At 57.3% G+C, this 66,767-nt stretch overlaps 1 protein-coding gene across 1 annotated transcript; it reads left to right on the top strand.

Annotated features, from left to right (window-relative positions):
- The first annotated feature begins 10,328 nt into the window (after positions 1-10,328).
- On the top strand, positions 10,329-57,690 carry SLC4A1 (solute carrier family 4 member 1 (Diego blood group)). The gene is made up of 20 exons (XM_075911504.2): positions 10,329-10,502; positions 16,830-16,922; positions 17,888-17,984; positions 28,283-28,368; positions 32,507-32,684; positions 33,851-33,986; positions 34,711-34,852; positions 35,083-35,164; positions 36,323-36,507; positions 37,952-38,162; positions 38,910-39,119; positions 39,289-39,437; positions 40,171-40,365; positions 43,830-43,982; positions 45,254-45,346; positions 47,042-47,208; positions 47,950-48,203; positions 49,166-49,335; positions 50,134-50,307; positions 50,439-57,690. Exons 2-20 carry the CDS (start codon positions 16,890-16,892, stop codon positions 50,517-50,519), a joined length of 2,796 nt encoding a protein of 931 aa, XP_075767619.2. The 5' UTR covers positions 10,329-10,502; positions 16,830-16,889; the 3' UTR covers positions 50,520-57,690.
- Positions 57,691-66,767: the final 9,077 nt, after the last annotated feature.

Below are 66,767 nucleotides of genomic sequence, written 5' to 3'. Positions count from 1 at the left end.
CCGGCGGCTGCACGGGGCTTCCCCCGCCTCCCTGAAAAGCAGCGGAGGGTTCGCCGCTCACTGCGCCGTTCCCCGCTGACTCCCCCTTGCCGGACGCCTTCCCCCTCTCCTCCACCCCCGCTTGCAGGCCGGCGGCTGGTTTCCCCAGCTGGCCCATTGCTGGTGGCTGTGCGGGGTTTCTCCCACCTCCCTGCAAAGTGCGGAGGGTTCGCCACTCGCTGCACTGTTCCCCACCGAACCGCCCTTGGCGGACTCAGTGCAGGTCCCGGCAGACCCATCACAGGAGCATACTCCCAACCCAATCCCCCTCCCCTCTCCTCCCCTTCCCTTCCCCAGAGCCAAACACCTCCCCTCCCTGCTGTAACCCAGTCCCCTTTCTCCCTCAACCTTATGTCCCGGTCCCAACAGACACCCCGCTTGAAACACAACCCCCACCTTTTCCATTATTTTCAATGGGAAAATTGACCCCGTGTAACACGTTTTCACTTAACACAATCATTTTCTGAAACATATCGATAGTGTTAAATGAGGAATTACTGTATCTCCACTGATGGAGATTCCACAACTTCCATAGGCAATTGATTCCAGTGTTTAACCACCCTGACAGGCAGAAAGTTTTTCCTAATGTCCAACCTAAACCTCCCTTGCTGCAGTTTAAGCCCATTGATTCTTGTCCTATCATCAGAGGCCCAAGAGAATAATTTTTCTCCCTCCTCCTGGTAACACCCTTTTAGATACTTGAAAACCGCTCTCATGTCCCCTCTCCATCTTCTCTTTTCTAATCTAAACAAGCCCAATTCTTTCAGCCTTCCCTCATAGCTCATGTTCTCTAGCCCTTTCATCATTCTTGTTGTTCTTCTCTGGACCTTCTCCAATGTCTCCACATCTTTCTTGGGAAATGGTGCCCAGAACTAGACACAATACTCCAACTGAGGCCTCATCAGAGCAGAGTAGAGCAGACAAATGACGTCTCATGTCTTGCTCACAACACTCCTGTTAATGCCTCCCAGAATCACGCTGGCTTTTTTTGCAACAGTGACACACACAAATCTACTGGCTGGGCCCCCCTAGGTTGGGTGTGCGAAGGGAATGTGGGGAGTGTCTTTCTGCTTCTCAGGCAAGGGCCAGAGTGAAGGGTGGGTTGTTTGGTTTGTTTTTTTCCCTTTCTCGTTTGTGTGCGGACACCGACTGTTTTTTCTGTGGGTCGGTGGCCCCTAACCTAAAAAAAGGTTCCCTGCCCCTGGAATAAGAAGTCAAGGTTCTGGAAATCTGCCCCTCTTTGACCCTGGAGTGAGCAAGACTCCAAATTCTGCAGGGGCAGGCCAGGGGTGTTTTGACCCACGCGTGGCTGAAGGAGGATTCCAGGCACAATGTAAGTCAGATACGATGCCCGAGAAAGCCCGCAGGGTGTGCACGGTGTGGAGTGGTGCCTGCTCTCCATCTCATGGATGGGGCCGAGCTGGGGATGAAACTTCAGCAGCTGCTGACACTCCCTGTTCTTCACCCTCCACACCCCAGATGACATACAACTCACACCCAAGCGTTACCCACTCGCAGCATGGATAGGGAGAAATCATTACTGACGCTTGGCTCCTTAGTCACCAAAGTGTCTCCGACCAAGAGAAAATGAGCCTCTATTCAGCACTAGTATGGCACCCCCCAGAGCTGGGAACAGTCCCTTCCTCACCAGTGAAATAGAGAAAGCTACCAAGTATTCTAGCTCCTAGGAGCCTGAAATAGGCCCCCTGGTGCAAGGCGCTGTACAAATGGAACTGTGATGGGGTGTCTGCCCCCACTGGCCCTTTAAGGGTTAAAACCCAGCATGGGGAGAGGGCTGGGCAGCTACTACCAGCGTGGGCTGTATAAATAAAGGCTCCTGAGGGGGAGGAGGGGAGAGACTGACTCCATCTTGCTCCAGCTGTGGATCAGGAGGGATCTAGTTGTGGGGAAAGCTGGAGGCTTCCTGACCTAGAGCAGGACTGGTCAAGCTCCCAGGCTGCAGGGCTTGAAGTACTAGGCCTGCAGAGAGGCAGCCAGGGTATGCAAAGGCAGCCGGTCCACACCCCCTTGCCAGTGCTGAGTGGCCATTTCAGACGGCAGTTTGCCCCTGAGGCAGGGGCTGGATGATGCCTGGCAGTCAGGTCACTGAGGCAAGGTGAGCACAGAGGGCTGGGGGATCCCAAAAGGGAGGACCCCAGAGTGTGGGGCCCTGCGGCAGGGCAGTACTCAGAGGGAAGGACGCCTGGGCAGGGCGTGAGTCCTTATGCCAGGCGGTGGAGCCGTTAGCAGGTAACAGCGGGCAAGACAGCAGCGGAAAGGGGACGTTCCGGGGCTGACGCGCTAATTCCCAAAGTGACCAGCAGGAGGCGCTGTGACGGCGCGTCCTGGCCATGTTACAGGAACAAAAAGTTGACCCCTTCTCCGTGCTAAACTTTGGAAACCCTTCAGCTCCGGGTCTCTCGTTGTGTGTACCGACAGCACCGAGCACACCGGAGCGCTGATCTCACTCCAGGCTGGTGTTTGCTATAAAAATAATAAGGTGAGTACACCAGCAGCATAGGGGTGTCTGCCTTGCACCCCCTGCTGGTCAGAGTGGGCATTGCATCGAGTGTCTGATGGCCCCGGTTCTGGTGTCACTCAATTCCCAGGGAGGTGTGTCCCGTGGAAGTGAGGGAGAGCCAGTGGCTGCCGTACACGGAGGAGGAATCCAGTGGGGGCTTCCTTTACAGGCTTTAATCCAGGAGATGGTGCACATCCTTTGAGTGTGTGTGTGGGGAGGGGAGTTGCAACTGACTCTTCCTATCACACTTTGGGCAAATCGGTCTCTCTGTGCCTCAGTTTCCCATCCATAAAATGGGCATAGCAGCGCTGCCCTGCATCACGGGGAAGTTGGGAGGATCAGGACCATGCGTCTGACAGAGCAACGGTGGGCAAAGAGTTCGTCACCCTCCCTCCCCTGAAATCAAACTCGAAAGAAGCCCATGTTTTTCCAGAGGGGTGCAGAACAAGGGCCTCAGCCCCTGGCATGTAAAGGCTTTGACTCCAGGCTTTGAAGGGACCATGCAGGGTGAGGGAGGGCAGCCTGGCCCAGCAAGAGTTAACAGCGTTACCACCCCCAGAAGCACTTACAAAGGTCTCCCCTTCCCCTGGAAGGCCTGGCATGGAGGGAGTGGCGAGGTGGTAGTGCCGAGATAACAGTGGATCTATGGGCTCGCGCCCCACAGATATGGCTAATCACTCAGCTGTGGAGCGCGGTCTGTGTATCTGCAACAGAAAGCAGTTGGCCCCCACCCCTCCCATCAAGCCATCCGCACAGCCTGGCCCTGGCTCCTTCTGCACCAGCCAAGGCTCGGACAAAGTCCCTAATTCCTGCAGCCATGCACAGCCATCGGAGATCAGGGTCTGGCTCCAGGCACCTGTCATCTGAGGCTGCAGAAGGACCTGGCAGTGGTTTCTTACCCCTGCTGGGTCATGGGGTCTGGAGAGATTTCAGAGAGTGTGGCCTAGTGGTTAGAGCCAGGATGCCAGCATCCTATGCCTGGCTCTGGCAGGGAAGTGTGAGCTAGTAGTTAGAGCAAGGACTGTCAGCTGGGACTCCTGGGGCTATCGTCACAGTCTGCCACTGATTTGCTCCGTGGCCTTTTGGCAAGTTTACTTCCTCTCTGTGCCTTGGTTTCCCCACCTACAAGAGAGATGGGAGGAGAGCTGAGAGACGTACCCCATTTCAGCACTTTAATCTCCTCCCCAGGCAGGGGCCAGATGCTAGGAGTCTGGCTGGCGCCAGAGAATTATCACCTGGTGGGAACAAGGCAGGGGGAGAATTTCTAGGAAGCGCGGAAGCAACATTTCCCTGGCAAATCACTTTCCCCCTTCTCAGCAGCCCCTTCCTGAGAGCTGCTGGCTCCAGCCTTCACCTCCCACATCATTCCCCTGGCCCTGCCGGCACAGGACTTCCCGGCCACCGGACGAGCGCAGGAGCCAGCCCTAGAATGCACATGCCTGAGCAGACCGTCCCTTCCTTTGCATCCATTCCACGCGTGTGACACATGCTGCTCCCCGACCCCCTTTGGCTCAGGGGCTCTGCTTCTCCCACCTTCTGCATTTCTGTTCTCCTAGATTTCCTGATGCATCCACCAAGCCCAGCAGCGACCACTCCCGAACCCCAGTGCCCACCCGAGCCACCGGACGGAGAAGGCTGGGGCGCCAACATCCTCTCTCCTGTTCCCTCCCTCTCCCTCTCTCTCCCCCTCCTGCCTGTATTAAGTAGCAGCGGCATTGTGACATGGAGGCCGGTCTCTGCTGCAGACAGCCAGCGCCATAAAAGCCAGGAGTCAACCCTCCAAAAAGCACAGGTCTGGCTTCCCTGTTCTGCACGCTTAAGGGATCCGTCAGGTTCTTTTGGCATCCTGCCGTTGCCACCTCGGAGTCGCGTTTTTCAAGCTTTTCTCCATAGCTGGACACTTCTTTTGTAGAGGGGAAGAGAGGGACAGCAGAGAGCCTCAGTGACCAAGCCCGAAGAGGCCACAGTGACTGGGCATCTGGCCACTGCCCGAATTCAGCAGGCAGCAGTCCTGACGCTCCCCCCACAACAGAGCCAGCTGCTCACGGCAGCAATACAAGGGCTACTAATGCCAGAGTTCCCCTCGGTGCCCACAGAAGCCCTGCCTCAGTTTCCACTTCTCAGCCTGCTTCGTAGATTGCAAAGCCAGACGGGACCATTTGTGATCAGCGGTCCAACCTCCTAGAAACCACAGGCTAAACCCAAGGGCTACGTCTACACTGGCATGATTTTCCGAAAATGCTTTTAACGGAAAAGTTTTCCGTTAAAAGCATTTTCGGAAAAAGCGCGTCTAGATTGGCAGGATGCTTTTCTGCAAAAGCACTTTTTGCAGAAAAGCGTCCGTGCCAATCTAGAAGCGCTTTTCCGCAAAAAAGCCCCGATCGTCATTTTCGCGATCGGGGCTTTTTTGCGGAAAAGAAATCTCTGCTGTCTACACTGGCCCTTTTCCGGAACAGTTTTCCGGAAAAGGACTTTTGCCCAAACGGGAGCAGCATAGTTTTTCCAGAAAAGCACTGATGCTTTTACATTAGATCATCAGTGCTTTTCCGGAAATTCAAGGGGCCAATGTAGACAGCTGGCAAGTTATTCCAGAAAAGCGGCTGATTTTCCGGAATAAGTGGCCAGTGTAGACACAGCCAAGGGGTCTGTCCAGGGTCACAAGGCGTATCAGTGGCAAAGCAGGGAACGGAATCCGGGTCTCTGACGTGCTAGACCAACGTCCTAACCAGGCGTCCTCTCCAGTCCTGTCTCTTCTCCACCATCCTTCCCCCGCTGCAGATACTTGCTGCCCCCGGCTCGGCCCACCACCTTCCAGAGTCCTCTGGCCTGCCTGGCTTCTTGCTTGGCCCCCGGGCCACCTTCTCTCTGGCTCTGAGAGTTCAGCAGACAAACCGGCTGCTGTCCTAGAGTTGCCGCCGGGTGTGTCTACGCCAGTGTCTCTTAAACAGTGTTCCACAGTACACCGGTGTGCCGTGAAGCAGTCGGAGGTGTGCCGCGGAGAACAACAGAGTTCAAAATGGCCACCCTTAAAGGGACAGGTGGCTTCCCCCCCCCAATTACTTTCCCCCCGACTCTATTGGTTTTTGCTCAATAACTTTTCCCCAGCCTCTTTCTTTTTGCTCAACAAAAAGTCCCTGGTGTTCCTCCGTCTTAAAAAGTTTGAGAGACATTGGTCTACGCTGCATCCGGCAGCAACCTCTGCAGCCCCATTCAACAGACCTGTGCTCTCCAGGCTCACGCCCCATAGGGCACGGACAAGCCTACAGCCGCGCATGCTCGCGCAAACCTACCTGCTCCTCCCTCCCTCGCTCTCAGGGACCCAGCCCTGCCCCCTCTGGAGGCACAAGGCCTCTTTCCCCCATCTGGGAAGGCAAAGGAAGTATGTTTCGGGGGGGGGGGGTTGAGTCATTGCCCCTTTAAAGGGCCAGCCAGCCAGTGAGTACCCACCCCGAGATGTATTTACACAGCGGGGGGCGGGGGGGCAGACAGGGGTGGAGCCTGCAGTTGGAGCCACTCTCCCTCCACATGTCTGGTGCTTTGTCTCCATGGAAGATTTCCTGCAAATGTCCCAGCCATCACTTGCCTGTGTGGACAGACCCCTGGTAGCGGTGCGGAGAGCTACATGACAAGCCAAAGAGGGGAGGCTCACCTGCCGTGTGCCCCTGTCTCCTGCTTGCTGACCGTAGGGGCTGATGGCTGAGCAGGGCCAGGCTGCTGATCCATGTCCCGTTCCACCAGCTGGCTGATCGGCCAGCCACGTTGTGGTGTGCCCGGTGGATTGGTGACCTCTGGGGCCCAATGGACAATGGCGACATTGATCCATGGGCCATGTCCGAGCAGCTGTTTGCAGGGACTTAACCCTTCACGGGCAAACTGTGGCTTCTGTCCTTGATACAACCCTCACGTGGAGAGAAAGCAGTCAGGTCCCAGAGACGCACGTCTGAGCCACGTCCTGCTCCCGGGCACTGTGGTGCGGTGGAGGAGTGTTTCCTGTTTCGTGGCCAGGTCAGCATAGGGGTCCTCCTGCCCTGGTCCCTCTCAGCCATCTCTAGGGCTGGCAGAGACCTCAGGAGTCATCAAGTCCAGCCCCCTGCCCAAGGCAGGACCAACCCAACTCAATCATCCCAGCCAGGGCTTTGTCAAGCCAGGACTTAGAAACCTGTAGGGATGGAGATTCCACCCCCTCCCTAGGGAACCCATCCCAGTGCTTCACCACCCTCCTAGGGAAAGAGTTTTTCCTAATCTCCAACCTAGATCTCCCCCACTGTAACTTGAGCCCATTGCTCCTTGTTCTGCCACCACTGAGAACAGCCTCTCTCCATCCTCTTTGGAACCCCCCTCAGGGAGCTGAAGGCTGCTCTCAAATCCCCCCTCGCTCTTCGCTTCTGCAGACTAACTAAGCCCAAATCCCTCAGCCTCTCCTCATAGGTCATGGGCTCCAGCCCCCTCATCATTTTTGCAGCCCTCCACTGGACCCTCTCCAATGAGTCCACATCCTTTCTGTAAGGGGGGCCCATCAGTCTTCGATCTCTGCTCCCCTCCCTTTCCTGAGCCCTGCCAGTCCAGCCGTGAGCCGTGCACCCCTTGCGCCCCTCCTCAGACAAAAGGCAGGTCCGTAAGGTGGCTCCCACCGCGTCCCCCTCCCACCCTCTGCTCTGGCTTCCGTAGACCAGTTGCGGATGCAGAGGCCTTGCAAGCCCATTGGGTGCCCTAAGCAGGAAAGTTGTTACCCCCTCCCCCGCCCAGCACAGACTAAATGAAGGAATGGGACCCCCAAGAGCTGCTCAGGGCCCTAAGCAATTGCTTAGTCTGGTTCTCCCCAGGGCCGGCTCTTGCTGATGTGCAATCAAACCCACTTAGAGGGGGTGCAAGAGAACGGCAGCTGTAGGGGACTGGCGACCAGCTCTGGGATGTCGGGGTGCACTGGGAATCCCTCGATTTCGGGAGGGTTGCTCTGGGTTCACACCTGCGTGCAGGATCAGCTGTGTGGATGTACCTGGCAGACACAGGGACGTGGGGGGGAAATGGGGATCGGAGAGGTGGGAGGGGGTTGGGGAAGGGCGAAGGAGAGAATCTAAAAGGGTATCAGGTATCTGAAAGAGTGTCACAAGGAGGAGGGAAAAAACTTGTTCTTCCTGGCCTCTGAGGACAGGACAAGAAGCAATGGGCTTAAACTGCAGCGAGGGAGGTTTAGCTTGGACACTAGGAAAAACTTCCTAACTGTCAGGGTGGTTAAACACTGGAATAAATTGCCCAGGGAGGTTGTGGAATCTCCATCTCTGGAGATATTCAAGAGCAGGTTGGCTGGACATCTAGCAGGGACGGTCTAGATGGTGCTGGATCCTGCCGCGAGAGCAGGGACTGGACTCGATGACCTCTCGGGGTCCCTCCAGTTCTAGTGTTCTGTGAGTCTATGAAGGGCGGGTGGGGGGAGGAGAAGCATGTGGGGGGAGGGCAGCAGATGCGTGGTCCTCATCACCCCTCCTCATCATGGTAAAGGGGAACCTGCCACTGGGCACTTCTCACCTGATTCACTCCCCCTCCCGCCCGGCACATCCACATGTGCACCCACTCGGAACTGCAACACCCCCTCCCCCGCCGGTTACCCCTCCCCCGCACTAATGAGGCCTTGTCGCCTGACATGCAGGGGCTGGTGCCCAGCAGTCCACCCCCACGCTGGCTCACAATCTCACCCCCCCCACTGAGGCAAGGCGTGCGCACACAGCCGGGCCACACCCCCGGGCTCTCCTGTGCACTGAGCTCGCACGCTCCACCCCTCCCCCCGGGTGAGCCGCTGAAATGCACCGTATCAATCCTGCCGTGCTCTCCTGGCTGTGAGAGATAGGCCCAGCGGCTGGGTCGCTGTACATCGACGGGAAGGAGCAGAGGGCTGCTTCGTAGCCTTTGGGACGCGTTCCGCAGATGCCAGGCGCCTGCGCGGTTTCAAATCAGTGGATGGCGCAAACCCAGTCGGGGCGGGTGCGCATCACGCTGCCCGGGCCTGGGTCGATTGTGCACCAGCTGCTGAACAGCTGGGCGGCTGAAGCACGTTTTTTCTGCTGTCTCGTGCGCCTCCGAGGGGCAGCCGGGACAGCCTGTGAAAGCTCCAACAATTCGTGCTGATGCTTTTCAGCCACTGGCCTCCAGGAGCCGGGCAGCAGTGGGGGGAAGAGAGGGGATGCTGGCCCTGTTTTGCAGGGGGAAATGATTTCTCCAAGGTTCTGCAGGGCCTAGCTGGAATCCAGGAGTCTTGGCTCCTAGACCAGGGCCTTTCTCACCCCAGGCAGGATCCATACATGTTTGACCGAGCATGGACCATGCACCAGCCCCAGGCTTTCACTGACGGGGAAATGGACACTCCTCGAGGAGTAACGGTAGTTCGGACTAGGAAGCCTAGTCCGAACTACCTAGTCCGTGCCGCGGGTAGCCACGCAGCGCGGGGTTCGAACGAGCTGGGATTTAAAAATGGCGGTGCCCGGTTTATGCAAATGAAGCCCGGGAAATTCAAATCCCGGGCTTCATTTGCAAGTGCGGTATGCCTACATTACCCTCCTAGTTCGAACTAGCGGGGTAGTGTAGACATACCCGGAGGGGGGATTTGAGAGCAGCCTGCAACTTCCTGAAGGGGGGTTCCAAAGATGATGGAGCGAGGCTGTTCTCAGTGGTGGCAGAGGGCAGAATGAAGAGCAATAGACTCAAGATGCAGTGGGGAAGGTCTAGGTTGGATGTTAGCTATTATATTGGATATTGCATGAGGAGGGTGGGGAAGCCCTGGGATGGGTTCCCTAGGGAGGGGGTGGAATCTCCATCCCTAGAGGTTTTTAAGTCTCGGCTTGACAAAGCCCTGGCTGGGATGATTGAGTTGGGATTGGTCCTGCCTTGGGCAGGGGGCTGGACTCGATGACTCCTGAGGTCTCTTCCGGCCCTAGGAGTCTATGATCGTGTGTGCTGTGCAGGTGTGTTCAACCAGGAGGAGGCTGGACCATTCAGCCACAGGGCAGGTGTGCTGTACCAGGATGCGATGTCTGGCAATACGCTGGGTATGTTCTACCCCCGTATACCTGGCATCCATGGCTGTACCGCCCGGGAAAACAACCCTGTCGTGCCGATGAATGTTTCAAACGCACCCAATGTCTCTGGCACCTGCCCCCAAAGGCCACTGAAGTCAATGGGAGCTTTTCCTTTGCTCTTAGCCGGTGAGGCCTCACTGACCTCTCAACACCCGGCGTGATGCCAAGTATGCTGGGCACATGCTTTGGTCTCACACATGCCACTGGCCTACGCATGGATAACAGTGATAGAGACGCGGCTGGTAAACACAGACACCCCTGCGGTGAAATCGGCGGGAGCTGAGAGCCTTGATCTTCCAACACGTCACATCACAGCAGCTGGGGAGATGCCTCGCCAGACGCACTTTTTTTTTTTTAATAAAGTTTGAGACGGGTTTCCTGTCCTACCGCCCAGGGCATTCCCCAGAGGGAATCCCCAGAAACTGGTAAACAAGATATTGCAAAGACACCAGCGAGGCCATCAACACGACCCACCAAAAAAAACCTGGGCATGAAACTTCATTTGCAAAAAGTCAATGAAATTAGTAGCGTAGGAGAGAGATGGAGGCTCAGGGTGGGGGGGCCGGGCAGGGTGATGGCCATTGCCATGGGTAGGGAGGGGCGGGCTTGGTTCTACAAGATGGCCTCTCCAGATAATGGTGTTTACGGGGCCACGGTAGGGGTGAATCTCCAAGCAGCAGGGCAGTGCGCAGGGCTGGTGGGCCTGCGAGATTAGGGAGGTGAGCGTGACTCAGGCGTTTGAAGCGCCTCCAGCTGGAGCTCAGGTCTCTACTGTCTCCCCGGCGGGCAGGCTACCACAGCTGAGCCAGGTGCTCCGGAGGAGAGCCCAGCTGTGAGGCGTTGCAGGCTTCCCGGGATCCCACCGGGCACTGGTAGGTCCCTTTGCTCATTCGCTCGCCTTGGGGAGCGGGGCTGAGTGGGTGGAGTTTGGGTGCCAGGGGCGGAGTGGGGTGTTGGGGGAGCTGAGGGGGGAGCAGGACCACGAGGGCAGCGGTTTCCGGCTCCCCGGTATCTCCGGAGGGAGTTGGGCTGGCTCGTGCCGGGGTGTCTTCGGGAGGAGATGGTCTCCAGGGAGTTCTCCCTAAGAACGCGGATGGGTTTGGAGGCTGCCCCGAAATCCTGGGCTGCAGAGTCACCGCAACAATGACCAGCCCCTGATCCTAGCCAGACGCCAGCTGGAGCCAGGCCCCCCGACCGCTCCCCCGTGTGTCCTGTTGGATCCGGGTCTCGGCAGCCTTGCAGGGAAGGTGCTGGCTGGGACTTCCTGGATGTGGGAGCCAGGCTGGGTCACAGAGCCCACCTGCGGGCGGGTAAAGCAGAGTAGCCAGAGAAGCAGAGCTGGCAGGAACAGCCTGTGCATGGGCTCCCTGACCGCAGGTCTGGCTGGCACAGCAGCCGGGGCTGGGCTTCTGTGGGAGAACGGGGCAGCTGAGCGCACCCAGCGGCCTGCTGTTGTGTCCCTCTAAAACCAGACAAGTGTTGAGCTCGTGTGGCCCGGCCTCCCCCTAGGGCTTGGGGATCCGAGGGGCCGGTGGCTCTCAGGGGCTGGCAGATGCCCTGTGGTTCTGCCTTTGAAGCCCAGAGCCGGCGGGAGCTGACTCGCCCCCGCGGGGCTTGGCTTAGCCCTGGTTCTCTGGCAGCCGGCCCAGCCTGGGGCCATGGTGGAGTTTCCTCCGGGGGGACGTTGATCAGCGGCGTGTGAGTGCGGTGCCCAGAAAGGCAGGGCCCGAGGGGCCAGACCTTCTACTCCCAGGCTCTGTGCTGCAGAGGGAGCCGTACGGGGCCCTGCTGTGGACGCTGATCCGTCCTGCAGTGCTGTTTCTGCACCGTGGGCCTCGGTGCTGGAGCCGGGGGCAGGTACAGAGTCTGTGCAGCTGTAACGCGCTGCGGCATCGGTGTCATTTGGTGGATCAAAGGCCATCCGGCAGTCCAGCAGCTGCCCGGGGGTGGGGGCGAGGCCGGAGAGGGAAGGTGGGAGATGGGAGGGGCTATTCCCCCCTCACCCCACTCCCCCGCTCTTTCCCGTGTTCAGTTCTTGTTGTGCTTTTTCACCCTGTCCCAATCCAGCTGGGCACAGCTCCGGCTGAGGTTGAACTGGCCTGTCTCCCCGAGGTGGCCCGGCGCTGCCGGAGCTGGGCTACTACTGGGCTAATGGGGACATAGACGATACCTCGGGTTAGGGAGGGGAGGGGAGGCTGGCTGCACAGAGGGGACCAGCCCACGGACTATCAGTGTGATGCAGAACACAACAGCTCCCCTCCTCTCCCCATACCTGGGGAAACTGCCAACACCGTGTCGCTGTTCATAGAAGCATAGAGCTGGAAGAGACCTCAGGAGTCATCAAGTCCAGCCCCTGCCCAAGGCAGGACCAACCGCAACTCAATCAACCCAGCCAGGGCTTTGTCAAGCCGAGACTTAAACACCTCTAGGGATGGAGATAACACCCCCTCCCTAGGGAACCGTCCCAGCACTTCACCGCCCTCCTAGGGAAATAGTTTTTCCTAATATCCAATCTGGACCTCCCCCACTGCAACTTGAGCCCATTGCTCCTTGTTCTGCCATCCGCCACCACTGAGAACAGCCTCTCTCCATCCTCTTTGGAACCCCCCTTCAGGAAGTTGAAGGCTGCTCTCAAATCCCCCCTCACTCTTCTCTTCTGCAGACTAAATAGACCCAACTCCCTCAGCCTCTCCTCGTAGGTCATGTGCTCCAGCTCCCTCATCATTTTGGTCACCCTCCACTGGACCCTCTCCAATGCATCCACATCCTTTCTATAGTGGGGGGCCCAGAACTGGACACAATACTCCAGATGTGGCCTCACCAGAGCCGAATAAAGGGGAATAATGAAATCTCTGGATCTGCTGCCAATGCTCCTCCTAATGCATCCTAATATGCCATTAGCCTTCTTGGCTACAAGGGCGCACTGTTGACTGTCCCCCTCCTCTAAGTGCCTAAAGGGCCTTTTACTCCCAAGCGCTTTGCAGGCAGTTTGCTTCATCCCCTGCTGACATGCAGCCAGCTCTGGGGTGGGGCGTGTTCTACAGGGCACAGCCAGGCCAGGCGGGAGCTTCAGGGCAAAGATGAAGGCTCTGGGGGAGGTTAGGGCAGGCAGAAGTGGAGCTGAGGGCTCACACTGCTCGCACTGGCAACAAGAAAACCCGCCGGGGCACCGTTAACCATCGTGCAAGGCATCTCCAGCAGCGCGGCAGCCCTAGCACCAAGCATGGGCCCTGGTTCACTGCTGGCTCAGACAGCAAAGAGCCACGGTCTGAGTGACTCCCTGCAACTGCCCCTCGCCCTGGATTTCCAGGCCCAGCCGCAAAGTGCGCCCCAAGAGCAAGCTTCCTGCCCCGCTCGGGGGCTAACGGGCCCTCCTGGGCCAGACTCTAGTCACCGTGCGAGCTCCTCTCTCATTGCTGTTCACTATGGCCCAGGTCCTGTCTGCTCGCACGGGACAGATCTCCAGCCGCACCCGGGGCTCCTGTCGCAGTCGCGCCACCTGGCCTGGACCCAAACGCTTTCCTGCCCCTTCCTCCTCTAGCTCACCAGCCACCTAGCAGGCTGGCCACGTCCACAGTGAATCCTTGGGCTAGTGAGCCTGTGAGGTCCCTGGGGCCGCCCCCTCCCCTACGAGGCTGCAGAGAGCTTGCAAGTCATAGAATCATAGAATCCTGGGGTGGAAGAGACCTCAGGAGGCACCGAGTCCAGCCCCCTGCCCAAAGCAGGACCAACCCCAACTCAATCCTCCCAGCCAGGGCTTTGTCAAGCCGGGATTCTAGGGATGGAGATTCCACCCCCTCCCTAGGGAACCCAGCCCAGGGCTTCCCCACTCTCCTAGGGAAAGAGTTTTTCCTAATCTCCAACCTAGACCTTCCCCACTGCAATGTGAGCCCATTGCTCCTTGTTCTGCCACCCGTCACCACTGAGAACAGCCTCTCTCCTGCTTCTTTAACCCTCCTTCAGGGAGTTGCAGGCTGCTCTCAAATCGCCCCTCACTCTTCTCTTCTGCAGACTAACTGCGCCCAACTCCCTCAGCCTCTCCTCGCAGGTCATGTGCTCCAGCCCCCTCGTCATTTTTGGGGCCCTCCGCTGGACCCTCTCCAATGCGTCCACGTCCTTTCTCTAGTGTCATCTGTAGTATCCTGTGAGAGGGACTCAGACTCCAGACTCAGGCTGGGGGCACGCCCCCCACCTCACTGCTCCTGTAGGCTGCTATAGGTTGGTAGCGAGAACCAAGGTGGGGAAGTCCAGTTCTTCAACCCGGAACCTCCTACTGGCCATATGCTTGGGGTCCCCAGAGCCCTACAGGGCAAGACGGCTCTGAAAAATCATCCACCCTCTGCGTCCAGGGCTATTGATAATCCTTAGGGCCCCTGGGGCTGCTCTTCAAAGTAGAAGGCTCCAGGATCGGGCCCAGCCAGCTGTGATGGCGGCTTGGATACATCTGGCAAAGGCTGCACCAAGACCCAGCCTTCAGGCAAGGGTGAGGCAATGGCATAGTGTGAGCATGCGTCGCCTCCTAGTGGCTGACCCCCGCTACTGCAGTCGCCTGCGGCTCCCGGGGCTCTGCTTTTGGCTCAGACGCTAGAGGGCCGTGTGGCAGGCGCCGGAGGGTCTCCGGTTCGAGTCTCACTGTTGAGCAGGGTGTCCGCCCAGTGTGCGCCTGGCTGCAGCCTGTCGCCTCAACCAGCTGTGCTGAAACAGGGCTCCCAAGAAACCGGCTTCACAGACAGGTTGCTCGGAGCCAACGCTGCGGTCGGACTTCAGTTCACAAAATGTGTCGAGGGGCCAAGGCGAGCTCAGGATTTGGGGCGCGAATGCTCCCAGGTGTTTTGGCGTGTGTGTGTGCGAGGTGGATCGTGGGTTCTAGGAATCTCTGTTACAGAAATGAGCTGGAGGCCTGGCTCCGGATCTGGATGGACCTCTGGCTCCCCCTTCTTACGTGGTGTCCAATGGGGAACCAAACTCCGCTGTCACTCAGGGTGCATGGAGCCGCAGGCCGGGCTGGGCAGGTCTTCTCCAGACTCCGAAGTGGCACCAGTTTAATGGAAATCCTTTTTAACAACGGGTTTAGGGAAGCCGGTGCACACCTGCCTGCACCCTCCTGTGTGGGTAGAACACAGCCTTTCGCATGGCCCTGTTCCCCAGCTGCTTAAACAGAATAAAATAAACCTGGTGTAAACCAAAGTGGGACTGTCCCCCCCAGCCTTCGGCGTGGGATTCAAACTTGGCCAGTGCCACTCTGCCTACAACCAAGCCCTCATTTGACTCTAAATTGGACCCCGGTTCTGAAGCCAATGGCCTAGCCTCCTTGCCTCAGTGCACTCAATCCCTCGGTAGCCCAAGGTGGGAGATGCACTGGCCCTGCGGGGGGACTCGCTGAGGGACTCTGAGCAAAGCCTGGCACCTCGTTTCCCCCCCGGTTACCTCAAACATCTCCCCATCAGCGGAGCAAGGTCCCAGCATTTGGGGGTGGGAGCGAGTGACCGGAGTGAAGGGCTCCCATGAGAATATACGAATGGCCAGACTGGCTCAGACCAAAGGTCCATCCAGCCCAACATCCTGTCTGCCGACAGGGGCCAATGCCAGGTGCCCCGGAGGGAGGGAACACAACAGGGAACCCTCACGTGATCCCTCCCTCCCCTGTCACCCATTTACAGAGAAGCAGCGGCCAGGGACACCATCCCTAGCCATCCTGGCTAATAGCTCTTTTTGAACCCTGTTAAAATCCTAGTCTTCACCACATCCTCTGGCAAGGAGTTCCACAGGTTAACTGGGCGCTGAGTGACGAAACACTTCCTTTTGTTTGTTTTGAACCAGCTGCCTGTTAGTTTCATTTGGTGAGCCCTAGATCTTATATTGTGGGAATAAGTAAATAACTTTCCTTTGTTCGCTTTTTCCACACCAGGCATGATTTTATAGATTTCTACCCTATTTCCCCCGCCCCCCCAGTCTCCTCTTTTCTAAGCTGAAAAGTCCCAGTCTTTTTAATCTCTCTTCATATGGGATCCGTTCCAAATCCCTCATCATTTTTATTGCCTTTTTCTGAACCTTTTCCAATGCCAATCTATCTTTTTGGAGATGAGGCGACCACATTTGCACGCAGTATTCGAGATGTGGGTGCACCATGGTTTTATACAGGGGCTGTAGGATGTTCTCTGTCTTATTCTCTATCCCCTTTTTACATTCTGTTTGCTTTTTGACTGCCGCTGCACACTGAGGAGATGTTTCCAGAGAATGCTCCTCAATGACACCAAGATCTCTCTCTGGAGTAATCGTAGCTAAGGGATTCCCCATCATATTGTATTACTAGTTGGGATTGTTTTTTCCAACGTGCAATACTTTACATTTATCAATCCCGTGTGCGGCGGAGCGCGGCGCAGCGACATGACACCCCTGCAGCGTGCTCATTGCAAACCTCAAAATAAGCCGGTCCCAGTAGCCCAGAGAGCTCAGATGGAAACACAAGCACCATCTGCCCTGTGGGTGGCAAGTAGTGGGGATGGACAGATGGCACCAGGTCCTGATGCATTTCCTGTGGCGTTCACCGCTGGCCCTGGCTACGGTGCAGAGTGCTGTTCCAAAAATCCCTTGAGGCTCCAGCTAAGATCAGGGCCAGGTGCTACACAGGCCAACTGACGGAGCTTAGCTCAGATCCTCAGAGGTATTGGGCGCCTAAATCCCATAGGAATCACTGGGAATTATGCACCTCAGTAGCTTTGAAGATCTGGGCTAGATAGGCTAATGAGAGCAACACTGGGTTATTATTCCCACTGCACAGACGGGAATTTCCCAGGCCTGAGAAGGGCTGATGTCCCCTGGGGTTGGGTGCACAGCACTTTTGGAAACCCGGTCCTGGGGCAGTGCCTGGTGTCACACTCAGAGCCATGGAAATGCCCGGAACTGAGTCCTGGCTCTGTTTGCCCCTCCTGCCCAAGCCAGCCCTGTGGCTGCGGACGAGACCTGGATCCTCGGCTGTGCTCCGGGATGCTGCAGAGAGGGCCAGGCGATCCCGGTGCGAGCCACGTCTCCGGAGAAGCAGGGGCGGCCATAAATGAGCCCGACAGTCGGACATTGGGCAGGGCTGTGTGGGGATCCCGCCGGGAGCCGTGTCGGGGGCGGGGGGAGCTGCCATACCAGACCCACCCTGCGCGGTTCCTGCCCAACCTGACAGGCGCTGCTTCCCTTTCCATTTGCAGAGATCTGGGCCGCACGGGGGATGCTGCCTCCAGGCTGATTGTGGGACCAAGCGAGGGACAATGAGCCAAACACCCATGGAGGGGCCAGACCAGGTAGTGGAAACGCTGAGCCAGGCGGTATCTCTGCTCCGGCCAGCCCAGCCTGCTTCGCTCAATGCAATCCCTGCACAGACCCTGGGCTACCATCCCCCCACCTCGGGGGATCCCTGCACAGACCCTGGGCTACCATCCCCCCACCTCGGGGGATCCCTGCACAGACCCTGGGCTACCATCCCCCCACCTCGGGGGATCCCTGCACAGACCCTGGGCTACCATCCCCCCACCTCGGGGAATCCCTGCACAGACCCTGGGCTACCATCCCCCCACCTCGGGGGATCCCTGCACAGACCCTGGGCTACCATCCCCCCACCTCGGGGGATCCCTGCACAGACCCTGGGCTACCATCCCCCCACCTCGGGGAATCCCTGCAAAGACCCTGGGCTACCATCCCCCCACCTCGGGGAATCCCTGCATAGACCCTGGGCTACCATCCCCCCACCTCGGGGAATCCTCGCACAGACCCTGGGCTACCATCCCCCCCACTGGGGGAATCCCTGCACAGACCCTGGGCTACCATCCCCCCACCTCGGGGAATCCCTGCAATCCCCCCACCTCGGGAAATCCCTGCACAGACCCTGGGCTACCATCCCCCCACCTCGGGGAATACCCGCACACACCCTGGGTTACCATCCCCCTACCTCGGGGAATCCCTGCACAGACCCTGGGCTCCCATCCCCCACGGGGAATCCTCGCACAGACCCTGCTCCACCCTGGGCTCCCATCCCCCCACCGGGGGAATCCTCACACAGAGCTTGCTCCACCCTGGGCTCCCATCCCCCCACAGGGAATCCTCGCACAGAGCCTGCTCCACCCCGGGCTACGGTGCCCACAGGGTTGTCACATCCGAGGAACCCTCTGTGTCCCTGAAGGGACATGGCACTGTGGCTCAGACCTTGTGCCCAGGGATGCCGCTGCCCAAGCCGTGGTGCCATGACGGGCGCTCTCCCTCCTCTCCCTAGGAGGACTATGAGGAGGGGCTGGGGAGCAGACTGGATGAAGAGGGCTACAGGGACCCCGAACTGAAGCAGTCGAAGATGTCTCTCGAGGAGCAAAGCAGTGAGTAACCCAACTGCTCCGAGTGCATGAAGGGTTAAGAGGGGCTTAGGGGTCCCTTACAATGGGAGGGGGGCCCGGGACATTCTGGTTGCCACTGGCAGCTGTTTCCTAGCGACAGGTGGGGGAGGTGATGACTCAAGGATCCTCATGCTTCAGGGCATGCGCTGCCTGGGCGAGGTCAGGAAGGAATTCACAGCCCTGCCATCTCACCCCAGGAGCGTGGTGAACCATGAAGGGTTTTGATCCCCTCCCAGCTGGGCCTGAGGTGCCCCACGGGAGGGGCCCCCCGTGCTCCGGGGGCCATGCCCAGCAGGTGTGGTGAGCTCAGGGCTGTGTGTGAGGTGCATTGTGGAGGGTTTTGGGGGAGGCTTCTGCACACTAGGCGCTGGCTGCAGCTGGAGATGGGGTATCAAGCAATGCTTTCATCGAGTATCGGGGAAATCCTGCGTCCCGTGTGGGTGCCAGTATCCCAGGGCTCGGAGTTATGATTTGCTGGATATATACCAGAGCAGAGGTCTAGGCACTGTGCAAACTGTGGACCTCGGGGGACGGAGGGAGAACATGCTGTCTGCTCAGCGCAGGAGCCCCGAGGTCCATGGGGCTGGGTGGATCGTTTGTGTGATCGGTCTACGTGTGTGGAGAGAGAGACAATGATGGGCTGGAGGGGACCTCGCTCCAGCTCCCTGCACTGAGGCAGGACCGAAGAAACCTGGACTCTCCCTGACAGGGCCTGTTCTTGGAAAGTCTCCAGCCCCCTGGGAGTTAGGAAGTTTGTCCTAATATCTGACCGAAATCTCCCTTGCGGCAGATATCGCCCATCGCGTCTTGTCCTCTGTTCCGTGGCCGTGGAGAACAATTGGTCCCTGGCCTTCCTGCAACTTATCTGCGGGCTGGTCAGGTGTCACCCCCCCCCCACACACACACACACAGTCTCCTTTGCCCAAGATGAAATGGGCCCAGTTTTTTTAACTTTTCCTCTGAGATCAGGTTTTCTCAATCTTTTCTCATGTGAGTGTCTGTGCACAGTGGGTGGGTGAGCCTTTCTCCCCCCTTTGCCTGCCCACCAACCAGCCTCCTTGCCTTGTGGTTTGCTACCCCTGCAGTCTCACATGGTCCCCCCTCATCCAGTGATCCACTTCCGTCACCCACTCCCAGCCTCTGGCAAACAGAGGTAGGGACACCACTCCAGCCTATGCTGGCTCATAGCCATTGATGGACCTGCCCTCCATGAATTTATCTAGCTCTTTTTGGAACACTTTGAAATCCTGGTCTTCACAACATCCTCTGGCAAGGAGTTCCACAGGTTTGCAGTTTGCTGCTCCCCCTGTCTGGAAGAGTCCCCAATATACATATACTAGCAGACTTGCCCGGCATTGCCTGGGTCCTTCAGGGCAGGGGGCTGGCAGTGTGGGGGGTGCAGGACTCAGGGCAAGGCTTTGGGGATGTGGGAGTGCACAAGGGTGGGGGGGTGAGAGTGAGGGTGGGGGGGAAGAGAGATTCAGGGTGGGGAGGTCCCCTCTGGCATGGGCCTTTTCTCTCCAGCTGTCAAAGGGTGTCTTTTCTTTTCCCAGTCTCCCCACTGCCAGGTGCCTTTTCTCTCCCCCTCTCTGGGGCTGCGGCTAAGGGCTGGGAGCGGGGGAAAGGGTTTGGGGCAGGGAGCTACTTACCTGGTGAGATGGCGGAGTCCCAGCCCTGCTGGCCATTTCCTTGGTGGTGCAGCCACTGCAGGAGAGCTCTCCCCTGCAGGCTCGCTGCCCCCGGTGGCCACTCTCCTATTACATCCCTCCAAGCCACAGCCCCTCCCTTTGCATGTTATGGAAAACAGTCCTTTTCCCGGGGCTTCCGGTTGGCCTGGCACCACCAAACCCTGCCCTTGCTTTATGTTCGGAGACCAGGAAGCTTCCTGCCTCGCTCTTGCCGCTTAGGAGGAGCGCCTGAACAAATGGACTCGCAGACAGATGCACAGACAGACAGACGCACTCTAAAATAGAGCGAACGCGAAGGAAAGGGTGAAATTCACAAGGAATGTCGCACAAATCCCCAGAGAAGGATCTGGCCACCTGGCTGTACGGAAGTTCGGGGCATGACAACTCCGTTGTAGGAACATCTAGGAAGTATATGGCTGGCTGTAAAGTGATAGGATGCTAGAAATAGACAAGTTGGGAGGTGCAACAAATGCAGCTTATCACAGAGATGGCCTCAGGACATTGTTGTTACAGGGGTGATGTCCAAACAGGAAGGGAGAGGAAGGCAGGAAAGTCTAGTGGGTAGAGCATAGACGAGGGCTCAGGAGACTTTCCCAGTCCAGTCACAAGCTTCCTCTGCCACCTCGGGGGAGGAACTTAACCTGCACTGCTTCCCAGGTGAGCTGGGGGGCTGGACTCCAAGGGAGACGCTCAGATCCCGGCGTGCGGGGGTCCTACGAGTTCCTCGGGAGAGGTAGCTATTCGGGTGGTTAGGGACCAGCCGCTTGACACGGGACAGCCGCAATCCCCAGCTGCTCTGTCACAACATGTTCCGTTGGCAGCTCTGACGCTATTCCGGGGTCCGTGGCTTTCACACCTCCCAGCTGCCACGCTGCCCTGCCACCCCGGGAACTCGGCTGTTTCACTGGTAACAAGCTCCCTGATGGGCAGGCCCTGGGAATTATCCTTAGGGCAGAAATGATGCAGGCTCCAAGCAACTCCAGCCTCTTGGCTGGGGAGCTAGGCCCCTCTCTCCCTTTGCTGTTGCTGCGTCAGATCTCCCAGGAGAAGTCCAGCTAGGAGGCTTCGGAGCGGAGATCTGCAGGAAGGGGCTTAGAATCATAGACTCATAGAGCTGGAGGAAACCCCCAGGAGGTCATCAAGTCCCGCCCCCTGCCCAAGGCAGGACCAATCCCAACTCAATCATCCCAGCCAGGGCTTTGTCAAGCCGAGACTTAAACACCTCTAGGGATGGAGACTCCACCCGCTCCCTAGGGAACCCATCCCAGGGCTTCACCACCCTCCTAGGGAAATAGCTTTTCCTAATATCCAACCTAGACCTCGCCCACCACAACTTGAGACCATTGCTCCTTGTTCTGCCATCCGTCACTACTGAGAACAGCCTCTCTCCATCCTCTTTGGAACCCCCCTTCAGGAAGTTGAAGGCTGCTCTCAAATCCCCCCTCACTCTTCTCTTCTGCAGACTAAACAAACCCAAATCCCTCAGCCTCTCCTCGTAGGTCATGTGCTCCAGCTCCCTCCTCATTTTGGTCACCTTCCGCTGGACCCTCTCCAATGCGACCACATCCTTTCTACAGTGGGGGGCCCAGAACTGGACACAATACTCCAGATGTGGCCTCACCAGAGCCGAATAAAGGGGAATAATCACTTCTCTAGATCTGCTGGCCATGCTCCTCCTAATGCATCCTAATATGCCATTAGCCTTCTTGGCTACAAGGATACACTGAGGAGGGAGAAAGCAGCGCTCTTCCCTCCAGCCCGTACTCAAGTGTGAGGTCAGTGTGTGTTGTGCTGCCGGAGGCAGACTTTGGTGTGAGACAAAAAACTGGACTCCTGCCTCTTTGTGGTTGTTAATGATCACCTGGCTGGCAGTTTCCTTAAAAGCAAGTGTATTTTGCACTTCCCGCAGCTGCTTCTGGTTGGATACAGGGCTCTCTGTCGCCTCGGGTCTGTAACTCTTGGGCAGAGCTAATCAGTGGCTGAGTTCCACTCCAGAGGTGGCTGCATTCCTGTGGCAGGGAGAGAGACTCCCAGGAATGTCACAAGGTTTCATTAACATCAGTTAAGCACTTTGTGAGTCTAGAGGGAAAGGAGAAGAGCCTAGGGAGTTATTTTGAAATAACAAGCGGCGCGTCCAATGACCAAGCCCGCTATTTCGAAATAACGGGCTGGTTATTTTGAAAAAACAACTCCTGCTTTCCACGGGGAATAGCGCTTATTTCGAAATAGCGGTTGTGTGGATGCTCCACTGCTGCTATTTCCAAATAATCGCTCTCCAGAATCAGAGGGGAGCCGTGTTAATCTGAATCTGCAAAAGCGACGAGGAGTCCTGTGGCACCTTATAGACTAACTTATATTTATACCTGCTTCTGGAATTTCCACTGCATACATCTGACGAAGTGGGTCTTTGCCCATGAAAGCTTGTGCTCCAATAACCCTGTTAGTCTATAAGGTGCCACACAGGACTCCTCGTCACTCTCCACAGTCATTCAGAGTAATTACTCCCCAGTGCTTCCTGCGGCTCTCAGTCAAGGTAGCACGTCCTCTTTAAGGGAGCCTGCCTCGGACTCATTTCGAGGCTTCCCTGTCGTGTGGACACGCTATTTCAAAATAGTTATTTCGAAACAATTTCCTAGTGTAGACATGCCCTAAGAGTGACCATACTGGGTCAGACCAGTGGCCTATTTAGCCCAGTAGCCTGACTCTGACAGTGAAATGCCAAATTCTTAAGAGGGAATGAGCAGAGCGGGTCAATTTCCCTGTGACAACTTCTGGCAGTTGGAGTCTTAGGGAAACCCAGATCATGGGCTTGCATCCCTGACCGTCTTGGCTAAGAGCTTTCGATGGGCTTATCCCCTGTGAGCTTATCTAGTTCTTTTTTGAAACCTGTTCTACTTTTGGCCCTCAAAACATCCCCTGGCAGGGAGTTCCACAGGTTGACAGTGCATTGTGGGATGTCTTTGCTTAATGTTTGTTTTAAACCTGTTGCCTATTAATTTCATCAGGTGACCCCTTGTTCTTGGGGTATGTGAAGGGATAAATAACACTCCCCTGCTCACTTTATCCACAATTTGTAGACCTCTATCATATCCCCTATCCCTTCATTGTCCCTTTTCTTTTGAGTCTTTCCTTCCGGGGAAGCTGCTCCGGGGAAATCATTCATGTGGCTCTTCCCTGCTCTTTTTCCTCTTTCGATTCTAATTCTAGACTGATTAACCTCCCCCACCACCTGCCCGTGCTATAGTTATTAGCATTGGCATGAGTCCGAAATAAAAGAAACCCTCGGGCACCTGAAGCTCTTTTTAACGGCTGATACAGGTCCACAGATACAACCCAGCTGTTTCGAAAAGGTTAATGCCCCGAGCCTCCTTCTGTTCAGACAGCGTGAATCATCTCTCAGAGGCCGCGGTGGCCTATAAATATCTATTACGACACGTTGGCACCAGAGTCTGTTTGGTGCAGTCCTTGTTTACTCATTCAGTCGGTATTTATGAGCTTTCTAATGGCCTCCAGTCTCGGAAGGCCAATAATTCAGCTGGCCGCGAGTCCGATGGAGATCTAGTGCGCCGGGGCTTCCTGTTGGCTCAGTGATAACAGGGGCAGCTCAACGCCTGAATTATTTCCACCTTTCCTGCTGCTTTCTTGGTGCTCATTCCTGGTGCCAGGCAATGCTGGGGAGTATCACGGGCGGCCTGGCTGCTAGGAGCTTTGTTGTATTTTCACTGCCATCCGCCCCCGCCTCCCCAAAGACACTCAAAGGCAGGACCCAGCAAGCTATGCCTGCCCTAGATGGAGATTTGCATCTGTAGCCAGCCCCACGGCTTAAGTCTCCATGCTGCCCTCTCTCGGGGGCTCGCTGCATCAGTGCTTTTGGACACCACACATTTCATCCCTCGTGTTATTATTAGCTGGAATTAACCCACCAAACTCTCCAGACGGAGGCAGGCTGTCGTCTGACAGGCTGAGGCAGAGAGGTGAAGTGATGTGACCAAGGTGATGGAGCAAGTCAGTGGCAGAGATGGGCTTAGCCCAGAGAGGCGCATTTGGCTGCCAGCCCCATGCTCAGTTCGATGAGCCACATACACAGGTGCTTGCAGCTGTCCTTAGCAAGCAAGTTTCCTACCTTGAAGCTGTCACGAGGGGTCCAGCGACAGGGCCAGGCCTGGGACATCTAGCATGAGTGCCAATACACCAGGGCTCTCCAGAGCTAAAAGTCGCTGAAGTCCCCGACTCCCACCCTGGGCAGCTTGGACACAGCAGGACGCACACTGTGAATCTCAGATCCTGGAACGTAAGGGAACCAGACACCAAAGCCAAGTCCGGGCTGGACGTTTTCAAATCCTGAACCGGTGACGGGGGTGGGGGGGGGAGTGTCTCATTTGACCCCCACCCCCAGCAACTTGGCGGAGGCAAAAAGACAGCACTCACTGTTCCCTTGAGCGTGTGCTTGTGAGCACAACATGCAGGAATGGGTGTAGTTTTACATAGGGGGACAGGTGTGGGGGGGACAGGCATGGTGTATCGGGAGAGGCAGGGGTGTGTTTTTCAGCCCCTCCTGCCGGCTTAGCCGTGGTCTATGCCCTATGTAGGGAAGGATAATGGAGGTGGTGCCGCTGGGCAAAGCAGGAAGCTGGCAGAGGCTGGCAGGTGGCTGTGGGCAAAGTGAGTGAGCTAAGGAGGCAGAACGCACACCGGGCATTTCATCTGGGGCCAGGGGCTGTGTGTGGGTGAGACGAAATTAACAAGGGCCTTGAGTCACCGACCTCTGAAGCCAACAGAAAGCAGCGCCGAGTCCTAGGTAGGCTTTGGACTGCGGTGTCTGGGGGAGGGTTTGATAACGCACCCCAGCGCTAATTAGGACTAGAGTTCAGCCTGGATTCGCTCCTCCTGCCCTTTGGGCAAGAGACTGATTCTGGCCCCGATTCAGACTTTGTGACTGACCTGCTACCACCATCTCTAAGCCAGCAAGCACCTGGGTTCGAACCTCCCCCCTGACTCTGAGGGAGTCCGGGTCTGGAGCCAGATTCTGCCCTCTGGATTCGTCTCTAATACAGCACACGCGGGCCCGGCGGCTGCCAGATCGGGTCTCCCAGACCCACTGGTACCTGCCCAGAGAGGCAGAGGCTTGTGGGTCTGAAAATGGTGAGGAACCCAGAGGGGAGGGAAGAGATCAGCTAATGCAGTCACGCACTCTGCCTTTGTGAGGTACTGGAGGGGGCACGCCCCATGCCAACAGAACGCTCCCCCTGGCACCCTGCTGCCGGCATCCTAGTGCCAGCCAATCCATTGCTGTTGTGTGCCAGGGTGCCAGCTCTAGCCACTACCCCCCTGCACCCTGGCCCCAAGGGCTACATCTACACGCCCCCTCTTGCGCGAGAAAATATGCAAATGAAGCGAAGCAGTGCATATCGCTACGCCTCATTTGCATACTTCACGAGCCACCGTTTTTGCACAAGGGGCTTTTGTGCAAAAAGGTGCCGTCTACACGGCTCCTTTTCGTGCAAAAACCCTCTCTTGCACAAGAGCCGTTCTGCTGCTTTTTTCAGGAAGAACGGCTCTTGCGCAAGAGAGGGGTTTTGCGCAAAAAGGAGCCGTGTGGACGGCTCCTTTTTGCACAAAAGCCCCGTGTGCAAAATGGCGGCTCATTAAGTATGCAAATGAGGCGTGGCGCCGCTTTGCCTCATTTGCATATTTTCTTGTGCAAGGGAGGGCAGTGTAGACGTAGCTTAGGAGTCTGCAGTAGTTCTTACCCCTCCGAGCCCAGCCTCCGCGCTGATGGCACAAGGCTTTCAAATAGCCCCAGGGCACGTTGGGTGGCTGCTGGAACCGCTTGGCATCAGGACGCGTGACTTTGCCCCTCCCTGGCAGTGACCCACGGCGGCCTCGCTGTCAGTTTCCCCATAATCGCCTGGTTATTGATGTTAAATAAAGGGCTTGTTTTGACTAAAGACAGAAGCCACTTGTGGCTGAGCTGTTACTGTCACCAGCCAGCGCGAGGCAGCTCCCGGAGCATGCGGTGTGTTGGCTTCTGGGAGCGAGCCCCTCGTGGGGGAGTGTGTTTGTGTGTGTTCTCCGGGGGCGGTGGGCTGTGCGTTTTGTGTGGGGGACCACTGGTCTCCATTTGCAGTGGAGAGAATCTGTATGTGTCGGTGGCGTTGTGCGGAGGTGGGCTTCGGCCTTTTGAATATCGGTGTGGCTGCAAGCTGCGGGTCTCTGTGGGAGCGCTGTGTGTGTGTTGCGTGCACCCATCCCAGATGAAGCGTGTGTGGTTGTGAGCTGCGAGTCTGTGTGTCAGGTGTGGGGATGAAAGCGGTGTGACTCAGCCGGAGCGTGAGCGGTGTGTGTGGTGCGTGTGGATGTGAGCTGCGTGTCGGTGCGTGCGACTACCTGTGTGTGAGGTGTGCGTCTCTGTGCGTTGTGAGCTACGTGTCTCTGTGTGTGAGGGGGGTGTGGGTCTGAGCTGTGGGTCTCTGTGTGGGTGTGAGCTAGATGTGACGGCAGTCTAGTTGAAGGCAGCAACCCCTGCTAGTTCTGCAGAGCAATTGCATTATTGCCCCGGGGGGCTCTGAAAGTGGGGGGCTGGTCGGTGCCAATGTCTCTGTGCCCGTAAGCAGCGGGGAGCCCCAGTCTGGAGTCCATGACACATCAGCCCCTGGCTGCAGCTCGGTGTCACGGCGGGCAGGCAGTTGTGCTGCTGGATTGCAGATCCCCTACCGCCGGGGAGAGAGGGCACCACACACGGAGGGGTTGTCCTGGGAACGCATGTCGCACCCTCTGCTCTGGTGAGGAGGCGGGAGCTGGCTGGCGCAGGGGAGGAGAGTGGACTTATGGGGGTCGGCAGCTTCCCCCGCGGTTACCGGCCTGTCCTGCCTCCCTGCTACACAAGGAGACAATCAATCAGGGGGATGTAATGTGGGGCGGTTACGTGAGGGCTGGGTGCACTGAACAGGTCTCCCCAGGGCTCCTGAGGGGCAGGCCACGTGCGTGTGACTCTCTCGTGCGTGTGACTCTCTCGTGCGTGTGACTCTCTCGTGCGTGTGACTCTCGTGCGTGTGACTCGAACTGGGAGCGTCCCCTGGGGGTGACGGGGAGCTTGGCTGAGGTGTGACACGGGTAGCACGGAGCCCCCCTGTTGTCTGCTGGGGGGAGGGCCCCAAAGCCGGCCAGAGCAGGAACAGGGGAGGGTAAAGCGGCAGTTCCTTGGAACTCAATGGCTCTCAGCCCCAGAGGTGCCTCAGGAGGGAAGAGCCCCCACGGAGGGTTAACGGCTCCAGGCCTGGGAGCGGGTCCCCCGCCCCAGGAGGGCGCCCCGGGGCCCTGTGTTTACTGTCAGCACAGCCAGAGTGCTTTTCAATTTACTATGAACACACCAGTCAATCGGGACAGGAATTCGGGGGCGGGGCCGGAGGGCGTCCCGGCCCGGCGAGACGGGGGGCAGAGGCTTATAGAATGGAAGCCCGGGGAGCCCGGCCCTTCTCGCCGAGGGTGCCCGCGAGGGCGCTGAGCTCTCAGGTAGGTGGGACCTACCGGACGCCCTGCAAGGCCTCCTCTCACCCGTGCACAGGCGCCTCGGGGGACTGGCCCCTCGGATCCCAGGGCGGGGGAAAAGCTGTGGAAGGAGCCTCAAGGCGGGTGGGGTAGAACCGAGCCACGGGAAAGATCGTTTGGGGAGAGCGGCGTGGCTCTGGCATTGTCCCCCAAGAGAGCAGAGAGTCCCACGGCTTGGGAGGGACGGGGAGTCCCGTGGGTTGGGGCTCGCCTTGCTGCCATCTCCATCCTGCCCTGGCCCCACACTGCTGTGACACTGGATCTCCCAGCGGATGGGGCATCCCCCTGGGGGTGCAGCGGAGCAACCGGCGTGCGCGAGGGGCCTTTGTGTCCCGGGCGTCCTTCGAACCTGCTCCCCTCAGCTGGCTCCCCAGCCTGCAGCTGGCGTGGCCTTCACGCCCGCCCTGCTCCTGTCTGCCCTGCGCCAGTGGGACACTGGAGGCGCCAGGGACAGGAGAACGGGCTCCCCGTGATGGGGGGGAGAGTGTGGGGTGGCCCCACCTCTTGCTTGCAGCAGAGAGGCCCATCTGCAAAGCCAGGAGCACCTGACAACGCTCTGAGGGTGTGGAGGGCAGGCAGGGTCAATCCCAGCAGCCAGAGAACGTCTGGAGGGGATGCTGGGGGGGGGGGGGCTGCACTGGGGTGCAGACACACGGCCTGTGGGAATGGCTGGGGGCCAGGGCTGGGCCCAGGCAGCCCGCCTGCCCTCTGCCACCCCTTGGCTCTACCTGTCTGTTAGAGTCCTGAAGTCAGGGGCGGGGGGCTCTCGGGAGCTGTCTCTGCCTCCCCCCCCACCCCGTCTGCCTCTGCCTCCGCCCCTCCCTAGCATCTGGGCTGAGGTGGGGCTGTTTTTCTGGGCCTGTATCAGCCCCCTCAGCCAAAGAAGCAGGAGATGTGGGAGGTGGCGGTAGCTGGAGAGGACACCCCCTCCCCACCGTGGCTCCAGGGTCAGAATAGCCCCTGGGAGGGCCGAGGCGGGAGGGGGGAGCTGGCTGGGCAGGTGGTTTTGGGGCCTGGCTAACAATCAGGTTGTTTCATACTCAGGTTACGGCTCTTTGGACCTGAGCCAGGAGGTGTCAGGGAACGTGGGGGCCGCTCGCCCATCCACCTCGAGCCGGAGGACACATGAGGTGAGCGACCTGCCCCGCTGGGATCCTGTGCAGGGCTACTCCTTGCTGGCACAGGGCCATGGCCCAGTCAGGCCCTCAGGGAGAGGTTAGACCCTGCTCTTATCCTAACACAGTGGGAAGGATGCTCTGGGAGCCAGGGAGAAAGATCCCCAGGACCTACCAGAGGACCAGGTGGCACAGGTGGGAGATCCTCCCTGGGGAACAGATGGGGAAGGGGGAGACCTTCCCTGGGGAACACATGGCGCAAGGGAAACCTTCCTTGGGAACAGGCCGGGGAAGAAGGAGTCCCTCCCTGGGGGAGCAGGAAGGAGACTATGCCTGGGGAACAGGCAGGCATCAAGGAGACCCTCCGTGGGTAACAGGCAGAGCAGAGGGAACCTTCCCTGGGGAACAGGCACGGCATGGGGACACCTCCCTGGGGAACAGGCAGAGCAGGAAGGAGACCCTCCCTGGGGAACAGGCGAAGCAGGAAGGAGACTATGCCTGGGGAACAGGTGGAGCATCAAGGGGACCCTCCGTGGGTAACAGGCAGAGCAGAGGGAACCTTCCCTGGGGAACAGGCACAGCATGGGGACACCTCCCTGGGGAACAGGCAGAGCAGGAAGGAGACCCTCCCTGGGGAACAGGCGAAGCAGGAAGGAGACTATGCCTGGGGAACAGGTGGAGCATCAAGGGGACCCTCCGTGGGTAACAGGCAGAGCAGAGGGAACCTTCCCTGGGGAACAGGCACAGCATGGGGACACCTCCCTGGGGAACAGGCAGAGCAGGAAGGAGTCCTAGGCAGTAGCCCTTGTTTGTTTTATAAACACACCCAGTGCAGTTCTGGGACAGCTGTTTTCCCAGCCATCACTCAGCCGCTTAATGACCGTTCAAAGACCTTGTTTCCTGGGCAGCTGGGATAGTCTGCTTCCAGTTATGGAGGCAACTTCAGACTGGTCTGAACTGCCCCTGTGCACATGGCGCTGGAGGCAGCCGGTCCGGGCGGGTGCAGGTAGCACCGAGCCCGCCTGTCCTGACACGCTGCCGGAGCCGGGTTTGCTCCGAGGGCTCATGCCCTGCTTGGAAAGGGCCATCACTTTGCTAATGCCCCAGCCAGCGGGGCAGCGCTCTGCCAGCGCTGGAGGGGCAGGTGAACCGGGTCAGAGCAGGGGGAGTTTTCACCCCTTTGTCTCACCTTTTTCTCCTTCCATTTCTGGGCCAGTTCTGAGCAGCTTTGGGAGGCTCCCCCCTGGATTTAGGGCACCTCGCTATCCCTTCCCGGAGTGTGGTCCTCAGGCCAGGCTGGGCCTTAGAAACACCCGCTGCATGGACACTGGGCAGCCCAGGCTGGGAGCTGGGAAGCCAGAAGGAACCACAGGGCCTGTCTCGATCCAGCTGCAAAAAAATCCCCTTTCTATTCCGCCCAGCCCAGTATGAAATCACATCAAATTCCCCAGCCCCCCAGGGAAGGGTCTGAGAGAGGGAGCCAAAGAACAACGGCCACTGGGTGACGCCTTCTGGGGACAGCCTGCTGCTGTGGGTAGCTAGCAGGAAGCATGCAGGGAGCAGACCAGTAATCCCCACTGTGCAGGACTCTTGCTTTCAATGGGGAGCCCCCTGCTCTGGGTCCTAGCCTGCAGCAGAGGGGTCAGAGCACCTCCTAGTGGCCACAGAAGGACACAGCTTGATTTTCAGCTGGTGCAGCTCCACTGAAGTCAATGGGGCTACACTCAGTTACCCCAGCTGCCGTTCAGGTCCAGAGAGTTTGCATCAGACCAGAGTTCCCTGTAAGCTGAACGCTGGGGCGGCCAGCCAGGAGTGATTCCAATGCTGCTCATCTGATTAGCAGCGCACTCTCAGCTGGCAGCTTGTAGAATAGGAATAGAGATGTAGCCGTGTTAGTCTAGTCTAACTGAAACAAAAAACAGGACTACGTAGCACTTTAAAGACTAACAAGATGGTTTATTAGGTGATGAGCTTTCGTGGGCCATTGTGTTTCTACTGGTGGTGCACATCCACACATGTTTCAGTGCACAGAACAAAATTGATTCCACACACCCCAATGGAAAAAAATTAGCGGGAGCATCACATCAGACTCTGGGGAGGGGGAAGATGGGGTAGAAAGGAGAGATGATACCACAGGATTGGGGGACTCCTCCCTGCAGAGCCTTCCTCATACTTCAATCCTGTCTGTTCCTGTCGCTCACGCTGAAACAAGCAGCGGATCTTTCTCCCCACCATGTGTCCCTATCTAGTATCAGCAGCACAGGAGCAATCTATGTAGTGGGGGTGCCTCTGAACCAAACTGTAACCCCTGTTTATGAAGGGAACCACTTCCCCTCTAGTTCCAGCACCTTAGCCTAGCTCCTCACTCTACCTTCCGATGAGGCTGAAAGGCATCACCTTTTACATTCATTCAAGGACATGCTTGTTTGCCCCAGGCCTAAAAGTGGCCTGGGGAACTGACCACCACCAGATGTCACTGAGGCAGGAGTTCCAAAGGGCTCAGCCATGTCTGTGGATAACGCGAGCATGCACTGTCCCCGTATGGCGGAGAAAGGGTGCCAGTGCTCCTGCTTCGGGTCGGAGCCGGCTGTTAAAGCCTGATTTTCCAAAGAGCTCAGGGCTGGACTTTCCAAAGAGCTCCGCCCCCATAGAGGCACCTCGATGAGGGTGTGTCTAGCCTACGCCTCTCTGTCGACATTTTTTGAGGAATACAGGAGCTGTCGAAAAAGGGTTTATTTTTGACAGATCCATGTCTAGTCTGCCTTTTAAAAAAAAACAAACTCCGTTTCGAAAAAAAAGTGGTGGCCATGTTTATGCTAATGAAGCACGGGATATTTAAATCCCTGCTTCCTTAGAAATTTCGAAGTGCCTGATTTGCATCCCTCTGTCGACAGAGGGATGCAGTCTAGACATACCTGAGAGCCAGAGTTTATAAAGTTCTCAGCACCCAGCATGCACCTATGCTCAGCTGATTTGAAAATCTGGCCCAGAATCACATGGGGATTGGGAAGAGTCCTGGGGAAGTTACTCCATGACCATGACAGTCAACTAAGGGAATTTCTTGCAACTTTGCTTAGCGTTGGCCTCTGGCTCCTAGACAGATCCGGGCTGGCTGCCAGGCAGACGGATCACGTTTCCCCCAAAGCCACAATTGTTAGCCATGCTTATCTTGTATCCCTGTGTGCTCTCCATTGGTCCAGCTCGCTCAGAATTTCAAGCCCAGCCTCCCTTTGCAGATGAATCGATACCCTGGAACAATACCATGAGCCCAGAAGGTGTCAGGTTCCTGGAGCTGATTTGCTCTGGATTCTGGGGTGAGAGGTGCACTGGAGTTTAGGGAAATGGATCACCTCCCGGAGTCTGGTGGGGTGTTGGGCACCAGCTGGACAGGGCATTAGAGAGTTTGGACACTTGTCTCTTCCTTTAGAGGACGCGTTACTATTGGATCCATGCTCATATGGTGCTAACCTCCCTTCCCCACACCCTTCCAGCTCGACCCTGCTGCTGCTGAGGGGTGCATGGGACCCCTGAGTTCCTACAGCGGGGGGGAAGGGAGATGGATCACTGTATTCCCTGGATAAAATTGCCTGAAGGCACCCAACCCCACAGCATAGGAATCAGGCATCTGACTCCCCTTTGGGAAGGCGCCTGTCGCTCAGAGCAGAGCAGGGGTTAAGTGGAGGCCAGAGTGTGGGACCCCAAATCTGCCCAAGGCTGCCAGAACTAGGAGGACTCTGTCAGCCCCTGGTATTGGACAGGGAGTTCTTTGGGGTGTCACGGTCCCGGTGGGGCAGGAAGGAGGGAGTGGGCTACCTGAGCCACACTGCATGCGTGAGCAACCCTCGGAAACTGTCAGCCACGTGGGCCTAGGCTGAGTCCCACGAGCAAGGAGCCGAGCTCAAGGAAGCGGGTGGGACATCCCGGCTGCAGAGCCCAGAGTTTGCGTGGGCGGAGCTTGAGAGGTGGGCAGAGCCAGAAGTAAGCCTGCCATCCTCCCTCGCAGCGCTACTGGCTCAGGCTCCCGGCACACTCAGGCAGGCATCCGTCACCCCACTCGCCCTCATCACCGCTGGGTTATGGCGAGGTTGGGGCCACCTCTTTGGAGCCCAGCCTGCTCTCCAGCGCCTGCGTCCTGCCCCTCTTCTCTCCCCAGGCATACGTGGAGTTACAGGAACTGGTCATGGACAGGAACAACGAGCTGCGGTGGATGGAGGCCGGCCACTGGATCAAGCTGGAGGAGGACTTTGAGGAGGCGGGGCACTGGGGGAGGCCGCACCTCACGTACCTGACGTTCCGCAGCCTGCTGGAGGTGCGCAGGGCCTTCACCAAAGGTGAGGCGAGGGGCGGTCAGCAGCCACAGCCTGGGGCGGGGGAGGAGAGGGAGAAACCGACCGCGAGCCAGCGAGGAAGGAAATAAAGAGCCAGGGACAAGGGAACGGGGCAGGGGAGACCAAGGAAGAGAGAGCCACATCTGGCAGCATCTGGGCGATACCTGTAAGTGAGGCTCACTGGAGAAGCCAGTCAGCTTGGCCCTGCTGATGGGAAGCGTGGCACCCGATTGGCCAACAAGCCCAACATCCTGCCTCCCCCAGGGGCCATCTGTGACATAGCGGGGGGGCTGTCTGCTCTGTAACCCGGTGTCCCCCTGCCCTGTGATGTGTGATTTCCACTGACTCACCTCCACCTGTATTAGCCCACACACCTGATAACAAGGTTCTGTCCCCAGGGGAGAGACAAAGGGAGGGAGGCGGAGACGAACATCTGGTTTGGGGACAGGGTCAGGGAGCGAGGCAGTCTCGGGGTGGAACCATGGAGGAAACAGACTAAGGAGGAGGCTGGAATCTAGGGGCCCAGGGACCCCATCTCAAGGGGGCTGAGGCATCCTGGCCCAGACTCCTGTAGACACATCCCGTCTATGCGGTGCTGTATCCTGGAGAAGCAATAAACCCTCCTCTATTCTACTGGCTGGCGGAGTCTGTTCTTGCTGCTATGGATCGGAGGAACCCTGACTCGCTGTCACACCATCGACAGCAGCTTCCAGGACTCCAGTCACAGACAAATGCAGAATAAGCTGGGAAATTCCTTCCTGACCCTCACCAGCCAATTGTCAGCTTGTGCCCTGAAGCATGTGGGTGGATCATGTTGCAGGGGTAGGATAGAAACAACGATTTGGCAGGTGGGAGAGGAGTGGGGACCAGGAAGGAAAGACAGAGACTATGGAGTGAAAGAAGAGAACCGAATCAAGGAAGGTGGGAGCAGATGCTACTGCTCCCTCACATCTCTGTCATCACGTACTCGCCTCCCCACGCCGGGGCAAAGTGCTACCAGAGGCACCCAGGCATCGCACCTCCCGGGGCAGGATCAGAGGCGGAGGGAGCAGAGCGGAGGAGAGGCATCTGTGAGATGGAGAAGGGGAGTCCCATGGCCTGGGTGACTCATGGCTTGAGTGGGGAGGGAGGACTCCAGGCCCAGTGACCTCTGCCCTTCCCCCCACCAGGCACTGTCCTTCTGGACCTGCCTGAGAAGTTCCTGGCAGGCATCACCAATCAGCTGATAGACCGAATGATCCTGGAAGGGCAGCTCAAGCCACAGGACAGAGAGGAGACCCTGAGAGCCCTGCTGCTGCAGCACAGGTACCTGCCGCCGCGGGGATGGGCTGTGGCCTGGCCTGCTCTCGGGAGCCAGGAGAGCGGGAGTCCAAGGAGGGGAGGGGCGGCTATTCCGAGCGGGAGCGTTTCATCCTGCAGGCTCCTTTGCACAAGCGCCTGTCCCACGGACACAGGTGCAAATGGCAGTGCAGTGTGCAAGCTCGTGCGAAGGGGTGGGTTGTGGGGGGGGGAGGGAACTGGGCAGACTTTGCCTGGCCACCCTCCCCAGATCCAGCCCCCTTCTTCCACTTCCTAAGCTGTGCGGCGTGGCTGGCTGCTGTTCAGCAGTGGCCATGTCCCAGCCCAGAGGTGGCCGCATTGCAGTAGCGGGTGAAGGGAGTCGAGGGGCCAGCGCCCAAGGGGTGTGTGTGGTGTTGGAGGTTCCTTTGCAATGACATGCGCGAGCGACGTTAATTTATTAATTAGGAGAAGGAACAATTCTTTGGTCAGTGGGAGCAGGCGGGCGGGGGGCGGGGGGCGGGGGGAGACGGGGGCGGACAAATCCTGCCTTGCTGAGCAGCGTCTCCCCCCGGGTCAGAACGTAAGAGCGGCCACACTGGGTGAGACCAAAGGTCCATCTCGTCCAGTGTCCCTGTCTGCCACCGTGGGAATCGTCACGTGATCCATCCCCTCTCGCCCTTCCCAGCGTCTGGCAAACAGAGGCCAGGCTGGACCAACTCTGGATTTTTTTCCTCCCCCCTTTCTGCAGCCACCCAAATGGGTCTGAATCGCTGGGCACCCTTCCCCTGGGCCAGCTGCAGCGAACGGAGGCGAAGGACGAGGCCGCCATCCAGCCCCTGCTGCCGGAACATCATCAGATCGAGATGCAGCAGCTCCCGGGCACAGAGCAGGCAAGGCACCGGCGGGCCGGGGCGCACGTGGCTGGGGAACATCAGGAGGAGCGCTAATGGGGGCAGGGGACAGAGGGGCCCGCCAGCAGCCTGCATGTGCAGGGCCAGCTTGTGGAGTGCGGGCATCTCGGCGGGGGTGGGGAGGGGTTCTCTGCACGGGTGCTGGTCCAGCTGGGGGGCAAGCCCTGGATCGGCAGAGCGAGCTGAGGAGTCAATTGGCCTCTCCGCAGGAAGGGCCCGGGGGCCACGCCCCTAGGAAACAGCTCCTGGAGAAAATCCCAGAGGATGCAGAGGCCACCCTGGTCCTTGTAGGTAAGCACCCCCCCCTCCCGCGGCCCCTGGGGCCCCGAGCTCTGCTCTCCATCGTGGGAAGGCAGAGCAGCCGGCGAGATCCTGCTCTTGATGCTGGGCACCAGAACCCGGCCGGGCAAGACCAGTTGTGGGTCAGGAGATGCCACTTGTGGGGCGCGGCAGAGGCTGGCCTGGGCGGGAGGGAGGCCCCTAGTCCAGTTGTGGGTCAGGAGATGCCACTTGTGGGGCGCGGCAGAGGCTGGCCTGGGCGGGGGGGAGGCCCCTAGTCCAGTTGTGGGTCAGGAGATGCCACTTGTGGGGCGCGGCAGAGGCTGGCCTGGGCGGGAGGGAGGCCCCTAGTCCAGTTGTGGGTCAGGAGATGCCACTTGTGGGGCGCGGCAGAGGCTGGCCTGGGCGGGGGGGAGGCCCCGAGTCCAGTTGTGGGTCAGGAGATGCCACTGGTGGGGCGCGGCAGAGGCTGGCCTGGGCGGGAGGGAGGCCCCTAGTCCAGTTGTGGGTCAGGAGATGCCACTTGTGGGGCGCGGCAGAGGCTGGCCTGGGCGGGAGGGAGGCCCCGAGTCCAGTTGTGGGTCAGGAGATGCCACTTGTGGGGCGCGGCAGAGGCTGGCCTGGGCGGGGGGGAGGCCCCGAGTCCAGTTGTGGGTCAGGAGATGCCACTGGTGGGGCGCGGCAGAGGCTGGCCTGGGCGGGAGGGAGGCTCCCAGTCCAGTTGTGGGTCAGGAGATGCCACTTGTGGGGCGCGGCAGAGGCTGGCCTGGGCGGGGGGGAGGCCCCTAGTCCAGTTGTGGGTCAGGAGATGCTACTTGTGGGGCGCGGCAGAGGCTGGCCTGGGCGGGGGGGAGGCCCCTAGTCCAGTTGTGGGTCAGGAGATGCCACTTGTGGGGCGCGGCAGAGGCTGGCCTGGGCGGGGGGGAGGCCCCACATTCTGGCTTTCGCTGTCTCGTGCACTTGGGCAGCTCTCTCTGTGCGGCTTGGCCTGCGCGTCTGGCTGGAGTCACCTCGCTCACCGTGCTCGTCTCTCTCTCCCTCTTCCCCCGCCTCTCCGGCTCTTTCGCCCTCTCCCCCCGCAGCCCGTGGCCTGGGCGTGGCGCCCGTCCCCCTCTGCCCCTGGGCCGAGCCCTGCCACTGACCCCCGCTCCCGTCCCCTCCTGTCTCCAGGCCGCGCCGCCTTCCTCGAGCGCCCCACCTTGGCCTTCGTGCGCCTGAGGGAAGCGGTGGAGCTGGACTCGGTCCTGCAGGTGCCGGTGCCCGTGAGGTTCCTCTTCATGGTGCTGGGCCCTGACGCCCCGCACATCAGTTACCACGAGATCGGACGGGCCGTCTCCACCATGATGGCAGAAAGGGTACGGCAGCCCCCCCGGCGGGGGTAGGGGTCTGCGCCCCCGGCACCCCACGCAGCGGCGCCTTCCCCCATGTGCACACAGAATAGGGCAGCTGCATCCCGCTCCCCGGAAGCCACATACGGCCCCGTCTCAAACGCGCCCGTTAAAGGCCTTTGGCTTCCCCCCGCCCTGGCCCGAGCGATATTTCCATCAGAGCCAGGGGAATCGGGGGTGGGGGTGGGGGGTCAGAGCCAGGGAATCTGGGGGGGGGGGGGTCAGAGCCAGGGAATCTGGGGGGACAGGGGGGCAGAGCCAGGGGAATCTAACGGAACGGGGGGAGAGGGGGGTCAAAGCCAGGCAAATCTACGGGGAGGGGAGGTCAGAGCCAGGGGAATCTTGGGGGGGGGGGGGGGGTCAGAGCTGGGGGATTCTAGGGGGGAGGGAGTCAGAACCAGGGGATTCTAGGGGGTGGGGAGCGTTGCAGAGCTGGAGGGAAGCGATTTTGCCGTCTGTCCTGGCGGGGCTGGAAGGAGACGCCCTCATTTTAAGGGCCGGATCCACTCGTGAAGGGCTCTCCATCCGCTTGGACCGCGCCGCGGGGGGAGATGGGGGCTTGACCCAGTTCACTCACCACGAGGCTCTCCCTCCCGGCCGAGCAGCTCCCTTGCCAGGCTGGCAGTCCCTGCCGGCGGGCACCCCAGCCCTGGGTTGGTCTCTGACGGTACCTCAGCCCGCCGGCCGGCTCACCGGCTCAAGACCACCCCAGGGGTGTCTTTAAACACCAACAAAAGGCCCTGCCCCCTCTCCGGGACTCTGCCCCAGCCCTGGGATGGGCTCAGGGACCCCAGCAGAAGAGCTGCGCCCCTCCATCTCAACCCGCTTCCTTCGGGGCTGGAAGCAGAACCCAGCCTCACTCTGTACTCCGGGCTGTGGCCCAGGGCCGGGCGCTGAACAGCTAGGTCTGTCCCTCTACCGGGGCCGCAGGTCTGTCTGCCCACCTCCAGTTCCCCCTCAGTCTCTGCACCTTGTCCTGCTTCGGGCAAGGTCTCATTTCCAGCTCCCCTGAGCCTCGGGCCTAGCTCTCAGGCTTTGTCGCCTCTTCCCTCAGGGAACGTGGTGGAAAGTACCTGGCTGTCCCCAGGTTCTCCAAGCTGCCATATTACGGGTGTAAACCCCTAGGGCGAGTTAACCAGCTGTTCTAGCCCCGCTGGCCAGAGGCCAGGTCTGCACTACAACCGTGCATTAGTGTAACGGGTGTGAAAAATCCACACCCCCGTGCGACGCAGCGAGACCAACCTACCCCCCCAACGTAGGACGTGCTATGCGGACGGAGAGCTTCTGCCTTCTCCCGCGGGCATAGCAGCATCTTCCCCGAAGCGTTTTCAGTGTAGACCCGCCCTGAGCTGCGGTAACAGGAGCCCAGCTAGCCGGACGGTCCCTTCCTGAGCCTCGCTCTCCCCGGCAGGGCTTCCGCAGGGACGCCTACCTGGCGGAGGACCGCCAGGACCTGATAAAGGGCGTGGAGGAGTTTCTGGACTGCAGCATCGTCCTCCCGCCCTGCGAGATCCAGAACGAGCAGTTGCTCCGGAGCCTGGTGCCCATGCAGAAGGAGCTGCTGCGGAAGAGGTACCTGCCGGCCGAGAAGACGCCGGAAATGAAGATCGTAAAGGACTTGGGTATGGCACAGTCTGGAGGCAGCACGTAGGTTCTGGAGAAACCTCTTGTCCTAGCCCCCCTCCCCCCCCCACACACACACCCTGGCCTGTGCCCCGCTGGGGATGCCTGGGAGACGGCCCGAACACAAAAGCCATGTTGCGCCAGAGTAGAGCAGAGGAGATTTCTCTACATTCTGCAGAGCAGAGACAGCGCCCTCGGCCACTGCCCCGATGGTCCTGCCGGGCCACCGGAAGGGGGGGAGATGCGTGAATGGGGCCCTCCTGGGCAGCTGGGGGTGGTTTCCTGGGGAGCAGCCCAGGCCTGAGGGAGCGTGGATGCTGAGGTGCAATGCAGCTCTGGGTTTAGGTTTGGCCCCTCCATGGGGAGGGCAGGGTGAAGGGGAGCCTGACGCCGAGTGCACGGGGGGGACCCACTTGCAGCTGAGGAGGGGCGGCGCTGGGAGGGCAGGTTTGCAGGATGGTGCTGAGAGAACATGGAGCTCAGCCCCTATTGCTTTGGAGCCCTGGAGGAGCCTGCCAGCAAACACCCTCTCTCAGCCCTGCCCCCTAAGTTTGGGGACTCCGGGGGGGAGCTCAGGAGAGTGAAGACTGAGGCTGAATTTCTCCCTCGCTCCACTCCGGTGTGGGCTTCCCAGTCCCACCGAGCAGGGGGCCATGAATTCTTCAGGAGGTGGGAGGGCATTCTTTGTACCCCCCCAGGCGTTACCTCCCCCAACCCTGCCCATGGGCGCCTTTGTCCCCCTGCAGATCTGGGCCCCGCAGAGAAGGCCCTGGAGGAGGATGACCCACTGCGGAGGACAGGCCGGCCCTTCGGGGGCCTGGTGCGGGACATCAAGCGCCGCTACCCCAAGTACCTCAGCGATATCAAGGACGCCATCAACGCCCAGTGCCTGGCTGCCGTCATCTTCATTTACTTCGCAGCCCTCTCCCCCGCCATCACCTTCGGGGGCCTGCTGGGTGAGTGGGCCCAAGCTGCTGGCCCCCCCGGGTATCAGGCTGGGTCCATGGGGCCCTGCCCCATAAGGCAGCCCCAGGCTGCCTCTGGAGAGTGAACAGGAGGGGTCGGGGGGTGCTCTGGCCTGTGGGGGTGCCCCGCTTCTCCCTGCTGACCTGCTGCTGTTTCTAGGGGACAAGACGAAAAACATGATAGGGGTCTCGGAGCTGCTGGTCTCCACGGCAGCACAAGGCTTCCTCTTCTGCCTCCTCGGCGCTCAGCCCCTGCTGGTGATCGGCTTCTCGGGGCCCCTGCTGGTCTTTGAAGAAGCCTTTTTTAAGGTCGGTGCCTTGGTTCCCTCCTCTAGTCCTGCATGTGCCCCCTGTTCCCGCCCTCCAGCAGCTTGTCCTGGCCTGTGGCTTTGCAGGGGAAGGCGCCGAAGGTCCAGCTCTCCCCACACAGCCCACAGAGTCCTTCCCGGAGACCAGTTCCTCCAGCACCGGAGGGCTGGGAGACCCCATGGGTCCCACCTCCCTTCTTCATACCCAGCCTGAGGATTGCTCCACCCATCCTTTCCAGCAGGAGGCGCTGTTCCCTCCTTACTGGGGCAGCCCTGCCCCACCACCGGGACTGCAGCAGGAGCCATGAGCCCTTGTGCCTGTGCCAATGGCCATGCTGCTAGGGTCACAGCACCCCCAGGCGTGGGGAAGAAGGCCAAGACCGGGCCGGTGTTGCTGCAGGATTCCAGGCTGGATGGCAGGAGGCAGGGTGTGGGGTGGGGCGGTGGTGAGGACAATAGTGGTGGGACCAGCATGGACTGGTCTGTCCGGGCTGAGCTGGGGAGCTGGAGGGAAGAGGTGTAGAGGAGGGAGGGGGGATGCTGGGGTGGCCTGGCTGGAGCCTTGAGACCCCAGAGTTTCTCAGACTTGAACCCGAAGGTTTAATGGGGGGGGTGGATCCAGGCTCTACCTGGTCTCAGGTAGAAGTGGAGATGAGGCCAGCGGAGGGGCCACGTGAAGGGGAGGCAAAGGAGGCTAAAGAGCTGCTTGGCTTCCCCTCTCCTCCCTCCCTCAGTTCTGTGAGGGCTACGGCATGGAGTACATCGTGGGCCGGGTCTGGATCGGCTTCTGGCTCATCATCTTGGTGCTGCTGGTGGTGGCCTTCGAGGGCAGCTTCCTGGTGCGCTACATCTCGCGCTACACCCAGGAGATCTTCTCCTTCCTCATCTCCCTCATCTTCATCTACGAGACCTTCGCCAAGCTCGTCACGGTAACGAGGGGCAGGGGGTTGGGCCGCGGCTCCGTTCAGGGGGGCTGGGTTGCCGTGGAGATAGACTCCGCTGGTATCTGCTCTGTTTGTCCACGGAGTCCATCCCCAGCCGGGTGGCAGGCGCCACCTCTGCCCCCTTCTCGTTGCTCCCAAAGCCAGGCACCGTTTTCCTTCACGTTATTTGTATCTCTCAGTGTGTCACAAGGGCGATTGTGCGTCGCACCAAGAGGCATGCACCAGCGTGTGGGTGTGCATGGGAGGGGGGCACTGTGTGTGCACGCGTGTGAGATGGGATGGGGAAGGGATTGCGTTGGCAATGGCGTGCCACAAGGTGTGATGTCAGGTGGGGGCTGGAGATGACGGCCTGTGACTTGTGCACGTGTGTGTGTATTTGTACACCTAAGCCACCTATCACTGCACTGCAGGTGTGTCGTGGCGCTATTGTAATGTTCTGCACTTGTGCATAGGTGAGGTGGAGATTGTGCACATCTGCGTTTGCGGTGGTGGGATTTGGGGGGGAGCGGTAGACGCATGGGGGTGCAGTTGTGTCCGCGGACATGACTACTTGTGGTTGTTGGTGGGTATGTCTGTGAGCAGGTGGATGGAGGGATGTGTAACGGACCTGAATGTGACTGTGTGGCTACACATGGCTGAGAGTCCACACGTCTGTGCATGCCTGCGTGTAGCGTGTTTGTGGTTCCACACGTGTTTGTTAGTCCACACGTCTGTGCATGCCTGCGTGTAGCGTGTTTGTGGTTCCACACGTGTTTGTTAGTCCACACGTCTGTGCATGCCTGCGTGTAGCGTGTTTGTGGTTCCACACGTGTTTGTTAGTCCACATGTCTGTGCATGCCTGCGTGTAGCGTGTTTGCAGAGTGCATGCATGTGTACGGAATGCATTCCTATAGAATGGGTGGGCATAGGGAAGTGTGGCAGGGCGACCTGCTGCCGGTCTCTGTGCAGCACATCTGCACATTTGCATGTAGCTGGGCAAGTCTAAATTAGGACAGTCAAGGGCTTCTTGCTCGTTATCACAAGAGCATTTCACCGCCTTGTGTTGACAGTGCTAGTCGCGTTTAACCACGTCAGCTGGCGGCGACCGACCAGGCCTCGTGGTCATGTCGTTAACCGGGACGGTCCATGTCGGCTGCAGGTGCTAAGCGATTGCTCCAGACAGCTCCTTTGGGAAACCCTGCACCTGAAGCTTTGTTGGCATCTTCGCCATATTTTACTGACCCGGTCAAAAAAATAATAATAATTTGGTGACAGGAAGTGAGGTCACCTAGACACGGTTTCCATAGAAACTGAGAAAGGGAGACAGAGAGTGTGCAACCGCGAAAGAAAAATACACCGAGAGGGAGAACTGGGAGAGAGATGGAGCCATTTGATCGGCTGCTTTCTCCCCCCTCCTCGGCCATTCAGTGCCTTGGTTTCTCTCAGGGAGGCTAGTACCGGGCTGCAATGTGGAAATCCCAGCTCCAGTGTATGATCCGGGTGGGAGAGACACCCTCCCGCCCCCTGTCTCCAGAGCAGCCAAGTGCCTCAAAGCCTCAGACCCGCCCCATCCCGGCGGAGACTCTGCACTGCCTACGGGCCTGAGGGCTGGCTTTGTGGGCAGTATGGGCAGAGCCAGCGAGGCACCAGGGCAGCCAGCTGGGTGCCCTCTGGTTGATTCCCGGTGCGGAGGATTCGCACGCGCGCCCATCCGCCAGAGAACTCACACACGCCCCCTCCTCCCCCCCAGTGCCCAGGCCGCCGTCACACACCCCACAGACGCAGCGACGCCTGCACGGACGCACTCCCAGCAGTCAGCTGCCCCCTCCCCGGAACTTTGTTTCCAAACAAACAAGGAGGATATTGAGGCTAAAAATAACGCTCCTTTACCCAGCCTTCCAAGCTGCAGCTGCTGCCGTTCCCGTGGCCCACACCCTGCCAGGCTGGGCGAGGGCACCGGTCCCTTCCTCCCCTCCCCCCGAGCCGAGTGAGCCGAAAACACCAGAAGCAGCACAAGGCAGCCAGGCGTCGCGCTGACCTCCCAGCTGGAGAGGGGGCAGATACAGAGGGACGCAGCTAGGGGGCGGGATTATCGCTGGCCCTGCTACCTCTAGGGCTGGCTCTAATCTGCCCACGCAGGGGGGCTCCCCCCGCCCCAGAGGGGAGCGATCCCACAGAGTTAGGGAGCACGCTTGGTTTCACCATCCTTCCTAGTTACCCCACTTCCCAACAGCTCCTCCTAGGGTTGCCAGATGGTTTAATCAAAAATACTGAACACGCCTGCTCCCCAAAAAAACAACCCCACTAGGGAAAAAATTCTGTTGAGGAAAAAAAAGGGGGGGGAGATGGGAAAATTGTCCCCACCAGGCTTCTGTGCGAGGGGAACAGGAAATACCAGACATTTTACATGTCCGGTATTTTCTGTTTTTTTTACCAGACGGGGGACGCAAATACCGGATTGTCCGGGTGAATTACCGGACACCTGGCAAGGCTACTCCTCTCCTCCTTGCACTCTGGCCCTGCGGGCACCTGGGCCCAGCAACTGAGACCCCTCTCCCAGCGATCTCTCAGCTGTGCTGGGCGGGATTTCCCCAGTCAGCCCAGGGGAGTTAGGTGCCCAGCTCCAACTGACTTTCAGTCGCCTTTGGAGGAGGGGGGGTTGTTTGAAAACCCCACCCGGCCCAGCTGATGTTTTTGCTCCTACGTCTGCGGCGGCCCGGGTTACATTCAGGCGTAGACATGGACGGGTTCCCAGTGCACGGACACCTGGCAGGTGGCCAGCCCTCTAGGGGTGCCAGGGGGTGCCAGCCACCGCACTGACCCCAGCACAGCGCAGCTGGGCCCGGATCCACCCTCTGCTCTGCTGGTCTCCTTTCACCCCGGGGGCGGCATGAGCTGGAATGAAACACCAGGGAAGGGCGGGGAGGTTGCCAGGACTGACACGCGCCGGGGAGGTGTGGGAATGGGACCCCAGTGTAAACCCTCTCCCTGGTCCCAGTCCCCTCCCGGCTCCCATTCCCGGCCTCCTGTCTCCTTGGGGCTGCCAGAACCAGTTAAGGGGAGGGTCCAATCTCTTTCTCTGGGATTTCATTTCCCCTGCTTTCCCCAGGCAAGCCCTTCCCACGCATCCTGCCTGAGGCAGCTCTCCTCACCGAATCTCCGTCCCTACGGAGCTGCGGACCTGGGAGCCATCCCCAAGGCGGGGTGCTGATGGGTTCTGCTCTAGGCAGGAAATAGGAGCTGGGTGTATGTCTCACAAGGGATCCCCTCTGGGATTAGCACCTCCTGGCCGTGGAGGAAGGGGCTGGTGGCACAGAGCCCAGGGAGGGGAGGGAGCCGCTGCCCCAGTGGATGGGCAGAGGAGGGAGCTGGGCGCGGGGGGAGAGCTCTACACAACTAGATGCTGGATTTTCCTGTGGTTGCCACCTGCCCTCAGTCCTGCGCCCCTAACCGGCTGGCTCCTTCCCCAGATTTTCCAGAATCACCCCCTGCAGAAAGACTACCTGTCAGCCAAGGATCCTCAACCCAACACAGCCCTGCTCTCCCTGGTCCTCATGGCCGGCACCTTCTTCATCGCCTTCTTCCTGCGCAAGTTCAAGAACAGCGCCTTCCTGCCAGGCAAGGTGGGTGTCTGGCCCGGCCTCCTTCAGACAGCCCCTGGGGGAGCCAGGTAGCTGGGCCCTCCCAGCCCTATGGGCCGGCTGTGGGTTTGAAACCTGGGACCCCCAGCACTAAAAGCCACTGAGACAGGCTAAATGTCTGATAAGTGGGGACTTAATACCACAAGCAGCAGTTTATACCTGCGGTGCTTCTATGGTAGGGTTTGCAGAGAGACTCTGTCCCCAGCAGGGGAGGACCCCCCCCCCCCACTTCCCCCCGCCCCAGGGTCCCTGCAGTGCCCAGCCCAGCTGCATGGGAGGTGGCAGGATTTGGGGCTAAACATGGTGGTTTGGGTTCAAAGTGGCTGGGAGTTGTGAACAGGGGATGGCCGGCAGCGCGGTCAGGTCTCTCCCTCCTGTGGCCATGCTGCGGCCGAGACATTCCTCCTCCGCTGGCCACCTGGGCATCCCCAGCTGTGCGTTTCCATAGCAATCCCTGCCTGAATCCTCCACCCTCCAGTCGCAGCCCCATCCCCGGCTGGTCCTCAGCCTCTCTGCTCAGCCTGCCAGCCGGGCGCGTTCTGGGACCCTGCCAAGCCCAGGTCCCCAGGTGGCCGATGGCCGTCAGGGAAGCAGAGACGCTGGGAAGGTCCCTGGGGACCTGGGTCAGATGGCTGGTGGATGCCTCTGCTCCGTAGGGAGTTTGGGGGGCGAATGGCTGCTCCGCTGCCGGCCGCAGCATGGCCTGGTTCTTCCCCTCCGTGGACAGAGGAGCAGCCTGTGCCCCCTTCCCAGAACAGCCAGTGCCCCCCCTCTGCTGGGCAGACATCTGTAGTTGGCAGGCACCCTCCATCCCAGACATCCATGGTCCTCCCGCCCCTGGATGCTGCGCAGACCAGCCGCCTCCTCCTCCGACTTCCTCCCTGAGGCCCCTCGGGTGCCGGGGCTTCCCCTCAGGCCCCAGCCTGGCTTTCGTCAGCGGGGACTCGCAGGCAGCGGTCCCAGCCAACCATGGCCAGGGCTTGGGGGCAGCTGCCAGGATCCCCCCCCAGACAGGAGCAGAGCAATTAGGTCTGAATGGCCGATCTTGAGTCAGAAGGCTCCTGGTTCTATTCCCTAGTGCCCCCAATCCTCCTAGGCGAGGCTGATTTGACCCAGGGTGGTGAGAAGCCCTGTGAGCCCTCTCCTAGGACAAATCATTTGCCCCACACTGTGGGCCTGTCCCCCCCCTACAGGGGAAAGGCCCTCTGCCCCCAGCAGGGACTCGGTTGATCAGCAGGGCTGTTTGTCCCTAGCTCCGGCGTGTGATCGGTGACTTTGGGGTCCCTATTTCCATCTTCATCATGGCGCTGGTCGACTTCTTGATCAAGGACACCACGTTCACCCAGGTGAGTAAGCGGAGACGGGGGAGGGGGCAGGGTTACGAGCGTCCGCTGCTTTTTGCAGGGGCAAGATGCGGCATGTTTGCAGATGATACCAAACTGGGTGGGGTTGCGACTTCTTTGGAGGATAGGGACATAATTCAAAATGACCTTAGCAAGTTAGAGAAATGGTCAGAGGTAAACAGGATGAGGTTTAATAAAGAGAAATGCAAAGTGCTCCACTTAGGAAGGAACAATCAGTTCCATACATACAAGATGGGAAGCGACTGTCTAGGCAGGAGCATGGCAGAAAGGGATCTAGGGGTCATAGTGGACCACAAGTTGAATATGAGTCAACAGTGTGATGCTGTTGCAAAAAAAGCAAATATGATTCTAGGTTGTATCAACAGGTGTGTTGTAAGCAAAACTCGTGAAGTCATTCTGCCGCTCTACTCTGCACTAGTTAGGCCTCAGCTGGAGTACTGTGTCCAGTTCTGGGCGCCACATTTCAAGAAAGATGTGGAGAAATTGGAAAGGGTACAGAGAAGAGCGACAAGAATGATTAAAGGTCTAGAGAACATGACCTATGAAGCCAGGCTTCATGAACTGGGCTTGTTTAGTTTGGAAAAAAGAAGATTAAGGGGGGACATGATAGCGGTTTTCAAATATCTAAAAGGGTGTCACAAGGAGGAAGGCGAAAATTTGTTCCTCTTGGTTTCTGAGGACAGGACAAGGAGTAATGGGCTTAAAGTGCAGCAGGGGAGGTTTAGATTGGACATTAGGAAAAAATTCCTAACTGTCAGGGTGGTCAAATATTGGAATAAATTGCCAAGGGAGGTGGTGGAATCTCCCTCTCTGGAGATATTTAAGAACAGGTTAGATAGACATCTGTCAGGGATGGTGTAGGTGGAGCTTGGTCCTGCCTTGAGGGCGGGGGGCTGGACTCGATGACCTCTCGAGGTCCCTTCCAGTCCTATGATTCTATGATTCTATGATTCTATGTGTGGCCGGGATTGGGCTGAGAACGTGCACGAGCACCCACCTGTATCACTCCTTCCAGCCTCTCTGCAGGCATCACGGATGGCAGAGAGGTCTAGGAGTTAGCGCTGCAGCCTAGCCCTCAGGCCTCCTGGGTTCTAATCCTGGGTCTGAGACAGGAGCCTGATGGAGGGGGATGGTGTTGGGATAGCACAGGTGTGTAGACGCAGCCTCCACTGCAACAGAAGGGTTTTCTCTGGTGCTGTAGGAGCGCAACCGTCCTGGTTAACAGAAACGTTTCTCTGTCCGCCTTGCTGTGTCTACACCATGGGCTAAGTTGATGCAGCTACAGTGCTCGGGGGGAGGGGTGTCGAGCCCCTGACTGACAGATCTATGCTGACCTAAATTTTGAGTGTAGACTTGCCCCTTGGGGGTCTGTCGCTTGCTCTGGGCATGGAGTATTGCCTAATGGTTACAGCTGGACTCCTGCGCTCTAGTCCTATGTCTGCAACCAATTGGACTTGTGAGCAGAGGTGAGTCAATTCACCCCTCGGTACCTACGTGCAAAGGCCAGAGTGTGTTGAGATCCTCCGAGGAACAGCATCAGAGAAGGGCCCGTCTCCATTTCAGAGTACTCCCCGCTGATCCCCCCTCAGTACCCCCGCCCCCCGCTCCAGATTCCCAGATGTTCTGTCCCCTCTGCCTTCCGATTTGCATCTTTCATCTCTCTCCCTCTCCTCCCAGAAACTCAGCGTCCCCGAAGGGCTGCAGGTCTCCAATACCACTGCCCGGGGATGGTTCATCCATCCGCTGGGAGAGAAAGGGGACTTCCCGATCTGGATGATGTTTGGCGCTGCCCTTCCTGCCCTCTTGGTCTTCATCCTCATCTTCCTGGAGTCGCAGATCACCACGTAAGAGACTGGAGTGGGGGGGGGGGGGGCAGAGTGGAGACTGGGGGCTGGAGGAGGGGCTGAGAAGAGGAGGGGTGAAGAGCCAGAGACAGGGCAGAGCCGGGGGGAATAGAGGGGAAGAAGGAAGGAAGAAAAGAAGGACCCGGAGAGGGAGAAGAGAAGAGACCTTGTGTCATAGAATCATAGAATACTAGGACTGGAAGGGACCTCGAGAGGTCATCGAGTCCAGTCCCCTGCCCCCATGGCAGGACCCAGCACTGTCTAGACCATCCCTGATAGACATTTATCTAACCTGCTCTTAAATATCTCCAGAGACGGGGATTCCACAACCTCCCTGGGCAATTTATTCTGGTTAAATTACCCTGACAGTGAGGAAGGTTTTCCTAATGTCCAAGCTAAACCTCCCTCGCTGCAGTTTAAGCCCATTGATTCTTGTCCTGTCCTCAGAGCCCAGGAAGAACAAGTTTTCTCCCTCCTCCTTGTGACACCCTTTTAGAGACCTGAAAACTGCTCTCATGTCCCCTCTCCATCTTCTCTTTTCTAAACTAAACAAGCCCAGTTCTTTCAGCCTCCCTTCATAGCCCATGTTCTCTAGACCTTTCACCATTCTTGTTGCTCTTCTCTGGACCTTCTCGTTTCTCCACATCTTTCGTCCTCTCCTCTAATGCTGCCGGGGGGCCAGTGCAGGGACATGGGGGGAGGCGATGTAGGGGGCTGATGCTATTTCACCCTCTCCCCCAGGTTGATTGTGAGCAAGCCGGAGAGGAAGCTGGTGAAGGGCTCCGGGTTCCACCTGGACCTGCTGCTGATCGTGGGCATGGGAGGCCTGGCGGCGCTCTTCGGCATGCCCTGGCTCAGCGCCACCACGGTGAGAACCATCACGCACGCCAACGCCCTGACGGTGATGGCCAAGACCTCCACCCCTGGGGAGAAGGCGCAAGTGCAGGAGGTCAAGGAGCAGAGGCTCAGCGGGCTCCTGGTCTCCATCCTTGTCGGTGAGTCCTTCTGCACACGCCCTCGGGAGGGCACCGCCCCAGCCACCGGGCTGGGATGAGGAGGGCGGGAGCCCGGCACGGATTCCACCCCGGCAGGCAGCGAGTTCGGCAGCATTGGCTGCGATGGTTTCCCAGGGGTTGTGGCCTGGCTCCTAGCAGGCCCAGCCTGGGTGGCAGGTGATGCAGGCTAGGGGAGGCATTGCCTTTTCAAGCAGACATGAGGGGGCCTGCGCACGCGCTATCCGAAGGCAGGCCCCCTCCTACCTGCTCTTGGCCCGGCACTGGGGCTGGCAACCGGAGGGGGAGGGGGGCAGCTGGGGCTTGGTTCTGGCAGCATGGCTCTCGCTTCCTGGCCCCCTGGGGCTGTGGAAGTCGGGGGTGCGGGGCAGGGGCCAGTGACTCCAATGCCCAGCAACCTGACATTCTGGGGTGGGGGGCCAGCTAGCCTTGGGAGGGAGCCATCCAACAGCCTCAGTGAAGGGCCGGGGGGGGGGGGAGTGAGGCAGGAGCCACTAGCTACAATGGGGGGATGGATGGGCACGAAAGGGGCAGGGTCTTGGGGAGAGGGGGCGGGGTCTTGGGGAGAGGGGGCGGGGCCTTGGGGAGAGGGGGCGGGGCTGAAGGGCTGGCCTCCCTCAGCCCGCCGTTCTCTCGCTGCCCGTGAGGACCAGCGACTGAAAACGACAGCTGGGGCCGGCCTCCCTCTCACGCCCCCCCGAGAACTGCCCAGGGCAGGGAGGAGGCTGGTGCTGGAGGGGAAGGAGACTTCCTGCAGCCGGTGAGCCGCCTCCGGGGCCCTTCCGCTACCGGCGTGAATGCAGGCGGCTGGGCCAGTGTCCAGCTCTCTGGCTGGCGTCCAGCGGACCCGGCGCAGGCGCCCGTGAAGGGGGGGGCTCCCCCTCCCGTCAAGCTGGCATCTGTAGGCCTTCACCGCGGCGCCTCTCTCCCCTCCCCCCCCGCAGGACTCTCCATCCTCATGGAGCCCATCCTGAAGCTGATCCCACTGGCCGTGCTCTTCGGGATCTTCCTCTACATGGGGGTCACCTCACTGAACGGGATCCAGCTCTACGACCGCATCCTCCTCATGCTCATGCCCCCCAAGTACCACCCCGACGAGCCCTACGTCAGGCGGGTGAGGGCGCCGCTCCTCTTTCCTTCCTTGGCTGGGGGGCGGGGACAGGCGCTCCCAGCTGAGGGGGAGCACGGGGGACGGGTCCTCCTGCCCTCTCGGCTGTCAGGCGTTGCAGACAAGAGGGTGTCGGGACCTCACCGCTCCGGTCTGTTCGGTCCCCTCAGGCTTACGTGACCACAGAGCAATTTCCCAGGAGGCCTCGGGGGTCCCTGTTGGCCCCTCTGAGCCTGATCAGACTGTGCACGGACCCTTCAGGGGCCCGCCCCGACTCCTGGACTGGCCGCAGGGCTGGACAGAGCCTAGCTCCTGACCCGGGGGGCTGGCAGTGGCTGCCTCTCGTTTGAACGCGGCGTAGCCTGGGCCAGGCCCCGCACGTGCTGACTCGCAGCGCTGGGGTGAGCGCGTGGCCCAGCCCAGCCCGAGGCTGCTGGGAACACAAGCAGCACCGGGCAGAGAGGCGGAAAGACCAGCCCGCTCCTTCCTCCAAGGCAAACAGGGCGTGAACCCTCCTCCGCCACGCTCACCCTCCCGGAGACACTTCCTGTCCCCGGAGACTGTCCCTTCCCAGCCCTAAGCTCCAGGTGCCCCCTGCGTCCCCAGCTGTGAGGACGAGTTCAGGTCTGGGGAGCAGCCGGGAGCTCCCCATTCCCCTCACGGCCCGAGTGTGGGATGCAGGGTGTGCCTGTGGCACTAGCTCCCTGATGGTTCGGGGGGGGGGGGTCCTGTGCCCCAGGTGGGCTGCAGATTTGGGGCAGGGGCCGCCAGCGCGTTGACTCTCCCCGGCTTTTATCCTTCCAGGTGAAGACCTGGCGCATGCACATCTTCACGCTCACCCAGGTCCTGTGCCTGGCTGCCCTATGGGTGGTGAAGTCCACCCCAGCCTCCTTGGCGTTGCCCTTCCTCCTCATCCTGACGGTGCCTCTGCGCCGCTTCCTGCTCCCCAAGTTCTTCCGGGACGTCGAACTCAAGTGTGTGAGTATCTAGTGCTCCGCGCTGGGAGCCCCGTGGCCGAGCCCCGAGAAGCTAGCCACACCACAGGGCTTCCTGGTTCTCTCTGCTCTCCCCCCCACGAGAGCCCTCACGGTGTCCCCGCTCCCTTCCAGCTGGACGCGGACGACGCCGAGGTGACCTTCGATGAGACAGAAGGCCGGGATGTGTACCATGAAGTGCAGATGCCGCTCTGAGCGCCCGCTCTATGGTGTCCCCCGCATCAGCGACAAAGGGCTCCGTTCCCCGTCTTTTCGGAGAGCCCTGAGGCTGGGTTCGAAGAACCAAGTGTGCGTGTTGTGTGTGTGTGTGTTTGTATGAACGCATGTGTGCTTGCATACAGTACACACACACATGCATACACATGCATACACACACACATACACACACACATACACGTGCCTATACACATACACACGCATACACATGTATACCCACACATACACACACACAGATATGCCAAGAAATCTATGTTGCTAACATACACACACATGCCCACACACACACTCACAGAGACATGCCAAGGAATCTGTGTTGCTAAACACTGATAGAGATATGCCAAGGAATCGATGTTGCTAAGCACACACATGCACACACGCACACATGAACACACACTCACACTCACAGAGACATGCCAAAAAATCAATATTGTTAATCACACGCACGCACACACACTCACACACACTCACACACACTCACAGAGACATGCCACGGAATCAATGTTGCTAATCACACACACACGCTCACAGAGACATGCCACGGAATCGATGTTGCTAATCACACACACGCACTCACACTCACAGAGACATGCCACAGAATCGATGTTGCTAATCACACACACACACACACACACACACACGCCACGGAATCTATGTTGCTAATCACACATGCACGCACGCACGCACACTCACACTCACACTCACAGAGACATGCCATGGAATCGATGTTGCTAATCACACACACACACACGCACACGCGCACACACGCACTCACACTCACACTCACAGAGACATGCCACAGAATCAATGTTGCTAATCACACACACACTCACACTCACACTCACAGAGACATGCCATGGAATCGATGTTGCTAATCACACACACACACACGCACACACACGCACTCACACTCACAGAGACATGCCACGGAATCGATGTTGCTAATCACACACACACATTTGATCAGCGTCAGAGCCCGTAGAAACACAGCGATTTTGCGAGACTCCTGAACCTGACCTCGAGGACCAATCGTGCTTCCAAGCTGCATCCGAACGCCTGGAGGTGGGATCCTGGCATGGCCATCGCTCGGCTCTGGCTTCTGCAGCTAAGTCACCTGGGAACAGATTTCCCTTTTTGTTTTCTTTCTGTGGCAGGACAGGTACACGCTCCGGCTGTGAGAAAGTGCCGACTCTGGGGTACTGGCTCTCACCTGCCTGCCCAGCTGAACATGCCCCCATCCCGCCCCAGCCCCTGGGAAATAACGAGATCCTGCCAGATTTTTTTTACAGACCTTTTGAAGAGTTACTCCCGCTAGCAGGGCTCTTTCCAGACTCGGGGCTGGTGGGGGTAGCCCCAGGCATACAGAGCAACGTCCAGCTGGAGCAGGGGGAGGAGCCTTTAAAATCCACTCATGGCCACGGAACCGGAACCTGCCGATGAGAAGGACCAAGCTCTCCAGGGTCGTGGCGGAATTACCAGCATCACAGACATGGCAGGTGCCGGTTGATCCAGGGACGGCGTCGGGTGAACAGAATCCAGGCTGCCCCAGGCTGGCTGAGCCATCCCTCCAGTAGCCTTCTGCATGGGGAGGGCTGGGTGAGAGGGGCAGCCAGGCAGGATTGGCCTAGGTGCCTGAGACTGGGGTGAATTCTCCCCGGCTTCCTCTCCCACCAGCTTCCAAGCTCCTTCCCGGCCAAACGTTGGTGCTAACGAGCCCAAGGGCTCTGCTTAGACAGAACTCGGGGTGCAGTAGATGTTGCTTCTTTATTCCTATGTCTATGGCCTTTGTGGTGCTTGCTTGGGAACCTAACTGCGCTCCCCTGGCTCACTTTGCAGCCAGGACTGGAAAAAAAAAATACTGGAGGGGGACAAAGCATCCCACGAGATACCAGGTTCATAGGACTAGAAGGGCCCTCGAGAGGCATCTCGTCCAGTCCCCTGCACTCATGGCAGGACCAAGCGCCATCGAGACCATCTCTGACAGGCATGTGTCTAGCCTGCTCTTAAACATCTCCAATGATGGCGATTCCACAACCTCCCTAGGCAATTTATTCCAGGGCTTCACCCCCACCCCCGCCAACCAGTGAGGAAGTTTGGTTGATGACCCTGGGACCCCCTGCGTGCAGGCAAATGGGATACTGTGTATCCCCTTCAGGAGAAGATCAGGGAGGGTTATAATTCGGTGTTGTCATCGCTGATGATGTGGAATGAGATCCTACAGCAAGTTACTCTAACAACCCCCTTTGCAGTCAATATAGGGCTGGCGAAAAATCACATGGCCAACCCCCAGGTGCACCAACCTCCCCCCGCCCCATCCCCATCCCCATGCCCATGCCCTTAGATCTCTCCAGAAATGAAAGAAATGAGACCACTCGCTCTAGGCTTATGCTCAAGTCCTAGTTTGGCAGTGTTACCAAGCTATTTGAATCCCACTCGGGGGTGTTTCCCTCACAACGCAGCTCCCTCTGACTAACACAATATAGTATCGCTGATTGTGGGCCAAGTGCAGTGGGGTGTAGACAGGTTCAGCTGTAAGGTTGCGTTCCTAAGAAGGGCCATACTGGGGCAGACCAAAGGTCCATCTAGCCCAGCGTTCTGTCTTGCAACAGTGGCCAACGCCAGGTGCCCCAGAGGGAGTGAACAGAACAGGGAATCATCAAGTGATCCATCCTCTGTCACCCATTCCCCGCTTCTAACAAACAGAGGTAGCAACACCATTCCCATCCGTCCTGGCTAATAGCCATTGATGGACCTAACCTCCATGGATTTATCTAGTTCCTCTTTGAACTCTGTTAAAGACCTCGTCTTCACAACATCCTCTAGCAAGGAGTTCCACAGGTTGACTGTGCATTGTGTGAAGAAGTACTTCCTTTTGTTTATTTTAAACCTGCTACCTATTCATTTCACTTGGAGCCCCCTAGTTCTTGTGTTATGGGAACAAGTACATAATTTTTTCTTATTTATTTTCTCCACACCAGTCATGAGTTTATAGATCTCTATCATTTCCCCCGGTAGCCGACTCTTTTCCAAGCTGAAAAGTCCCAATCGTATTAATCCCTCCTCACATGGCAGCTGTTCCATACTCCTATCATTTTTGTTGCTCTTTTCTGAACTTTTTCTAGTGCCAAGATATCTTTATTGAGATGAGGCGACCACATCTGCACACAGTATTCAAGATGTGGGCATATCATGGATTTATAGAGCGGCAGTAAGCTAGTCTCTGTCTTAAAGAAGCGTTTAGTACTTAAGAACATCCCAAGAAGGGCTCAGAGCCTCCAACAAGCACAGGGAGAGTCAAGGGTGTCCAGCCTGCATTCATCTCCTTTTCAAAATGTGCAGAGCAAGGCACCAGCTCTGCCCTTCCTCGGCATCCCCCCCCCAAATTCAAGCCCTCCAGTTTTCTAAGAGCCCAATTCCACATGGCCCCCTTGCATTCATGTTACTCTGCCAGTCGGACCAGATTAGAGTAGGTCTGGGTCAGACCCTTCCTCTGTGAAACTGCACAAGCTTCGCAACCCCGAGCAAGATGGTTTATTCATTTGTTTCATTTAGTTAGTGTAGAAGAAAGACGTCAGGCCAGATCTTCAGCAGATCTAAATTGTCTGGCCCCGTTTCCTTTTGTTGGTGTTAACTTGTCGTCTATCCCAGGGAATTTCATATGTAAATAGGAAGAGGATACATTTATATTTGGCGTTAAGAAAATAATGATAAAAAAGATCTAGAAAAAGAGTTTTATGATGCTTCTGTAGTTAGAGTCTATGTAAAAAGCAAAAACAAAGCAAAAAAAAAAAAAAAAAGTGGGTGAAATGACCTGTATATTTTACGCTATAAAGGGTGTTTGTAATTTATTTTTTTAAATGTATTTAAAAAGATGCTGATTATGTTTCTGCCTTGTAAAAGAATGGTAGGGGATGAGGAATGGTGTATGTGCATGCTGGAAAGAAGCGCCCCCTGCACACGTAGGAAGTTGGGAGTAAGGTTCCCTAGGAGAAATTCAGGTGCTGCCCAGTTGATCAGCAGAGTGTCCACAGCTAGAAGCATATGTTTATAGAGGTGGTGCACATCCGCTTGTGCCTGAGTGCACATCACTGAAATTATTCCGCACATGGGTGGAAACAATTAGAGGGGACATTGGTTGGGGGTACCAGTGGATAGTCTAAAAAGGCTTTTTTAAAGGATGTTTGTAAAGAATGAGATTTAGGGACCTTTGTGCCCATTTTATTTTTTTAAAACCAACAGGCCCAGTCTACGCTACTTGGGAAGGTCGAAGTAAGATATGCAACTCCAGTGACATAAATGACGTAGCTGGTGTCGACGTATCTTACACTGTGTTTCCGTGCTGTCCACACAGTGGGAGGCTGATAGTACCAGAGCTGACAGGGGCACCCTTTGAGTTCGATCTAGCAGGTCTATACTAGACCCGCTAAATCAAACCCTGAAATATCGCCCGCGGTAGCGTCGATCTGCCGTGTGATGTAGACGTGCCCATATTGATGGACTTGGTGTCTTAATTCCATTTTGCTTTCATTGAAACTGCAGCCCAGCGTCTGATCTGTTAAACCAACACAAATCTAGAGCAACTCCTTTGACATCCGTAGAGATGATCTGGGTTCTTACCAGTGCATGTCAGATTAGAATCTGGTGCAGCAGCCCCGTGGCTAGTTAGCGCATGAGCAACAGAAAGTAAAACTGATTAGGCCGTGGTCTACACTAGGGAGTTATTTCGAAATAATAAGAGGTGCGTCCACACTCCCAAGCCCGTTATTTTGAAATAACAGACTGCTTATTTTGGAATTTGTACTCCCGCTTTCCTCAGGGAATACCGCTTATTTTGAAATAGTTATTTTGGGGGTTATTGTTTTGAATGTAGTTGTTTTGAAATAATTTCCTAGTGTAGACATGCCCTTGAAGAAAAAAGGTTAAACTGACTAGTCAGTTGCAGTGTTCCCTGTAAGCTGTGCGTTCGTGCGACCAGCCAGGAGAGAGTCAAATGCCATCCAGCTGATTAGCAGAGTGCCCCCAGCTAGATTTTGTGTTTCTACTGGTGGTGCGCATTCACACATGCCTCAGTGCACACAAAAAGGCTACGTCTAGACTGGCATGATTTTCCACAAATGCTTTTACCGGAAAAGTTTTCCGTTAAAAGCATTTGCGGAAAAGAGCGTCTAGATTGGCGCGGACGCTTTTCCGCAAAAGCACTTTTTGCGGAAAAGCATCCATGGACAATCTAGATGCGCTTTTGTGCAAAAAAGCCCTGGTCGCCATTTTCGCAATCGGGGCTTTTTTGCACAAAACAAATCTGAGCTGTCTACACTGGCCCTTTTGCGGAAAAGGTCTTTTGCCCGAACGGGAGCAGCATAGTATTTCCGCAAGAAGCACTGATTTCTTACATGAGATCATCAGTGTTCTTGCGGAAATTCAAGCAGCCAGTGTAGACAGCTGGCAAGTTTTTCCGCAAAAGCAGCTGCTTTTGTGGAAAAACTTGCCAGTCTAGACACAGCAAAAATTTATCCTGCACAGGGATGGGAAAAACCCACACACGGATGAAAAAGAGAGGGAATATTGGCTGGTTGTTTCCTTTCCCCGCATTGTCTCAAAAGAGAGTGAAATGCCAAAAAAACAACCAACCAACCAACCAAACAAACAAACAAAATCCATAAAGAGCATAAATAGAGGAGCTAAGTGATGGAGGATTCTTTCAGGTAGAATCATCTCAGGGGTTATTGGGAACATAGAGAAGAAATTTGTGCTCCATTGACTTTGGTGGGTCTTGGATCACATTCTCTGTGATTAATTTTTTTTAACCCAGACGGTGCCTCCTTTAGAGCAGTGTTTCTCAAATTTTTTTTATAAAGCACTCCTTTTAAAAACAAAAAAATATAAGTACCCCCCCTTTAAAAAATTATAAGTACCCCCAGTACCTACAGTTTTCAGACACACAACATTTTTTTCTACCATTGCAACACACTTGTTTAAACAATCGTAGCCGGGCAGGTGATGAAATGTTTGGGTGTAAAAAGTACAAAAGTAATAAAGCACTGTAAAACTTACAACAAAAAATCAGTTTTCTCCAAATTTCAGTTGTTTTGACGTACCCCCCTCTTGAGTATCCCTAAGGGTACTTGTACCACTAGTTGAGAAACACTGCTTTAGAGGGCTGGCCCATGCAACGTGCTGAGTGATGCCTGGTCGCACTTTGCAGACTCCAGCTGGTAGTTCTCAGACCTGACGAGTCCTGTGCCTTGCTCTGTTTCAAAGCAGGAGCCGCTCCACTGCAGTTAGCAGAGCTGCATACACATAAAGCTGGGTCAGGGAATGGAGAATCAGGCTTCTTGTTTTCAAGTGGCCTTTGGAGGAGAACTGCCTTCCCCCGCCCCCCTCCAGGCATTGGCAGAATGAATGAGGCACATGGGGATGTGATGTAGATGGGGCAGCATCTTCTACCGCAATCCTAAAATGCTGGATTCACTCAGCACTCTGCATCTCAGGCAAGGCCTTTTAAAAGTGACGCTTGACTGTGAGCTGAGTGGTGGTTTTAAAAATCGGAACGCGAAAAGGCTCTGATTCCGCTCGGTGTGACTCCAGCTTTTCCCCTGAAATCGAGAGCCACGTTGGTTTGGAAGTGGAGTACCACGGTGTGGACTCAGACCCCAAGAGACCAGAGCTGAGCCAAAAAGGCTGCGACTGGAACTCACTGCTGGCGTCTACACCTTACAGTGGCCGTGTGTAAGCCAGAGCTGGAACTGAGCTGTGTGCGTGTGAGGCAGCGGAAGTGGCAATCGTGTGTGGGAATGGATTTGTGTGTGAGAGAGGGAGATTGAGTCTGTGCACACGGCAGAATTCTGCCTCTTTAACTACTGATTTGCCCATGAGTGGAGGCCTTTCCCCTGGTGAGGAAAAAGGAAAAACGGGACCTTAGAACAAAGCAGACTTTCGTGTGAGAATCCAGCCTGCACTATACCTCTCTCGGGCCATGGTTGTATGGCCCAAACCAAACTTACCTTGAGACAGATTGCGTTAGGTTTATTCTGTAGTGGTGTCACCTGTATGTCAGAATGTTGCCTGCTTTGGTTTTTCATGAAATGAAAAATAATGCGTCCCCATATGATGCTTAAAAAAAAACCAAATAAATCTGAATGAAAAAAAAAAACCACCTGGAGAATATTTTTTTTTTTGCATTTACCAGTAGGTTCTCTTATTTATAATAATAATTAGAGGATTGACCCGGCCTTACTTGGGTCCTTGATTCAATTAATTTTTATTTTTTTGGAAAATAAAATGAAAATGCCCAGGCTTCATTGAAATGATTGCCGTGGGGTGGGCTAGGGAGGAGGGGTTCAGGAGGCAGGCTGCCCTGGGGAGAGAAGACAAACCCAGCCCTCTCTCAGCACAGTAGTTTGCAGCCAGCTGAGAAGCGCTTCTCCATGGCTGCTGCAGCGGGCACAGCCAGGGAAGGGGCGACAGACGGACACACAGATAACTGTCCCTTTCTCTATCCCTGCCCCCTGCTGGCCCAATGGGGTTATAGCTGACCCAAGTCCCCATCTCTGGCCACATGCTGCCCCTCTGTGATCACTGCACAGTATAACTATCCCTCCAGCCAGACCCCTCCCTTTCCATTTTATGAGAAACAATCAGATTCCAGGCACATCCCATTGTCCTGGCACAACCAAACCCTGCCCTTGCTTTATGTTATGATCACAGGAAGCTGCATATCAAATTTGGGGGCCCGAGCTCTTACCGTTTAGGAGGAGTTCTTGAACAGACAGACTCCGGCTGTGTCTACACTACATGCCTCTGTCGGCAGAGGCATGTAGATTAGGGTTGTAGGCAAAGGCAAATGAAGCCGCGATTTAAATGATCGCTGCTTCATTTACATTTACATGGCTGCCGCGCTGAGCCGACAAACAGCTGATCAGCTGTTTGTCGGCTTGCCGCTAGTCTGGACGTTCCCCCTGTCGACATCAAAGCCCTTTGTCGGCAGCCCCGTTATTCCTCGTGGAATGAGGTTTACCGGGGCTGCCGACAAAGGGCTTTGATGTCGACAGGGGGAACGTCCAGACTAGCTCGCTGAGCGGACAAACAGCTGATCAGCTGTTTGTCAGCTCAGCGCGGCAGCCACGTAAATGTAAATGAAGCCGCGATCATTTAAATCGCGGCTTCATTTATCTTTGCTGAATAAACAAATCTACATGCCTCTGCCGACAGAGGCATGTAGTGTAGACGTACCCTCACTGTCGGATGGACAGACAGACGCATTTCTAAAAGATATAGTCCAGTAGTTCCCAAACTTTTTGGCATCACGTCCCCTTTTTTGATTTTTGCGAAACCCTCACGCCCCCCTGAAAAAAAAATAGCAGCAAAACTTGTTGAGGGGAAAAAAAAAAAAAAAAAAAGATTGCCCTTTGAAGAGCAGAGCAGGCATTTCCCTTTTAAGGAGGTCATTTTGAAGTCTGCTCCAGCCAGCCTGGGCTCTTTCTTGGTGTGTGTGGGGGGGGAAGACTGATGGAGGGAGGGCTGGTTCGCCTCGTGCTCCCCCCCCCCGGAATTTATTCATGCGCCCCCCAGTTTGGGAACCCATGATATAATCAGACAACAAAGCATTTTAGCTGATGAGGCATAAAAGTCAGAACAATAAAGACAGAATAATATACCGGTATCTACTTAAGAAACTATTGTTGGGGACCTTCTACACCGCAACATGATTTCGAAATAACGAGCAAAAAAACTAGACAGTTTTAGCTGAACCCAGCAGTGGCTCCAGGCCACAAGGGGGAAGGGGGGGCGCCCGTGGCAGCCACCCATGTGACAGCTTGTCAACACACCAAATATGAACAGTTCTAACTAGACCAGCCAGAGGTGGGAACTTTTGGGGCCGCTGACCTACAGAGAAATCAGTCGGCCCACACTCCCCTTGCACACCTGAGGGGGCCCAGGCTAATAGGGGGGAGTGCTTTATTGCACCAGCCACGGGGAGGGGGGCAGCAACACCCAGAGCCACTTCCACCCTTCCCCCCAACCCCCACCAGGCAGAGCCCGGGACTTGGACCCAGCCCTGTCCTGCCTGACTCCGGCCCATGAGGCTCGGGGCTCCTCCCCCCGCAGTGGGGAGCCGGCGCTGGTTTTCCAGCCCCACGAGGGGAGCTGCGGGGGCATGGGCAGGGGACTGGAACACCAGCTTGGGCTCCCCAATGCTGGGAGGGAGCCCAAGCCCTGGGGGGCTGGATCCAAGTTCCCCACCTGATTTAAGCAACGCCACAGCCCTCGGGAGGGCAGTGTGGGAGTGTTTAACCCCTCCCCGGCGGCAACATAACTAACATTCCCTGGGGTGGTGATAGAAATGTAGCCGTGTTAGTCTGGGGTAGTTGAAGCAAAATGCAGGACAATGTAGCACTTTAAAGACTAACAAGATGGTTTATTAGATGATGAGCTTTCGTGGGCCAGACCCACTTCCTCAGATCAAATAGTGGAAGAAGGTAGTCACAACCATATATACCAAAGGATACAATTTAAAAAAATGGACACTTGCCAACAAGGACTTAACAAGTCTTTGAACTTTCTCACCCATTACCAAGACAGTTTCCCCAATTATCACCTGTAATACCATTAACTCACAAACATCCCACTCTCCCTACCTTTAATATCAGCAATTCACAGACACTTACCTTCCTTCCTCCCCCTTCCCACCCCCCCGCATCCCCCTTCTGTTCTGCAATGTGATTTGTCCTTTTCATATTTGTTCATTTTTTTAAATTGTATCCTTTGGTATATATGGTTGTGACTACCTTCTTCCACTATTTGATCTGAGGAAGTGGGTCTGGCCCACGAAAGCTCATCATCTAATAAACCATCTTGTTAGTCTTTAAAGTGCTACATTGTCCTGCATTTTGCTTCATTCCCTGGGGTGGTGGGGCTACGCCCGTGGGAAAACTCCTGCCGTTCACCTACAGCGTGTCTGCCTCGGGGGCTCGGCCAGGCCAGCTGTCCTGGGAAAGCTTTTGTCGCGTAGACAAGGGCTAAGTGAGTTAGGACCTACGTTTGATTTCCCTAAGTGACTTAGGCGCTCAGGAGACTCAGTCAAGCCTTCCACGTCCAGGTCATTTTGGGGATAGTGCGACTTGTCCGCAGTCAGATGGGACGGGGCGGGGGGTGGGGGGGTTGTCAAAGGCAGGAATCAAACTTGGATTTGCCGTTACCCCTCCCAGCCCAGCGGTTTCACCCTCCTGCCCTCCCGGGCTGCTCCCCGGGCTAGAGGGAAGCCAGCCCGCAAAGGGCTACTCACACACCCTGGGCACGGTTGTTGGGTTTGGGGCCTAGCACACCGGAGGGGACCAGCGCTGAGTCTCTCTGGGGAAGGCCAATGGGGTGCAAGGGCAGGAAGGAGTCTAGCTACTTGAGGGGGGAGCTCAAATACTCCACTGGGGCAAGTGGGTGGGGAATGGGAATTGATCCATGGAAGGGAGGTTTTGGAACAGGAAACCCTCCCCTCAAAAGCACGGCATCCAGGGATTTGCCATGTCATTTCGAGGGGGGAGAGAAGAAGGGAGGGACCCTGGAGTTGTGACAGATCAGGGCTTCATTCTGAAAAGGGCTGAACTCCCGCTAATGAATTAACAGTCGCTCAGCACCTCTCCGGATCGGGCCCTTTCCGTCTCTTCCTCGGGGTTTTCTGCTGCACCCGACCCCGCGGCTCCGGAGCCACTGCAGGTGCCAAAGGCAGGAAGGAGGGGGGGACGGGTTCTGGCTGGGGTCTGGCACCTCCCAGCGGGGGTGGGAGGCTGGCTGGCGTACAGCAGACCGATGCCCCTGAACTGCCCCCTCACGCTCCAGCTATTTCTTCAACCTTGCTCTAGAAAGCGAGCGCGCAAGGGCCTGTCTCGCCGGCCCTGGGCGCTGGAGCAGCCCCCGTGCGCGGCCCCGGGCCTCTCTCCTGCACGGACGGTGCCTCGTGATGTCCAGCGCTCGGGGGCTGCTGCGTTCCATTCCTCTTTGGCCCTGGGGCTCTGCCTGCCCCCCCCAGGCCTCAGCCAACAGGCCCTGCTGCCCGAGCCACGGAGTGAGGGGTGGGGGGCTGCGCTGGAGTCCAAGTTACTCAGCAGAGTCGAGCGGGCAGCCCGCACCTAGGGCAGGGCAGCCCAGACCTGCCTTCGTTCCCACGAATCCCTGCCACGTTTTGCCCACAGAACAGAGACGTCAGCCTGCCCTTGGCCCAGACCCCTAAGTCCCTCCCTCCCATCTAGCGGGGATCTAGCCAGGATCCCTCTTCTGTTTACCAACGTGGGCAAGGCAGGGGGGTCGGAACCCCTCGACGCCCCTTGGCGATCCTCTAGGGCAGCCTTTCTCAGTGACCGGCCCCAGGCCCTGCGGTCTCCCTGATGTGGTTCAGGAAGGCAGCGAGCCGGTCCCTGGAATTGCAAAGGTCGAAAAATGCTGCCCCAGAGGACAGTCTCCACCCTGCGCCGAGAACCCCTTCCCCTCCCAGGGATGGCCAGTTTCTGAGCGTCTTGCTGGAGGATTCTGTGTGTGTGTGTGTGAAGAGGGGAGGGAAAGAGGGGAGGTGTGTGTGTGTGTGTGTGTGTGTGTGAAGAGGGAAGGGGAAGGGGGGAGGGTGTGTGTGTGTGTGTGTGTGTGAAGAGGGGAGGGGAAGAAGGGAGAGGTGTGTAGGGGTGTGGGGGTGTGTGAGAAGAGTGGAGGGGGAAAAGGGGAGGGTGTGTTTGTGTGTGTGTGTGTGTGTGTGAAGAGGGGAGGGGAAGGGAGGGGTAGAGGGGTGTGTGTGTGTAGGGGTGTGTGTGTGTGTGTGTGTGTGTGTGTGAAGAGGGGAGGGGAAGAGGGGTAGAGGGTAGGGTGTGTGTGTGTGTGTGTGTGTGTGTGAAGAGGGAAGGGGAAGGGGGGAGGGGTGTGTGTGTGTGAAGAGGGGTGTGTGTGTGTGTGTGTGTGTGTGTGTGTGTGTGTGTGTGTGTGTGTGTGTGTGAAGAGGGAAGGGGAAGAGGGGAGGGGAAGAGGAGAGGGGAAGAGGGGAGGGGTGCTGATTTCTCAACTCAGAGCATCTTTCTCCTGCATGGGCATGAAACCGGTGTTGGCAAAACTCCAGAAGGCTTTGAACCCGTCTGCCCTCGGTGAGTCAGGAGTCTTTCCCTGTCATAAAAACGGCCAGACTGGGTCAGACCAAAGTTCCATCCAGCCCAGTATCCTGTCTGCCGACAGTGCCCCAGAGGGAGTGCACAGAACAGGGAATTATCATGTGATCCCTCTCCTGTCATCCATTTCCAGCCTCTGACTAAGAGAGCCTGGGGACACCATCCCTCCCCATCCTGGCTAACAGCCATTAATGGACCTAACCTCTGAGAATTTATCTAGTTCTTTTTTGGACCCTGTAAAAGTCCTGGGCTTCACAAGGGCAAGGAGTTCCACAGGTTGAATGTGCACTGCAGGAAGAAAAACTGCTATTTGTTTGTTTGTTTTAAACCTGCTGCCTATTAATTTCATTTGACAACCCCTAGTTCTTATATTATGGGAACAAGTAAATCATTTTTCCTTTTTTCCACACCAGTCATGGTTTTACAGACCTCCATCGTATCCCACCTTGGTCTCCTCTTTTCTAAGCTGAAAAGGCCCAGTCTCTTTAATCTCTCTTCATATGGGAACCTTCCAAACCCCTCATCATTTTTGTTGCCCTTCTCTGAACCTTTCCCAATGCCAATGTATCTTTTTGGGGATAAGGCGACACGGTATTCATGATGTGGGTGTACCATGGAGTTATAGCGAGGCAATACAATAGTCTCTGTCTTATTCCCTAGCCTTTTTGGAAGGGTTCCCAATGTTCTGTTTGCTTTTTTGACCAAGATCTATCACCACATACATTTCCCAGTCTCTCTCATCGCCAGAGGTGAAAGTAAACCGGTGTGCCTGGGTCGGAGTCTTAATCCTGTCCTTCCCCTCTCCCCACACCCTGTGGGTTGTGATAAGGCAGGACCTGTGAGAAATGTAAGTTACTTTCACCCCTGCATCATCGCTGTAATATTTGAGAACCAGCCTCTACAGCCACCTGTGTCTGCCCTCTGGCCTTTACAGGGTTAAAAGCCAGGCCTAGGAGAGAGCTGGGGCAGGTACAGCCATTTAGGGCCCAGCAGAGGGCAGTATAAATAATGGCTTCTGGGAGTGACTCACTCACCCACCCTCTAGCTCATTGGTCACCAACCAGTCGATCGGGATCTACCGGGAGATCTTGGAGCCTCTGATAGGTGATCCTGACTGGTTTGGCCAAGAGGCTGTCAAGGGCCAGCACTTCAGCTGCCCCTCTCCCCACTGCTGCTCATCTGCCCTTTGCCTTGGAGCTTCCCCTCCTCCTGGGGAGCCTGCTGCTTTCTGGGCAGAGCAAGGAGGAAAAGGAGGGGCGCTGATATCAAGGTGCCTCCTCCCACTCTGTACCCTGTCTCCACAGAGCAGAGAGGGGCACTACAGGACTTGGGATGGAGGGAGTTTGCTGGCTGCTCTTGGGAGCGGTGCAGAGCCAGGGCAGGGGTGATCCTGCCTTAGCCCCACTGCACCATCATCCAGGAGCCACCTGAGTAAGCAGTGCCCAGCTGGAGCCCACATCCCAAAACCCTACCCCAGTCATGATCCCCCTCCTGGACCCCAAGTCCCTGCCCCAGCCCTGAGCACCCCTGCATCCCAACTGCCTGCCCCAAGAGCATCTCAGAGCCCCTCTCACACTCCAGATCCCTTGATCCAAGACTAGAGCCTGCACCCCAACTCTCTGCCCCCCAGCCTGATGAAAGTGAGTGAAGATGGGCAGGAGAGGGAGGATGGAGGTAGCAGGGGCGGGGCCTCGGAGAAGGGACGAGGGTATTTATATTTGAGGTAGATCTTGGACTGCACTTCAATTTTCGGCCCTGGTCAATTCCTTTTTTTTTCTGCTCAACAAGTTTTGCTGCTATGGGGGGACATGGGGGTTTCTCAAAAATAAAAAACTGGGCGTGATGCCGAAAAGTTCGGGAACCACTGTTAGCTGGAGCAGGAAGGACCTGGCTGCCAGGGAAGCTAGAGGCCTCCTGATACAGAGAAGGGCTGGGGAAAGGCACGCAGAGCTGGGGAGCTCTTGGCAGGCAAGCACCCAGAGTCTGAGCGTACCAGGGCTGCAGGGTGGCAGCAGGTCCATGCCCCCTTGGCAGTGATGAGTGGCCATTTCAAACGGCAGTTTGCCCCGAGGCAGGGGCTAGATGAAGACTGGAATGAGGGTCACTGAGGCAAGGTGGGCATAGGGCCTTGGGGGTTCCCTGAGGGGGAGGACCCCAGCGTGTGGGGGCACTGTGGGAGGGCAGTACCCAGAGGGAAGGATGAGGGCCCTAACACAGACGAGAAGCTACCAGCAAGCATGACACTGGCCAGAAGGGGGCGCTCCAGCCCTGACGAGCTAATTCCTGCGGGACCAGCAGGAGGCGCCGCAGTGGTGAGTCCTGCCATGCGACTGTATTATCTGCCTTCCGGACCTTGGGGTCACGCCGTCTCTGCTTTCCAGATGATCTCCCAGGGTTAACATTGCTGGATGCTTAATGCAAGAAGAACTCAGCCCTGGCTTGTTTGTGCTGGAGTGTGGTGTGGAGGCCTCTGTGTATTGCAGAGAGGAAACAACCTCGCTTGGCTCCCACTTTGTGGGTCACCTTGAAAAGTGCCGGGCAAGATGCGCGCAGGGGAAGCTGGGAGTTCAGAGGACAGTGGCGCTAAAGGCTTCCATCTCTGCCGTGCGGAGCCGGGTTGGTTTGCAAAACAAAAGGCCCATTTATCTGGGGAGTGCGAAGCCGGGATGAGATCACGCGGTCAAAGGGGGCGGAACTTGTCTGCATAGGGGAGGGGCTACATTGGCGTCCAAGCCACGTTAAGCCACACATGGGCAAGGCCCGTCTCACACAGGTGGGCCCTGTATCGGTGTCCAGTGCGGACAAGCCCTTGGGAAATCGACCTTACAAGTGTCAGGGAGATGAAGGGGTTAAAATGAGCTGAGTGGGAGACACAAACCTTTTTGGGGGGACGGGGGGAGCTGCCACTTTTTGCTCTAGACCTTCAGCTTTCATTATCTCGTCTGGCCACTGAGCCCATAGCTTGCACTGAGCCCATAGCTTGGGTTTGGCTTGAGCAGTGTTTCTTAAACTGGGTTCCACCGCACACGGGCAGTCAGAGGTGAGCGGAGTTCAAAATATCCACCCTTAAAGGAGCAGGCAACTTTTTTTTTTCTCAATAACTTTCCCCTGACCCCCCCCCCCTTTTTTTTTCTCTCGACAAAAAAATCCTTGGTGTTCCTCATAACAAAAATTATTGTTTGGTGTTCCTCAGTCTTAAAAAGTTTAAGAAACACTGGGCTAGAGTGTCTCTTCCTGGAGCAATGGGGGATGGATCACCAGGTGATTCCCTTTTCTGTCAATTCCCTCTGGGGCACCTAGCACTGGCTGCTAGTGGAAGACGGGACCCTGGGCTAGGGGGACCCTTTGGCTCTCCCTATGGCTATTCCTATGTTCTTAGAAAGGCCTTCGCTCTTGAGACACACGAACCACCTCCGTACTAACCTGAGAACACCCATGGTACAGAGGAGGAAGTGACCCTGTGGGTCTTGTAGCTCTCGGGCCAGCTGGAGGCAGAGTTTCCCCTGCAGCTTTTCTCCACCACTCTGTAGCAGCAGGAGGCTGTGCCTGGGAGCGGTGGGGGCGTGGAGCCACATGCGCCCCCAGAAGTGGGGGTGGGATGCTAAATTTAGTTTACTCAACTAATCAACTTGTCGATGGAATTTCCATCGCCAGTTGATTCATCGATAAGCGGGGGAGCCGCAGCGGGGTTAGCTTCCGGCTCCAGGCGCTAACCCCTCTGCAGCTCTGCCTTTTAAATGTATTATGAGCAGTCAGAGGTTTAAAAAGCAGAGGGTAAGCGATCTGGGACGGAGCGCGAGCTGCGAATCAGCTGATTCCCGGCTTGCGCCCGGTCCCCATTACCCCTCTGCTTCCCATGTCCCCGCAGCCGAGATGGTGCTGGGGGGAACCGACTTTTACGCCAGTTCTCCCCAGCACCTGCTCCTGCTCCCTCCCCAACTTGCTGCCTTTGATGGAGACAGCAAGGGCGGGGAAGCGACTAGTCAAAGGACTAGTCAACTGTCAGATAAGCTTATCTAATAGTCGACGAGTCGCTTACATCCCTAGTGGGGTGCCAGATAAGCCCCCCACCTCCCTCATGCCCAGACCC

Source organism: Pelodiscus sinensis, chromosome 29 (genome assembly GCF_052426305.1).
Source record: "Pelodiscus sinensis isolate ZL-2025 chromosome 29, ASM5242630v1, whole genome shotgun sequence".
NCBI classification, from domain to species: domain Eukaryota; kingdom Metazoa; phylum Chordata; order Testudines; family Trionychidae; genus Pelodiscus; species Pelodiscus sinensis.
The sequence above is the reverse complement of the archived record's forward strand: the minus strand, read 5'-3'. Positions and strand labels throughout refer to the sequence as shown.

Coding starts and splice junctions, on each gene's coding strand:
- SLC4A1 (XM_075911504.2), top strand. CDS start 16,890: ATGAGCCAAACACCCATGGAGGGGCCAGACCAG. Junction 28,369..32,506: donor CGAGCCGGAGGACACATGAG/GTGAGCGACCTG, acceptor TTCTCTCCCCAG/GCATACGTGGAGTTACAGGA. Junction 35,165..36,322: donor GGCCACCCTGGTCCTTGTAG/GTAAGCACCCCC, acceptor TCCTGTCTCCAG/GCCGCGCCGCCTTCCTCGAG.